Genomic DNA, 72,089 nt, shown 5'->3' on the forward strand with positions numbered 1-72,089 from the left:
TAAACTCTGGTGTAATCAATACATATGACAATAAATCTATTTCTCCATAAACCCTCTAAAATCAACTTTCTTAAATTACAAGAGTTTTTCCCCTTTTGCACTTGGTCTGATCCTGTGACCTCAGATGAACCCAGAAGCTATAAAGCAGGAAGTAAAACTACTTTCCTCCTTTTGTTTCTGGAAGACAGGTAGGTAAGGTAAGTTCTAACTAAACCAATTAACAGTTGAAATAAATAACATGTTAACTTAACAAACTTGTAGGAATTGATTTAAACCAAGATGTTATATTATATAATCTGTAAAAAGTGCAAAACATAAACAAACCTGGAAGAGTAGATGTTTGCTTATTGCAGACTACATATGAAATATGGTTAAATCAAAACAAGAATGTTAACTAAGAATATAGACAAATGGTGTTCTCACCCACTTTGTCACAATCAGGCATCAAGGATGATGCAGCTTCAGTGCCTTGGAGAAGCTTCCTTGGAGAAGCTTCCTTGGGCTTGCAAATATGCAAATAAATGATGAATGTAAAAATGCCCAGAAACTACATCAGTAATTTGTTTTTGTTAAAGAGCAAATCACCAGAGCAGGACTCCCTACTTCAGCCTTGTTGTGGCTAAATTGGTATTAAGTCATTACAGTAATAAATAATATAATAAATTATGAAACTTCAAATATTATCATAAAATAAATAATCTATTAATGACTTAAAAAAATCACTTTTTAAACTCATGTAATGGGTTATTTCACTCCTGGTCAAGGTGTATAAACTCTTAATTTAGCCTTTGAAAACCAGTTCTGAAGTTCATGATTTAACATACTAGGTGTGTGACTGTATCTGGGTGTGGATAAATAATAGAACAACTTGTAAAATTGTAAATATTATCATAAAGTGTATAATTTATTAGGAACTTTTTTTTATCACACTTTTTAAACTCGTGTAAATGTTTATTTCCGACACTCCTGGTCCTCCATACTGATCAGGTGTTACGATCCAAACAGCGATTTGTTAGCTGGCCTCACATTATTATTTACATGATTCATTATTAACATTCAACCTTCACACCTTTAGAAGCTTTTACATTTTAAACTATATTTTTGAGCTCAAACCTAAAACAGACAAAATCTTTTAGTAGATTCTGAACACTTGTTTATACAGACAGACGGATAGGCCCCACCTTACGTCATGATTTCCTGTAAGTTCCCCTTTTTTCATGTGGTGGAATTTTCTCTCACAGCGGGTGTGATACTGCTCAGGGTATCAGTCATACACAGCATAAAATAATTTTAAGTAAATTTAATAGCTTTAAAGAGCATCTGTATATTCTCTATTATTGTTTTTTTAATCCAGGAAACTACCAACAATGAAGCTGTGGCAGATAAGAAAGGAAATGATGTTAAAAACAGCTTTAACCGCGTTTGTCCTCTCATGTTTCCTGGGACGTCTGGATTGTGAAGGTAAGATGTCTTTACCTGTTTGAATAAATCTTAAAGATCTTTTCTGGTCTTCATCAGTTAAATTGAATTCAAGTGAACTTTTTGACAGTGAATAACAGGTGGGTTTTTTTTGTTGTTGTTGTTGTTGTTGTTTTTTTACCATTAGTTAGAATAATAATGAACATAAACATTCTGGATATAAATGGTGAGAAGATTTTATTTTTTTTTTTTTTATAATTTTTTATTTTTCAATAGACATTTAGAAACAGACCTTCATAACATATACATCACATGGGGATACTTCTTGCATCTGTTGTCTGCCCTTATTGCCGAAATAATATTTTAGTTCATATCCTGTTTATAAGAAGAAAAAGAAAAGAAAAAAAAAAAAAACAAGCAAACAAACAAACAAAAAAAACTTACAACCATAACAATAATTGAAAGAAACAGACAGAGAAAAAAAAAAAATAAATAAAAAAAAAAAAAAAGAAGAGGAAAAAAAATAAAAATAAATATGTACTGATAGGGAGTGATCTTACTCTTACATACTCTCATACTTCATAACTACTGGTTTGTGAAAGTAAAATCTGGCCTATGAGGCGTGACATATTTGACCCATTTTTCCCAATATAATGTAAATTTATCCAATTTATGATTAACAAAAGCTGTTATCTTTTCCATTTTATAAATGTCCATTGTGATGTCCATCCATAGATTTATAGTTGGGCTCTCCGATGATAGCCATTTTCTGGTAATACCCTTTTTACAGGCCACCAGCAAAATATTTACTAAATGTTTATCGCTTTTCGGCCATTCCTGAGGTACGTGTCCAAAAAACATAGTCTTACTCTCAAGGGGTATTTCACATTGGAAAATGTACTGTAGAGCGTTGTGTATTTCTCTCCAATAGTCCCTCAGAACAGAGCAATCCCAAAAAATATGGTAGTGGTTTGCACTTTGATTTCCACAGTTTCTCCAACAGACAGGGGGGTTATTATCATAATGAGACTTCTGGGAGGGTGTTATAAAATACCTAATTAGGCTCTTCCAGCCAAATTCCCTCCATTTTTGGGAGCTTGTACACATCCATTGATACTTCCATATTGCCGTCCATTCTTCTTCAGATATATTTATCCCTCCTTCCTTCTCCCATTTTATTTTAATATATGAAGTTGAATGTAATGTCAAGTCCAAAAGACCCTTATACAGACATGAGACAATTCTATCGATAGTTTCTGACTTATAGCTTTTATAAAAACAAATCAATCAAATGTGTGCCCGTCTTTGTTGCATTTTTCATCTTTATATCAACATAATGCCGTAGCTGCAGATATCGGTAGAAGTCTTGTTTTTCTAGTAAATATGTCCTTTTAAGGATTTCAAAACTAAGCAGTTTTCCATCTTTCATTATACTACATAGGTCTGTAATACCCTTAGCTATCCAATCCTTGAAACTAGAATCCAATTTATTGGGTATGAACTCTGAGTCATAAGCACACCATTTAAGAGCTATAATGTTAGCCTCTAGTTTATGTTCCTTTATAACAGTTTTCCATGTTTTTAGGGTCTGTTTCACCCATGGGTTATCCATGTTATTTATGTAAGTTTGTAAATATATTATCAGCTAAAATTGCCTGGATGGGAATAGGCAACATTTTTTCCTCAAGGTTTTTCCATTGGGCAGTGTATGACGGGTTACACCAGCATATCACTGCTCTCATCTGCGCTGCAAAATAGTAATATCTGAGATAAGGCAAGCCCCATCCTCCCTTTTGCTTAGCCAGCTGTAGAGTTATGAGGCGAATCCTTGGTCTTTTACCTTGCCATATATACCTAGATAACATTTTGTCCCACTCGTTTAACTGGTTTTGGCTAATCTCTATTGGTAGGGTTTGAAATAAGTATAAGAATCTTGGCAATATATTCATTTTAATAGAGTCAATTCTTAAGCTAAGGTTAAAGAAAGGAATTAAGTTCCATCTTGCTATATCGTCCTTTATTTTTATATATATAGGTAAATAATTCTGTTCAAATAATTTTGTAAGATCTTTTGATAGGTTGATGCCTAGGTATTTAAAAGATTCTGTTTGCCATGCCAAGGGTAACTACTTTTTATTTCTTCTGGTGGGCTATAATTATATGAGAGTAGCTGGGTTTTACCTATGTTGATTTTATACCCAGATAATTGGCCGTATTGTTCAAATGAGTACATCAATTTAGGTAAAGAGTACGTTGGGTGTCCGAGATAGACCAGTATATCATCCGCGTAACAGGCCAATTTATATTCCGTCCCTTTAATAATGATTCCCTTAATGTCTTCGTTTTGTCTGATGAATTGAGCTAATGGTTCCAAATATAGTGCGAAGAGTAATGGTGACCATGCACAACCCTGTCTGGTGCCCTTTTCTAGGGTAAAGCTGTTAGATAGGTATCCGTTGATTTTAATCCTAGCGGTAGGGTTATCATATAGTGCCTTTATAGTTTTAATAATTGTATCATGGAAGCCGAATTTATATAATACTCTGTAGAGAAAATTCCAGTTGACGGAATCAAAGGCTTTTTCAGCGTCTACGCTTATCACAATTGCTTTAATTTTGTTTTTTTGTATATGGTCCATAATATGTAGTGTCTTTCGAATATTGTCTTGTGTTTGGCGTTGGTGTATAAAACCTGTCTGGTCATTATGTATCAATGTTGGTAGAGACTCTTCTAATCTTTTGGCCATAATAGACGTATAGAGTTTATAGTCCACGTTAAGAACGGAAATTGGCCTATACGATCCACATTCCATTTTATCCTTGCCTTCTTTTGGTATGGCTGAAATTATTGCCTCCTTCCAGCTGGGTGGCGTTTGTGCCTTTTTCAAAACCCAGTTCAATGTGGGAAGTAGAACAGGTATTAATTCTTTTTTAAATTCTTTATACCACTCTGCGGTGTAACCATCAGATCCTGGTGACTTGCTTAATTTGAGCCTACTAATTGCAGCTTTTAATTCTTCTTCAGTTATGTCCGCTGTCATTGTTTGATTTTGTTCTTCATCAAGAGTGGGTAAATCTAGGGAATTCAGGAAGCTGTCAATCTGGGTTACCGTCCCACCAGAGACTTCAGAATATAGGGTTTTATAGAATATTTCAAAAACTTCCTGAATTTCATTTAATTTATTTTTTATCACCTTAGTTCTTGGGTCCCTAATTTTATGAATTGTATTTTCCGCTATCTTTTTTTTCAGTTTCCACGCCAGTATTTTCGTAGATTTAGAGCTGCTTTCATAGTGTCTCTGTTTCAGAAACATTAAATTTTTCTTAATTTCTTGTATGGCTAGATTGTTAATTTCATTCCTAATATTTTTAATTTCTCTTAATGTATCCTGTGCAGAATCTATTTTATGTTTTCTTTCTAGTTCCTTTAGTTTGTTTTTAGGTCCTCTAATTTCTTATTCCTATTTTTTTCTTGAATGAGGATATTGTTATAATTTTCCTCTTAGTACGGCCTTCAGAGTATCCCATAATATGGGAGGTGAGACCTCTCAGTATCATTGAACTCTAAGAAGAAACTGATTTCTGATTTAATTTGTGCCTTAAAGGATGGGTCATTTAACAGGCTTGAGTTCAGTTTCCATGTATTATTTTTAAACCGTGGGTCAAAATCAATAGATAGATATATTGGTGCATGGTCACTTAGATCTATTGTCCCAATTCCACAGGTATGTATTTTATGCTTATCTTTGGCAAATGTTATAAAATAATCTATCCTTGTATAGAGAGCGTGAGAAGCAGAATAATAAGTATAATCCCTTTTATTAGGGAAAAGGTCTCGCCATATGTCGATTAAACCTACCTCCTCCAGAAGTGTATTTACCTTCTTATATAGGGATTTCATATCGTGAGTTTTCCTACTAGACGAGTCTAACTTTGGCTGTAAGTGTATATTTAAATCCCTCCACAAATCAAAAGGCCTTCTGTTTCTGTTGCCATAATATTAATGATTTTTTGGAAAAAACTAATATCACTCCCTGGGGGGGCATATACGTTCAAAAGGGTGATTGGATTCCCATCTATCTTTCCTTTAACTAAAATAAATCTGCCTTCTTTATCACCCATTTCGGATACTTTTTCAAAATTTAATTTGCTTGAAATAAGGATTGCAACTCCTCTCCTATGTCCTGGTTTGTATGAAGAAAAGAACAAGTTAGTGAAGCCCATTCTCTTTAATTTTACGTGCTCCTTATCTGACAAGTGGGTCTCCTGTAAGTAGGCTATATGAGCTTGTTCTGCTCTTACTTTAGATAGGATTTTACTACGTTTAATTGGGTTTAACAGCCCATTAACATTGAAAGAAATAAGTTTTACTTTGTCATTAGCCATGCGTATTTACTGTGTGACCACAAAATAAACAAAATAGAACTTAGTAGATCTACTCCTTGAACAAACAAAAACATCAAACATACGCAACAGTTAAAGAAATAAAGCTGTGGTTCCAAGGCTGGGGTCTCTAACAGATGACCCTGGGCTGTGCTAGAAATAACATCTAGCTGTGAGGGAAAGCCTCTCCCAGCTGTGGGCTGAGGGCCCCCACCATGGCACTTGTGAAAAGGGAGAGAAAAGTCTCTGTTCATTAAGCAGAAAGTGTGTCCTTATGCATCCCTCGCTTTACATATATATATATATATATTCTCATCCCAATGGGGTAGCGGTATGTACTAATAAATTGAGATAAAACGTAACACCGCCTGTTTTGAGTTCGATTTAATTTTACCTCACTTTAGAAGTCAGTCAGTGCTTATAACTCCTCTGAAGAGGGTGCGACCTGTCTTCTGAAGGCACGCAGTCTCTCCCTGATGTTTTTCTCTCGCTCCTCATCTGTCCCTCGCCGGTTCGGCCCTCCCGCTGTTTCCCAGGCGGTGCGGGACAGCTGCTCAGCTAGACTCTCCTTCGGTATAATGACACTGACTGATAGTCCTCTGTCCTTCATGTCGATGGTCGCCTCCTCCGCTGTCTGATACAGACGTGTTCCATCTTCATAAAACACTCGTAGTTTAGCCGGGAACGGAGTGTGGAAGCGAATATTTTTCTGCTTTAACACCCGCTTCGCCTCTGCATATTCCTTCCTCTTCTGCAGTACTGCTGGAGGGTAATCCTGGTCAAAGTATATTGGCCTCCCGTTCAGAAAAACCTTCTTCTTTTCCCAAGCTCTGCGTAGTATCTCTTCTTTAACCTTATAGCGGAGGAATTTGACTATTATTGACCGCGATTTATCTTGCCTGTCTCCGGCGGGTCTTGATGCCAGCGCCCGGTGCGCCCTCTCAATGTCAAGCTCCGCGGTAAGGTTTATCTCCAGCGTGTCCCGCAGTAGTTTTTCCACAAAGTCCGTCATAGACGACCCCTCGGCTCCTTCAGGAACATTATATATCCTTAAATTCTCCCGTCGGGATCTTCCTTCATGGTCGAGTAGCTTGTTTTCTTGTTGGTGCAAGATTTTTATCACCTTATTCAGCACCTGCTCCAGATTTCGAACGCGGTCTTCCACTTTTTCTATTCGTATCTCTGCCTCCGCTATTTTCTGGTTAACGCTGGTAATCTCTGATTTAATATCGTTCAGTTGTTCTTTTGTGTCTTTTCGGAAATCCCGAATCTCCTCCAAAACTTTTGCCAGGCTTGCAGCGGCACATGGAGGAGCTGGGTTAGCATTAGCTTCGCCATGTTGTCCCTTCGTAGGAGAGCTGTTCTCCGAGTTTTCTTCATTTGCAGTTTCTGCGGCGGTGGTTTCTTTTTTTGCACGCGGCTTCCCCATTTCTTGCCCCTCTTGTCTGTTCGATGATCCGATGATCTGATATTTGACGGTCTAAAGGGGCGAAATAATTATTTTCGCGAGGGAGCTGTTACTTTAGGCTGCCATTCAGGATGGTGACGTCACCGGAACCTCCCTGGTGAGAAGATTTTAAGAGTCTGTTTTGCTTTTTAATAAATTGTGCAAGGAAAAAAAAATCCTGTAAAACATTAAATTGTAGTTAAATTCAAATGCTAATGTACAGTACAGGTTCGGTACATCAGACACAGCCTCTCAACTGTCTGGCTTTATGTACAGGTCCTTTAGAAATAAACTATGAAATGAATAACATGCCATTGCTTTCTGGTACACAACAATCAACAAATTTCTGTATTAAACACCCTGAATGTGACTGAGAAGTACAAACCGGTTTCTATACCTTTTTGTTAGTATTTTGTACAGACTCTGGGCTTTTCCACAGAGTATGTGAAGCCATTTTACCCATTTTAGCTCAATAAAACCCACACTGCAGTATACAAATGTTAAAAAAGTGTATAAACTCTGAATTTAGACTTTCAAAACCCACTGAAGTTCATGATTTGACATGCTGGATGTGTAAACATATCTGGGTCTGAATGTATCCACAGTAAAGCTTTTTTTTTTTTTTTACTCGTTTATAAATTCCCACAGACTTTACACAAAAATAAAAACTCAGGTTTCTGATATTTGAAGCACAATAATAAGCATGTTTGAATTATTGGATGCATATAATGTTTATGACTGACCTGTTTTCTTCTGATTTTAGAGCTAACAGTCAAACAAGCAAAGGATGTAACTCTGGAGTGTTATGGCCACAGTGATGCTAACATAATGATAAGCTGGCAAAAGCCTGACCTGCAGTCAGAGTATTATGTGTTTTACTTCAGCGATGAACACATTCACAAAGACAAACAGCATAAATCATTTAAAGGTCGAGTGGAGCTGAAAGATCGAGAAATAAAGAATGGAAACTTTTCTGTGATTCTCAAAAATGTCACCATGAATGACGCTGGAAAATATGAATGTTATGCTGGACACAGCAATCAGGAACCTAAGCTTTTGAAGAGCATCAACCTGAAGGTAAAAGAAGGTGAGTGTGAAGTTGAGCTGCTGAGTGAGTAGAGTTGAGTGTGTGTGTGATCAGAGGTGAAGCTGCTTCCTGGTTGTTGATGTTTGTTTCTAAAGATGTTGTTGATGAGACTTTGTAGAAAGCAGCTGGTCTGAGTGATGTGATCAGAGTGCAGTAGATAATGTCTGACAGCAGTTTGAAGAGGAAATGGATTCTGTTCTGTTCTTCACTCATCACCTACCTGACAGCTGACACCTCACACCTGTTTCTCACCTGCAGGTCAGACAGGAGGACACAGAAAGGACAGAGACCAGAGGAGTGGATCTGATGGTTTAGAAGTTGGCCTGCTGATTTCTGCTGTGCTTGCTGCTGCTGCTGTTTTGTTGATTTAGCCTTCTGTTGAACTGCAGCCAGTTTGAAAGGCCACAGATGGAAATATCAGTGTATATTCACTCCACCCACTCACACTCAGCATTCAGAGTGACAGATGTTCTCAGGACAGACAGAAGTTAACAATGCACAATTAAACTAAACTGGAATTTAGCACCTGGAGGAAGCATTAAGATATGTTCGTGTTTGTGATTATCTGAAGTTTCCTGCTCAACATATATGTTTGTGTTTACATTGTTATCTGCTGCCTTTTTTAGTCACCATCAAATATCACTGAGCTATTATAAATTCTGAATTTTATATTTTGATATTTTTGTCCTACACATTTTTTTATTTTACATTTTATTTTTATATTTTACATGTTTTTGCATTTTTAAAGGCTTAAAATACTGTTGAGAAGAAGGTTACATTATATGGAAAGAGGGCCAAATATAAGGCCTGACGGCCATCACTAGTCCACTGGATGACTTTGAAAAATATAAAATGTGAATTAAAAAATGTAAGATGTTGGACTATATACTGCATTTTGTCATTAACAGTGGATAACATCATGAGAATCGATCATAGATTCAAAATGTTTTTAAACTATTAGTATAAAGAAAGTTTTTATAACTAATTTTCAGTATTGATGAATCAGTAACATCAGCAAAATGTTTTACTTGGTCATGTGCAAAAAAGAATATGTGAATGAATCCAGTGCATGTACGAGCAGATTAACACCAGGCTGGCCTGCAACAAACACTCTGTGATATATTGTTGTACTATTGTTAGATATGTTGTTTCTACTACTTTACTTTCAAACCATCTGTCCAAAATGTGAACATCTGCATCCTTGAAAGAGTGACTTTTGACCTTTAGGTGCAGATGTAGAGCTGAGTCTTGCCCTGTCGAGGTGGCGCTTCTATGTTGTGTCATGTGTTTAGTAAGTGGCTGTTTGGTCTCGCCAGTGTAGAGGTCTGAGCACCCCTCGCTGTACTGCACAGCACACACTATGTTGACTGGCTTGTGTTTGGGAGTTTTGTCCTTGGGATGAACCATTTGTGTCCACTATGAACGACCATCTCTGAACAGAGGAGGCGGCTCACAACACCGACTGTCTGCCACCTACAACCCAGTTTTGAGATGCTTGATCACATCCTGCAACAGTTGATCTCAATAGGTCACATGACAGGATGAGGCAAGATCTCACAATGGTTTCACCTGAAACCTCCGCTGATAAAGACCCATGGCCTTTTTCACACTTTGACTCGTGATGATGCACATGATTAACATTGGGTCATGACCCTCTTAAGGGAAGTGCTTAAATACCTGGGACTCTCCACCATTTGGTCTTAGAACTGAAGAAGCTTCTTGGATGAGAGGTAAAACGTTTTCAAGAAACTTAAAGAAGTGCAGACACTTTTCTTTCCAAGCTCCTTAGACTACCATGACCCGGATGACTGAGAACCTTCACAGACACCTAACAGTTTGTGTTGTTATACATCGGGGAAACCAGACAACCTCTGGCTAAGTTAATGGCACAACACAGAAAAGCTAACTCGTCAGGCCAGTCTATTTACACCTACAATGATGAGGATGTACACATCCTGGACAGGGAGGAATACTGGTTTAAGCTTTGGTGGTGAGTTTGATCAAACTGATAAATACATGAAATCAGTGCTTGGCAGTAGATATGGTTTTTATACAAGTTAGAGAAAAAGGTCTGTTATTTTCTTGAACCTCCCTGACCTCTGGGCTGACTCTGAGCTGTTGGGAATGAAGTGAATAGTTCATTTTTTATTTGTTAAGACTGCTGTGCATCCCACAAATATGAGTTTGACTGTGTTGTATTCTCCAAAATACGTCTGTTTTGCCACTTTACTAGTATTGTCAGTATTTACCACTAAAATTGGCAGATTATTTGATTTTTGTATACTTTGTTCAGGTTTGTTTGTTTAATGTAGCTTTGAACACTTCGTCCTGTGGCTGTGTTAAGTATGGCTGTGGTATTTGAACCATTTTACCGGTTTATGTAGGCTGATTGGTGGGTGTGATTGCAGACCTGCCTGATCAGGGATGAGTTCATTCCTTGTGTTAGAGTGCCATCTTGTGGTGGTTTTGAGAATTGTTGCGAATAAAGTTTGTGCAGTACATTTAAGAATGGTGCGCTTCTTTAATCGGACTGTAAAGAGGCACGTTCCAATTATTCTTATTCCATATTTATGCTGTAATGATTTTTGTCCTTTTTCAGAGAATCCACACATTATTTAACACTCATCTACTATCACACTACATATAAAATGAACTGCATCTCTTACAGCTCGATCCCGTGGTGTAAGCCTCTCCTAATGACCGAGGATAACCACAGTAGCACAAAGTTGAACAGACGTGCCTCATTCTGAGCAGAATTATTCAATTATGTTTTCATACATGTGCGGATGCACGTGTGTGAGTGAGAGAGCAAGAGAAGGACTGAAAGAAAGCATGGAGGACTTGACTAAACCATGTAATCAAGATGTAAATGAACTTTGTAAATGGTAAATGGCCTGTATTTATATAGCGCTTTTCTAGTCCCTAAGGACCCCAAAGCACTTTACATATCCAGTCATCCACCCATTCACACACTGGTGATGGCAAGCTACGTCGTAGCCACAGCCACCCTGGGGCGCACTGACAGAGGCGAGGCTGCCGGACACTGGCGCCACTGGGCCCTCTGACCACCACCAGTAGGCAACGGGTGAAGTGTCTTGCCCAAGGACACAATGACCGAGACTGTCCGAGCCGGGGCTCGAACCTGCAACCTTCCGATTACAAGGCGAACTCCCAACTCTTAAGCCACGATCGCCCCGACGAATTTGTATTAGCTCCCCAGTACACAGCTGTGTGTGACAAGTGTTGTTGGCTTGTTTAAAATCAGCTTCTTTTCAGCAGTTAGTAAGTTTGTGTCTCTTGACACTGTGGGAAAATAGTATTTCATCTTATTTAATCTCATTGTATCAGGCAGGTACCTACATGACCATGACAAAAACAAAACAAAAAAAACAAAAAGAAAACCTTCCTACAGCTGATTCTATCCACTCATGAGTTTAATGGAGTTTTTTTCTCTTCTTTTCATTCTGCATTGATTCCTTTGCAAATGATTTTATCAATAAATCTCAGGACATCAGTTTTGGTTTCAATGGTGAGTTTATTTTTCCACAGCAGATGCCAGCGGGATTGGGAATTATGATCATTTCTAGTTAGATATGGTGACTACTCTTTGCTTCTTTGCCTCACAGTGGCAGGGCACAGTATATGTTAAAAAAACAATATATGCTAAAAGTAAAAAGGGTGGTTCAAAATTTGACCACCTTTCACAATTTTTTCATGTTGGAGACTTCGTAGCTTCATAAGTACAGACTTAGTTCTAATCAAAAACTGCAACCAAAACAGTTTTATAATCCCAATTCCAAAAATAGGATGCTGTGTAAAATTTAAAGAATCACATAATGCAATGATTTGCAAATCTCAGAAACACAACTTTTAATCACTGTAGAAAATAAAATCGTCAAATGTTTAAACTCGTAAAATGAACTGCTTTAAGAAAAAAAGGTCAGCTTAATTTAACTTTAACTGATGTAGAAAATTGATGTAGAAAACATCTGGCAGGATCTTCCAGCCTCGTGTTTGGACCTGTGCCATCACACAGATGCATGACCTGAGAAGGTGCTGCATAACACTGCATGGCAGTTCATCAGTCACCATTACAGTGAGTATCAAAGCTGAAAGAATCAGGTGTGTGTAGCTGATAAGCAGCTGATGATGTTTTGAAAACACCACAAGAAACAACAGATGTGCTGTCTGTGTTGGCAGATGTTCTTCTCCACTTTTAAACATGAAGTGATAAAAAACAAAATACAAAACGAGTAAATGCAGCAGATCTGACCACAGCTGGGAACATCAGAAGAGAAATTCAGGGTTGATACTGTGTGATGACATCACAAATGTATTCATAGCCATCATCCAATTCCTGTTCAGTCAGAGTTTGATGGCTTTCTAGCAAGAAAATATAGAAAATGTGTGTGAATATGTGAAGAGTTCAGACAGAGAGAGAAGCTAGTCATATTGATTGATCAGTGAATGATTCAGAGTGTTACCTCTGGCTCTGCATCGATATAATGACACCAGGAGGAGAGTGGAGAGGAAGTATGGAGAGAACACCACCACACGGAGGACCACTCGGATCAGAAGCTGGAGGGAGGGGTCAGGGGGTAGAGATGTGGTGGTAGGGACAGATGTGGTTGGAGGTTTTTCTGCAGAGAGAATCCCACCTGTTCAGGTGAATATGTGGATGAAATAAGAGGTGAAATCAGAGTGAAGCTCCTCACCTGTGACAGTGATCCAGCTGGATGGAGACTCTCCATGACCGCTGATGTCACACTTGTAGAGGCCTTCATCAGACCTGGAAACATGCTGGATGGTCATGTGACCTGTAGGCTGCTTCCTGATGAGGGAGCCATCTTTATAGAAAGCAGCTGGGAGGTTGGAGGGAGTGGTCTTTGTTTTACAGAGCAGAGTGACGTCATCTCCCTCCATCACAGGGAGGACAGGACTCTGCAGGATCACTGATCCACCTCAACACAGAGACAAACTACAGCATTTCATCCATTTACACACAGCTTCATCAACACTAACTCCACACACTCAGCTTACCAGTGACTGTCAGGTTAACCATGTTACTGATGGGACCCTCTCTGGACTCACACCAGTAAACTCCACTGTCCAGTTTGAAGAAACCAGTGATGCTACAGGAAGAACCAGCTGGTTGTCCCCACTCCTTACACTCAGCTCTGGTTTCTCTGCTTGTGTTTCTCCTCAGAGTCCATCCAGCAGAGCTGTCGTCCTCCTCACAGCTCAGAGACACAAAGTCTCCTTCAAAGAACTGAGAGCTGCTGGGACTCACAGTCAGACGAGCTGTGAGGAAGAAGAAGAAAAGAGGTTATACAGCACATTATGTACATTTTTGTAGCAGTCAGACACCTTTCACAACAACTGAATTTATGACACTTTGTGACTCCTGTTGACCTGCAGTGTTATGAATCATTCACTAGGACAGACATACACACAAAAGTGAAGTGATGGCTTTTTTCAACAACTCCTGCATTTCTATAACACCTGCTGTCATTCCCCTGTTGATTTTCAGAGGTTAACTTTTAACCCCATATTTCCTGTTTCCATTCATTACCAGCTGTCACTGCATGGCATTAAAACAGATATTATAATGAAAGTAATTAAAAAACCCACAACAACCTAGTGTTTACATATAGTTATATTTAATAAGATATATTAAAAATCCAATAAAAAGAAATGTTCTAATGGAGTATGGAAGCCACTAATCCCTGTTTATTTACTCTTGCTATATTTATTTGTATGTTGAGCTTTTAATGTCTCTTAGTATATTTTCTTAAATGAGAATCTTCATTAAGAAGCAGAAGTCTTGATGTCAGACATGTATATGACTTTAATTTAAATAACAGAGTCAGCAGGAGTAAAATAACACTATTATGACGAAGAGTTTGATGTCTTTATTTCTCTGCACCATGTTCTTAATAAATGTCTCCTGGAAGAGTGAGTCATGTTTACAGTGTGACAGAAGAAGGTTACTGACCTTGGTTTGTGGTGCAGCTCAGCAGTGAGATCAGAACTAAAGAGAAATTAAATTTAAGGCAGTTAAACTCACAGTTTATACATTCAACAAGACAGCAGAGGCATGAAAAACACAGAGTGAACTTACAGAGCAGACACAGCAGAGACGTTTCCTCCATCCTGCTGCTCACTGATATCAGACCAACACTCAGTTCACCGCCGTTTCGAACAAATCGCTGCTTTTTCTCTTCTCCTTTCACTTTGACTGGCTGTCAGTGTTGTGGTTCTCTCTCCACTGAACATCATGAGAAAGTTTTTGGCATCAATAAATTCTAAAACCTACAGAACCTGAAGGCAACACAAGCTCATGTGTGATGCTTTCATTTACTCTCCTATCGTGTGTGTGTGTGGCTCTTTTGTTCAAAAAATAAAATAAAATTATGATGATATTAATAGAAGTACTGATTTGATTAATCCTGTGTGAGATTTACAGAAACAGGTTGTGTCTCTCTGTAGTTAATAGCAGGAAATGATCAGGAGGTGTTCCTGTTTCAACCTTCTCTTTGTTTCAACCACTGACTTCGGATGAGAAAGTGTTCAGATGAACAACGTCAAACCGCATCCCACCCTCTGGCTAAAGTTTGTGTGTTCAGCCTGCATGTTGTGAAATCCTGCTGGACACATCCCAGAGAACCCACAGCACACTGTTAGTGTAACTGCAGGGTAAAACACACCAGAGTCAGACATTATCTCACCACAATGACCAGGAAACAATGTGTGAGGTGTGTTTCTTGTTTCAGGTTCCTGGTGAGTGGGGCATGTTTCCAGGTCCGGGACCCTGCATTCTAACGCTGTATAATCTGCTGCTGTCACTTCATTCGGCACTCTGCGCTCTCCTTCCTGCCATTGTGTAATAATGACTCTTAGCTTCTTTGTTTGTTGATGTTTTCTGTTCCATAAATCTGTCTGACACAACACCCTATGTGACTGATCTGCTTTCCTCATCCTTGATTAGTTTCTATTTCGGTGTGATTAAAAAGCAGTATGTCCAAAACCAACAACAGGCCACCAGGAAACAGATTTAAAGGCTGCAGCAAGAGTACTGACAGGGACTAGAAAGAGAGAGCATATTTCTCCTGTTTTGGCTTCCCTTCATTGGCTTCCTGTTAAATCCAGAATTGAATTCAAAATCCTGCTCCTCACATACAAGGTCTTAAATAATCAGGCCCCATCTTATCTTAATGACCTTGTAGTACCATATCACCCTATTAGAGCACTTCGCTCTTGCACTGCAGGCCTACTTGTTGTTCCTAGAGTATTTAAAAGTAGAATGGGAGGCAGAGCCTTCAGTTTTCAGGCCTCTCTTCTGTGGAACCAACTTCCAGTTTGGATTCGGGAGACAGACACTATCTCTACTTTCAAGATTAGGCTTAAAACTTTCCTTTTTGCTAAAGCATATAGTTAGGACTGGACCAGGTGACCCTGAATCCTCCCTTAGTTATGCTGCAATAGGTGTAGGCTGCCGGGGACTCTCATGATGCACGTGTATTTTTTCTTCAGTCACCTTTTTCACTCACTATTTGTTAATTGTCCTCTCTGCATTAAATCATACTCACTATTAATCTCTGGCTCTCTTCCACAGCATGTCTTTTATCCTGTCTTTCTCCCCTCACCCTCAACTGGTCACAGCCCTCCCTGAGCCTGGTTCTGCTGGAGGTCTCTTACTGTTAAAAGGTAGATTTTCCTTCCCTTTGTTGCCAAGTGCTTGATCATAGGGGGTCTTCTGGTTGTTGTGTTTTTCTCTGTATTATGGTAAGATCTCCACATTACAATATGAAGCATCTCAAAGGAAACCATTGTTGCGATTTGGTGCTTTTGTATTGATATTATATTGGATGGATGTTCTAAACCAGCAGAACATGTCTTATACTGTAACAAGATACATCATTTCTATGAGGTCTTTCATGTAAAGCTCTTTTTTTAAGATGAACATCTCTGAAACAGGATCCTGCGTTTTTTAGAACTCCGCCCTTGTTCTTCTGTTTCATTCTGAAACAGATTAACTCCACCTTCCTTGAAAGGCAAACACAGCGAGCTGCTGAAAATAAACACACCAGTCATCACGCTCACTTCAGTTCAATAACTTTGGGGTAATGTAGGCAGATTTAAAGCCTCTTACTCTTGGAAAATGGCACCATCCTTTGGATATCTAGAGCATCTTTAAATGTCGCATCAGCAGAGATACATGAAGAGGAAATGTCTGCTTCAGCTTCATCATCTCCCTGGCTGCCTTTACTCTCCTTCTGCCTCCTTATATTTGCCTCAGCAGGTGAAATCTAGCTTGTACACACACACACACGCTCATTTTCATATCTTAGTGAGTATCTCATTGACACAATGCATTCCCTAGCTGCTATACCTCCCAGAGTATACTAGTACCAAGCCAGTTTACTTATACTGACAAATCCAAGCCCAGATAAATGGGAGTAAGGGCAATCAGTCTTTGGCAGATCCAAAATCCTGACTCTGACTCTGAAAACAACACCACACACTGATGTGACCTGTGCTCATTGATTCATTCCCGTGGCTTGACACTGTGCCACAAATGAAGAGTTAAAGCAGCCTAAAACTGATCTGGGTCCTGTTTCAGAAAGCAGATTCAGTGCAAAGTCTGATAACCTGGATATGAGTGTCTGTTACCACCTGACTCCTCCCCTTCTTCTATACCTGCTCTATTTACTTTTAGCTGTACTCGATGCTTTTGTCTGCACAAGTTTATTACTTTACAAACATTAAAATCCAGTTTAAATCAGTTCTTAGACAACAATCTCTCATCAGTGTGAAGGCAGAGACACCTCACAATGAAATTTAGACATTTTTTCTATCTCTGTGAATGTGGACGGTCCAGCCGCTGGTCTCACTGTAATGATTGCTGTTTAAATAAATTCTGTTTGCTTATGACTCATTTATTATTTTGGGATCTGTCACACTGAAGGAACGGATCACACCATACCTGTGCTCTCTGTTTGCTCCTCCCTGTGAGCTGAGCAGTTGTTCTTTGTCCCCTTTGACCTCTCTGCTCTGTGTTGTTTCCTCTTTCAGACCAGAAAATCTTCACAGCAGAGTCCGGACAGAACGTCACTCTGCCATGTCGAGCTCCAAATATCACTGTTCCCATCAGAGCAGTGGAGTGGTTCAGACTTGACCAGCTGGAAGGACATGTCCTCATGTACCGGGAGGAGCAGTTTGTTTCATTCAACCAGCTTCCATCATTTGTGAACCGGGTGGATCTGCAGGACAGACGGATGAAGGACGGAGACGTGTCTTTGGTTCTGAAGGATGTCACGAGAAATGACACTGGGACATATCAGTGTTATGTCATTCAGAGAGAAACGAACCACAGGAAGAGCGTTGTGGAACATATCAGCATCATCTACCTTCATGTTGTTCCTCCAGGTGAGTGAGTAGAGTTGAGTGTGTGTGTGATCAGAGGTGAAGCTGCTTCCTGGTTGTTGATGTTTGTTTCTAAAGATGTTGTTGATGAGACTTTGTAGAAAGCAGCTGGTCTGAGTGATGTGATCAGAGTGCAGTAGATAATGTCTGACAGCAGTTTGAAGAGGAAATGGATTCTGTTCTGTTCTTCACTCATCACCTACCTGACAGCTGACACCTCACACCTGTTTCTCACCTGCAGGTCAGACAGGAGGACACACAGAGGATGGAGGGAAGGAGGATGGAGAGGAGAAGGATGTAGGGAAGGAGGCAGGATCTGTTGGACTGAATGTTTGTCATCTTTTGCTTCTTGCAGCTGTTGTTGCTTTTTCTGTGACCTTTAAAAAATCAAAAGCACAGCAGAAGCAGAATTACTACAAACCTCCAGCTGAACAGATCGTTGCAAGGTTTCAGATCCCGTAACAGCTGAATTGTGAGTGAACTCCTGCTGTTCTTAGTATTGCAACAGGACAGATAAAGGTTGGTAATGCTGGATAAATAGAAGCTCAGAGTCTGTATAGGTCTACCATGTCGGGTCAGATTCTTATATGCAACACTCAAAATTACAGCCATTCCTTCCTTATCAGTGTGTTTAGGAAAAGATAACATAAGAGAAGATAAACCTTTATTAGTCCCACATGTGGGAATTTTGGGGGGGAATCCCACCAACATAAGATTAGGAACATTAGAATCAAAGTGGTTCAAATAGGCCTCAAATGCATGTAATGTATTTTAATTGCACTACATTAAACAGGACTCTGTGTCAGCCTTTAACAATGCGTTGTTCCACACTTAGTCACTACAGTACAGTGTTGGGGAGTAACGGAATACATGTACCGCCGTTACGTATTCAGAATACAAAATATGAGTAACTGTATTCCGTTACAGTTACCGTTTAAAAAGGTGGTATTCAGAATACAGTTACTTTGTTGAAATAAATGGAATACACGGCGGTACTTTCCTGTTTCACATTGTCGCGGGTCAGGATTGTTTGGGTTTGTTTGACAGCTACATTCTGTTGTTCCAGGCGGCAGCGTTACGGTTGCCATGGTTACAGGGTGACGCGCTCTCTCTCTCTGCGTGTTTCCTGGGTGAGAGAGCGCTTTTTTGTTGTTGTTGTTGTTGTGCTAAGCTAAAAGGCAGAATGCTACAGGCATAGCTCTAAAGCATGTAGCCTGATGGGCAGTGTAGTCCGTGCTGCAGGGAGAATGGACTACCATACCCATTATGTGTCTCTGTGAGCGAGGGAGGGAGAGAAAGGAAAAGTCCGAGCTGTCACGGAGCAAAAACGGGAGCTGGAAGCATGTAAATATAATAATAACCACTGCAGCCAAGAAGAGTGCCTGAGGAGCCCATTTGTAAGTAAGCTATTAAGACTCAACTGTACACTGTGTTCGTGTTTTCCTCCGGAAAAATAAGTTCCGTTGGAGCAGCCTTTCAACGCCTCTCTCTCTCTCCATAAGCAAAGTTGACCCAGACAACAAAGTAAAGCTAGTTTTCGGCTACCAGCCCGACAGGGGAACCGGACGTGTTAGCCAGAGGTCCCTTTACTACGTTTTCGTACTACGTACCTTCAGTAACAGTAATAAATTACAGCAATAGGACATTCATGTAGTTGTAAACAGCATGATAATATATTAAGTATTCCAAAGTATTCAGAATACGTTACTCTCATTGAGTAACGTAACGGAATACGTTACAGAATACATTTTAGGGCATGTATTCAGTATTCTGTAGTGGAATACATTTTAAAAGTAACCTTCCCAACACTGCTACAGTAAGATGCTCTCCCTTACACCATAAGTAAGAATACACACAGTCTCTTATTTGTTAGTGATAGTATGCATCTAGCGGGAATGCCTACAATGATAAACTTTGGGTCCATCTTTATGTTGCAGGATGAATATTATATGTACTGGTCGTTGATCACAGTTTTAGTTCGGCGCAGTAGGGGGCGCTGCTATAAATAGTAGCGACCATTCGGCCTTCTGGTCACCTCCTGCAGAGGGCCTGATGTGGAGGTGACTGCGGTGCCTCGGTGGTGGGATCCTTTGTGGATCCTGCGTTTTTAGCTGTGTTAGAGTGTGATAGTGTGCTGCCCTTATGTATTGGTGAGTTTTCCTTTTTTTGAGTTGTTTCTGTATGTGGCATCCCTGTCCCCCCACTGGTAAGCCTCGACCCATCTATATTGATGCGCCTGGTTGTGTTTTTATGTGCTATTTTAAATAGTTACTAATAAATTGAAAATTTACTTTATCATTGAACCACGGCCCTCTATTGAGTATAACGGACCTGAGTGTCTTCCTGGTAATTAGCATTACTTCGATCCAGTATTCTCTGGGTGAAATTCCAGGGTGGCGTTGTCGGTTGTCTGTTAAATTGTGAAGAGTATTTATTCCATCCCAGCTTTGTGCTGCCACGTTTAGGTTAAGATCTACATTCTGATATTCTGATGAGGGGTTGATTCTCCATCAACAGCTTTACTTCTGCTGTTTGACATCTTAGATCCAGCTTAGATTATTCTCACTGATGATGAAATGCACTAGCTTAAAAAAAGTCAGAATGTGGAGTATACGATGTCATATTTAAATCCAGTAAAGCTGAAAAAAGGATTTATTGTAAATCTCTTCTTGTGGTCCACCTGTGCTTCTTTCTTGGAGCAACAGGGGGGCTGTGGTATAATATGTATTTGAAAATAATCCCTTTAACCTTCCTAACATTAAAAATAATATTTTCATAATACCGCAACATATTTACTTTTACAAACAGATATAACATGAACCAGAAAAACCTGGGTGAGCCTGTCACTGTGAAAAATTTGAAGCCTCCAGGTTTTTTTTGTTTTTTGTTTTTTTGTCTGAACCAGGAAGTGTATTGAATGCAGGACAGAGCTCTGACTCTGTAACCAAAGGGTAAGGTTGAGGGTAAAAACCTTCTTCTGTGTAGCGTACAGGTGTTCAGCAGTACTGGGAACAGTGGGTGTGTTAGTGGGAGGCGCTTAATGAAATGATCCCAGGCAGCAGGTTGTGAGATTATTATACTATCTTATGCCACCTTATACTTCTAATCAAAGAATTGTTGAATCATTATACAGCTATAAGCCACATTATGTCTTGGATTAAAGATTGTGAAATCATTACTGTTTTATGATGCATTACACTGCTGAGTAAAAGAAATACTGTTTGTGAAGAATCATGGCCTTCTTTTTCTGAGTACAAAGAGAACAGAACATACCGTAGAGCTTTTCTGCCCTTTCTCATCAGGAGGAGATAAAAGAGGAAGCCAAGGCCATCACGTAGGCACCATAAGAGAGAAAGAATGTGAATGCTTAGTGTGGAGGAGGGCTGAAGCTACAAGAATGTGAGAAACGGTCAGACACTTCGAGATTTTGCAGGACACCCTCCCTTGCTCATCTCCCCTCCGGATGTTTATGCTCAAAGTGTGTAAGGAATAATGAGAATTATATGGAATAAAGAGATTGTTGATTGAGCATTTATACACCGAGTGTTGTTCTTCCTTCAGCCCAAACATCAAAGAATTGGGATATTTAACAAGGTGTAGCGACCCCTCTGTGTTTCAAATATGGAGGCTGATTCAATGTGTCATCATATACAAGTACAGCAAATCATTCACTGGAAACTCACATTTTGGAGCTGGAGGGCTCCTCCAGAGGTTTGTTGTAAGATTGAAGTGGTAAATAAACTAATGTTTCATTTATTAATTTAGTGTTTGTGATCCCAAAGTGCACAGCTAAACTCTAAATACAAAATGCTAGTAATAATAATGACAACAACATCTAATACTTTGCATGTTTTTTTATTTGCATACCTCAGTTCACGGTTAAGCATCAATTTATGTAGTTTATAGCTTATCTTTACCACCTCACACAATAAAACTTTGACTCTAACCAACCTTTAAATTCTGCTTGTAGTGCCAATTAACAAACCAAAGAAAAGCACTTAAGGCAATATGAAATCATTTCCAACACTTCTTAGAGAGAGAAATGGGTTAGGGTTGGGGGGGTTACCCTAATCCTTTAAATTGAGTTAAAATTGCTTGAAAAAGCCAAGTGCCGTCAGTTCACGGTTATGCATCAGGCTCCATTCAAGCCACCTGCACAGAGAAGGGCCATCAGAGTCTAATTCCAAACACATATCTATATGCTGTTCATCAATAAATCATGATTTTAAGAACAAATACAGCTAAATGAAATGTAGTAATGCTGAATTACAGCAGTATTTTTTACTTATTGTACAAAGTAAAGCTAGTATTTTATTAACATTCTGTATTCACATCCACCAGAATGTACCTGATAAGCTGTGTAACTACAACAGACCAATGTTATGTACAAATGTTACTGTATAATAATTACAAAAACATTTTCAGGATAGTTTTACAAAACTAAATACATTAACTTGATGTGGGTTACATGTAAAAAATTTTTTTTTACAGCTGATATAATCAGAAATGAACAATAGATTGCTGTAATTTTAAACTCAGTTACTACTCTAACAACAATATATTGCACTTTTTTAATAGGTGATATATTATTACAATAATTACAGAAAAAATTCTAGATTTTTCAGATAAAATTGTACATTTCTGTGATTTTATGCCTAACATTTTGTATTAGAACAGTATTTAATCATATTACTAGATACTTTGACTGTTTTTACACCTGTAAATACTTAATATAAAACAAATCTGCAAGACCAAATATGATTTTATATAAATTTAAAGCTAAAAACACGTGTATTTTATAAGATTGGCCTGTAAAAGAACAAAAATGTTCCATATTTTCATTACAGATAACTCGGTTCAAACTTTAAATGTGCACATATCCACTCTGGCTTCTTTTTAAATATGTTGTTTGACAACTTCTCACAGCTGTATTTCAAAATGTTTTTGACAGCATTTCCTTTATAACCTTTTAACCTTTATAACAGGATTAAATATGTTGGGATCAGTGCAGTCAGTGCCACAGATCACATAGAGACTGATCTCAATCTCTACAGAGTCACAGAGTTAGAAAAAGTTCACAGTGTGACATTGATGAGTGTTTCTAACTCAAACTGTGAACTTCTGCCGATTAAAACACTTTAATGTCGTATTTAGTGACTGTATTAATAAAAACAGGTGCAGCAGGAAGAAAACTCGATGTAAAACAAAGCGGTTGCTGACTCGAGAATCCAAACATGGCTCTTAGTGCGTTACTATTTGTGAATCCAGTTGAATTTAAAGCAAGTTCATTCTCACCTGTAGAGGCAAACAGGAGGCAGAGAGTAAAATCCAGGAAATAGACACACATGTCCCAGCAGGCATTTCATCCACTTCTGCTCAACAAAACTGAATAAAACTATTCTAAATTTCCAAATGATGAACAGAGTAATCTCTCTGTCTTCTGATGAAGGATGTGTTAAAGTTCTTTATTATGAAATCTGGCACTAATCAAAAAACACGCCAAGGGTTAATGGTGCACCAAAATATAAATATGAATAAGTGCCTCTGTGGGAGCAGATTAACTAGTGAGAAGTATTCGTTACTTCTGCCGCGGGGGTTGTGTTTTTAGTAGCGTTTGACACGTGCATTTAAACATGCTACTGTCTTGAAATTAAAGATAAATGCAGACACACAGATAAGACAGACAGGAACAACTGTTCGTTACTCTACCTTTGTTTGCAAACTTTACAGTAAAACACAAAGAGGGCGGATGAGTTCACTCAGCAGGGAGAACAGTGCATGAGAAGTATTGAGAGTTTAGGCCAGTAAGTTAAATGGTTTGTTTTGTGACTTTAGTCATCATAATTATCATATTACACCATAATTACACTTTTTTTGGATCAGCCAATCATGTCAAACTTTAATCAGTTAGACAAAAATGTATTTTTATGCTTTGAGTAAATGAAAAAAATATAGGAATAAAATAATAGCTCAAAGAATCTTGTTAATGCTGATATTTAGAGGTTCGGTCAGATTTCAGAATACATAAAAAGGAAACAGTTAAGTTATGATGATGTATTTGCAGTTTTGAACGTAAACATAAATACACACAGACCCTGTTCGTTACTGCTGTTTCCTAAGCACAGAATGTTTTTCATACCTTTTCTGCAAGAGTGTTTTTTTTGTGAGTGTGTGGGTTGTGTTAGTAATGAGGGTGTTTACAAAGTTAGACTGACTCTAATGACAAGGATCTGTTGTTCTCTCTGTCTCTGTCGCCCAGAGGTAAATTCTTTATGACAGCAGGTGCTATCAGATAATGGTTTAAGGCCACACCCACCAACTGTAGGAATATTCAGCTGACGTGAGCATGTGAGATATTTTTCTCTTCTTATGTTTCATCTTATTTTCAGTTCTTCTTAGCTGCTGCCATGGTTGATGTATGTTGCAATTTATGAAGTTGTGTTTCGTTGTGTCAGTGCTGTCTCTGACATTTTATTAGAAGGACTGTACGTAGGTCACAGTCGAAGAAGCTTGATTTTATTTTATTGTTTTGTGCTGGGCATGTGAGTAGGGCGCATTTCTTAAATAAATCAAAACTGGATTTTTATAAGTATCAAATGTTGACATTTTGTCATGTTTTCATGAAAAACAGGGAACATGAGAGCTCGTTGTAGCTGTTGCAGGGCTTCAGATGGACCTGTGTTATACAGAAAAACTGGAGCAGGAGACATGAGTTGTGTTCAGTCTGCAAGCTCTTCCTCGTTTGTTTATTAAACAGAATTTCACCATCTTTTTCTGTCCATGTACACGTCATCTTGTTGTCACATAAAAACACAACGTTAACTCAGGTTCAGATATTTTAACCCATCTGGTTATCTTGTTTGTTTAGGTACAAATTTACTAAATAATGACTGTATGTTGGTCCCTTTTACATACAGTGTAACTTACAACTAAATCCTCCTGCTCTGCAGCTTCAATAATATATCTGAGCAGTCGCACTAACACTGATTAACCTGCTTATTATTCACTTTGTAAACTCTCTTTATCTGTGAACACATGCAACAATACACAACGTCTGACAGTGACAACCAAACATGTTCCACCATCTCCTGTAAATATAAATATCAACACTTAACCGAGTTCTTTTGATTCCTCAGAGGCATCCGATGGAAGACAAAACACTGCTCAGTGCTACACTGAGACCATTTAACTCTTTATTTCTCTTTCACATTACTTCTAGAAGGGAAATGCATCCTGCATGACACTAACAGTTTTATTACAGAAGCTCTCTCATTCTAGTCTAAACAACAGTGTCTCAGTAACTTTCCACTCTTATCTACATTTTCCCAGGCATGCATGGGCGAGAGTCTGCAGCTTTCTACTCCCCAAGGACACATGGTGTCATACCTTTATTTTTCAGGGCTGTGTCCACTTAATACTACTCTATATAACTTTATAACACTTATTAATAAAAGCATAGCATTATTGAGGCACTGCAAATTATTTAATCCCAACACTCCTAAAATAAATATATACCAGGCTGTATGTACAGCGTAGAAACAAAACAAATGAGAACTAGATCATGTAGAAATCCTGTTTCAACATGATGTATGTGATCATACATTTTTAGGTTTCACACACTGCTTCCCAAAAAAGTAAATTATCAAATTGATAAATGAAAACATAATGATAGAAATAATTCTGGAAATAAAAAATAACTTTTGGTGAAAATGGATTGTAGCAGTCATTTGGGACTGGCTGCTCTATGAAGACTTGATTACATCCATCTTTGATTGAAATTACTGCTTATTAACAGCGAAACAATCTTGGAAAAGAAAACACTTAATTTCATTTATTTATTTTTTAATCTCTTTAATAATGTTTCTGAAGAAACACTAAATAAATTCAAGATCTGTTAGACATCTACAACTCACTGCTGCTAGCGACCCACTGAGCAAATTGACCTCGGAGTGACTTTTATCTGCCATTTAACACCAGGTGAGGTCTTTTTTTTCGATGTCTACTGAAATCTAGTGTTTTAATGTTCAAGTTGTGGACCTAGTTTGGATATATAGATGTCCAGAATTGGTCATGTGCCAATGGACCCAATATAGACATAATATGGACGTCTATCCGATGTCCAATGTTTAGTGGGTAGGTGACTTAAGGCTCACCTGTCGAGTCATCTGATGGCTGAATCAAATCTTCTTCTCCTGTGTTTTGGGTATTGTCAAGGTCATAAAAAAAGCAAGAGCTAGTGTAACAAGTATAACACTAACTGTTAAACAAAAGTCCAATCCAGAGGATACATCCTCGTTCCCTTCACGTTTCCTGTGTCCTCCTGTCTGACCTGCAGGTGAGAAACAGGTGTGAGGTGTCAGCTGTCAGGTAGGTGATGAGTGAAGAACAGAACAGAATCCATTTCCTCTTCAAACTGACTCACCTGGAGGAACAACTCTCAGGTAGACGGTGCTGATATATTCAAAAATGCTTTTTCTGCCATTTGTTCCTCTCTGGACGACGTAACACTGAAATGTTCCAGTGTCGTCACTCGTCACATCCTTCAGAATCAAAGACACGTCTCCGTCCTTCGTCCGTCTGTCCTTCAGATCCACCCGGTTCACAAACGATGGAAGCTGGTTCAATGAAATAAACTGCTCACCCCGGTATGTAAGGACATGTCCTTCCTGCAGGTCAAGTCTGAACCACTCCACAGATCTGATGGGCACGCTGATGTTTGGAGTTTGACATGGCAGAGTGACGTCCTGTCCAGGCTCAGCTCTGATAATTTTCCCATCTGAAACAGGGGAAAACCTCTTTAGTTCACAGACAGAGAGCCCGCAGAGCTCAGCTGAACTAAAGTCTTTTTAATCTGAGATTTAAAGCATCTGACACACCGTGAGTTCCCGCAGTATGCAAATACATTCAATTAAAGCTGAGACAACATTTATAATAAAAAGTTAATACTGAGTATTCTTACAATTATCCACAAAAATGTTTAAGTTTTAATCTCAGATGTTAGCAGTGACAAGCATGGATACATCATTGCTTACTTCATGTGTAGATTTGCCAAAGTGTTGAAATATATATCTTATTCTAAATAAGACGGTTCTGAAGCCTCATTTCAGACTCGCTGCTGCAGTAAGATCAGCAGGACCTGTTTTATTATTATTATTATGAACAAATACGACGTATTGACAAACCAGACATATCGAGTACAAGGAGATAGAAGACTTACAACAGCAACACAGATAGGAAACAGTCATTACACATTCAACAGCTGTACACAGACTTCCCCAGTTATACGGATTCCCTTCATTTTTTTGAGAGACTGTCAGTCCAGAACATGGCTGTCACCAAAACACAGCACCCAGAGCCTAAGGAGAAAGCCTATTTAGTAACTGGCTATCAGCGTGGTAGATAACACAGTTGGGATCACTATTCTGAATACCTGGTATGAAATGAATTTTCTTCCTCTATAGTGTATGACAGCAGAGTTTTTTAGTTAATATTGATTAATATTCTGTTTTATTTTTTTCAGTGTTGCAATTTGTAGACAGTCCCTTAAAACTTAGGCTCATGTATGTCTGAGATCAACTCCTTTGAATGAAAATGAGGTTGTAGATTTTTAATAACATGAAACGATGGTGTTATTGAAGGTGTTGATGCAGAAATTAAAAAATGGTGAATTCTCTTTTCAAATTAACCTTAAAAAGGGAAGCGATGCAACTCTAACGTTATTTCAACATGTGTTCTGACAGCAGTTCCAAAGCCTTAATTCATAAACCTTTATAACAGGATTAAATATGTTGTGATCAGTGCAGTCAGTGGCACAGATCACATACAGACTGATTACACTGACAGCTGCCTCAATCTCTACAGAGTCACAGAGTTAGAAGAAGTTCACAGTGTGACATTGATGAGTGTTTGAACTAGATCAAACACTAACTGCGAACTTCTGCAGATTAAAACACTCTAATGTCTGATTTATTGACAGTGTGAATGAAAACAGGTGCAGCAGGAAGCATCTGACAGAAAACTCATTCTCAGACCAATAAGCTGACTCAGTATAGGGCGCCGGTTGTAAAATTTCACACTAAAATTAACAGCAACATTTTTCCACATTTAGCTCAAAACCTTACAAAAACATGTTTTTCGAGTCATTTTTAACAACGTTTACTAAAATATTTGTAACTTTTTATATTTAAAACACAATTTTGAATGTTAAATCTAAATATTATATTTAAATCTAAATGTTACAGGAAACTAAATATTTAGCTAACATGCAAATTTATTGTGCGGGTCAATGGAAATACCAAAATAAAAGCTCTATGAAAACCTCTGGCGCTGAAGTGTGCCAGTAGTAGTCAGGTTGTGTCTGCTCTCCCCTGATGGTCACGTCTCACCGCTATGAGCTGCTTCACTTCTTGCCTACCAGCATGTCCAGCGATTTAGCTGAAAACATCAGAAGAGCCGTTTTGTCGGCCATCCAAAGTTTCAGCAGTAGTGCACCCTCAGCAGCTGCAGCCTTCACCTCGTAATCGTCGCAGCACATGTCCAGCTAAATCGCTGGAGTTTAAATGAACCCATTTTCTCAACCATATCTAAGGGTTGACAAAATCAGAACTTTCACTGAATCTACTTTCTGCAGCAGGGGCTCAGATCTTTAAAAGCTCCTCACTAGCATCCGATCGTGTCATGTACTCATAGACAGCAAGAATCCAAACATGGCTCTTAGTACTGCGTTGCTATTTGTGAATCTTACTGAATTTAAAGCAAGTTCAGTCTCACCTGTAGAGGCAAACAGGAGGCAGACAGACAGTAAAATCTGGCAGAGAGACGCAGATGTCCCAGCCGGCATTTTATCCACTTCTGCTCATTCAAAGCTAAATAAAACTATTATAAATTTCCAAATGATTAAGCTTTTTCCAGGAAGAACAGAATAACTGTGTTTTAAACCTGACTAGTTTAAACACTGGCCAGTGTCATATCAGCTCTGTGTGCTGTTTTTCAGCAGCTCTCTCTGACTGTCTCGTGACGAAAGAGGAGTTTATGTTCATTATGAAATCCGGGACTATTTACAAAACAATACCAAAGATAATGACGTTCCTGCATAAAAATAACAGGGAGTGCCTTTTGGGAGAGCAGACTGACGTGTTCTCTTTTGTTATTAGCTATTTTAGGTGTGTGTTTTAACATGTGCCCTGATTGTTGTCCTTTCAAAGAGATGTATTCATTGTCTCCACCCCTTAAGCATTGCATGGGTGTTATCCTTTCAGTCAGTAAACACTATTGGTCAATTACTTTTGATTCAATTCTGATCAAACTTTGTAGGGCTGTAGAGTGGATTCATATTAACAGATTCCACTCTACAGCCAAGTGCAGAAAGGAGATGCTCTGCCCCCACTGCTGAGGAGTGATCATTACCAAGAGGCTACAGATACTGTCTGCAAAACGGATCAAACGTCAGCCACCATGTCTATATGGATGACGTCAAGCTATAGGCCAGGGGTGAATGAAACTGTTGATGGAACAACAGAGATCCATGAGTACATGGACCCCACAGCCAACACAGAGATGAGTTAATATAAACAATTCTGGTCCACCATGTTACTGACGTTCCCTAATCATGAACACTGTAATAAAGTATTATTTTTTATTTTATTTTGAATAACATGAATATGTTTATTTATATAGCGGCACCTCACGACAACAGTCACCTCAAGACACTTTTTATTGTTAGGTAACAGGTCACAGATTCTGTTCATGCTCACTGCAAAGATTAACAAAAACATCTCATTGATGACGCATCAAACACGTTAAAACCGTCACCAAAATGTTATAGATTCTTTGGACTGATTCCAGATCAGATTAAAGCTGCAGTCACTGGTTTAACAGGACAGTGTTTTTCCCCTCATTCTTTCCATGACGAAGCAAAATCTCTCACATATACATACACACACACAGCAGCTGCAGGTATGGCCACTCCACCTGGCTTTGCTGGCTGTACTTATTATCATTATTATTATTATTAACAAGCATCTTAAAACCATAATGAAAACTTCTTTGAACTACTGATCAGAGCACAATGTGTATGGAGAAGGACTATCACAATAAGACAGAAAACATGACAAACACAGAAACAGAGACCCAGGGTGTGTTCTAAAAGTACTTATTCCTAACCTAATACATTTTTGTGCAGCCAGTTCACTTCAATAAAAGCAGCGGTGGGAATTACTGGCGCAAAAATCCTGAGGTGTGGCTGTGAGGGAGAGCGCTGCAGGCCTGACAACCAAGTGTTTCTCTCTACACCCAGCCATTGTTACTGAGCCACATGCATCAATTGCACAACACTTCTTGGCTTTAATAGCACGCTGCAAGCATCAGGCATTAATCTAACACAGATTTATTTTTTTAACAGATATCTCATCGTGAGGATGGAGTGAAGAGTTCCAGGATAGTGGCAAAGTTTTAGGACTGCAATAACAACTTTGATCCATCCACACAAAGTGCCCATTATGTCCTTCCTGTCCATGAGAATTCTTGACTCACATCATTAAGGGCTGGTCCCATGGGTGTGTGTGGTGACCTTCATGTCTGTTATTCAATACCTGTTCAAATGAATGTGGTAAGTGGGTCTGTGTATTTGTTTACATTCCTCACAAATTCTCTGGCAGAGGAATTTTTTTTACACCTTTAATACATGAGGGGACTTCTACGGAAAAAAACGTGTAATATAGAAACCAAAACAAGTTAAATAGATTTATTGCCTCAAGCAGTTCAAAGAATAATTCATGTACATGGATCTCCCTCTGGTTAGAAAGTCCCAGTCAGCAGCAGTCTGCTGGACCAGAGCTATACTAATTTTATTATTTTAACATGGGCCAGGTTCAGTTAGCAGTGTTTTAACCTTTAGTTAACAAGAATGTGATTTTTCTGAAATTCAGTTTTTTTTTTGTGAATGTCCTGGGCTCAGAAACACACTCCTCTTTTTCTAACTGCAGTGATCAATAATGGGTTGGTCCCATGGGTGTGTGTGGGGATGTTAATGCCTGTTATTGAATACCTGTTCAAGTGCATGTGGTAAGTGGGTCTCTATGTGTTTTCTTTCCTCAGGAATTCTGCCTGAATCACTGGATGAGGAATTTTTCCTTTAATCTGTCAGTCTGTCCCAGGGCAGCTGTGGCTACAACTGTAGCTTGCCTCCACCAGTGTGTGAATGTGTGTGTGAATGGGTGGATGACTGGGTATGTAAAGCGCTTTGGGGTCCTTAGGCGGGGCTAGTAAAAGCGCTATACAAATACAGGCCATTTACCATTTACCATTTACCAATACATGAGGGGACTTCCACAGAAAATCATGTAATATAGAAACCAAAACTAAATGGTTCTCTTTCAGAAGAGATGGAAGAAACTATTATTTTGGCAAACTGTTATTTTTGTGCAAAGTTAACTTAGCCTTGCCCTATATTAAGATAATAAAATTAGTTTATGGGAATATAAACTTTAATTCCATCTAAATTTTGATTATAATCAATGCACTCAGCTTGAATCAGTTATGTACAACTTACATACAAATTTCGCACTCGGTAAGCCGCAGCACACCAACGTACCCTGAGTTAGCGATCCAAGATGGCGGCACTGAAAGTAAAAACTGTGAACTTTTAACTTGTACTGCCATTGCTGTGTATTTGTGACTGACTAAATAAGTCATACACAGCGCAGGCTCTATCCATTAATGTGTTTTTAAGTGCAAATGCCCCTGCCTTGCTAAGTACCAAAACAAATCCTGATTTTTTTTTTTTTTCTTAAACACCAGTGGCGTCACTCCCGATTTCTGACATCAGAGTTCAGAGGCATGTGGAAAGTGGCATTATTCAGCATTAATTAGTAAGTACCTGTGCACTGATACAATCTGTGGATGCAGCTTAATAACTAAGTTAGCTAACATTAGCACTCCATTAGCACGGTGGCCCCAAAAGGTCAAACTGCAATGGATGATTACATTTGAAAGTTCATTTGACTTCAACAAAGTGTTTTTGAATTTTTTCCCTTATTTTCTTTGCATTTTTTCTTGTTTATGTTTTTTCTAAGTTGACTTTCCTTCAGTGGTTTTTTTTGCATTGTTTCTGGGGTTTTTTACCCTCAAGTTATTATTTTTTTCATTTTTATTTCGTTATTAAAATATTTTTCTTGTTTTTTTTCAGATTTTGTCTATTTTTTTTATTTTGTACCCTAATCTACGAGGAGTTGAAGCTGCCACTAGGCAAAAAAATAGAAGTATATCACGTTATATACTTCTATTTTTCTTTTGCCTGGGTGGCAGCTCTACGCTTCCGTACTAATCTGTTCTTGTTTTTTTTTGTCATTATTTATTTATTTATTTATTTATTTATTTATTTATTTATTTTTCAATGGAAATGCCATTTTTTCTGTGATTCAGTATGAAGGAAAAATTGAAGATCCTTCCACTAAATATATTGTAACTCTGTGAGCATTTAGGAGATTCAAATTAAACGCACTTCTTCCAGTTTGAATGCTGAACTAAGCTTTGTGTCTAGAATCAATGTTAATTTTATCATTATTTATGTATTTTGTTATTGTATTGAGGTTAACACTTTGCATTATTAGGGGTGTGGGCTCTTTGACTGACAGTTAGATGCTACACAGGCAATTGTAACTTTTAGCTTAGTGCTAGGCTTCACTTCAGCTAATTGTAGTCCCTGAACTGGACCTGTGAACTGTGTCTGCACTGTTGGAGTTTTTTTCGTGTATCTTTTCGTGTAATTATCTGACTGTATGGCTAATCACGAGCTTTTTAACATTCTTCTGGCTCCAAAGAAGCAGCATATACTTAAACTTCTTATGCTTAGATGCAGTATACAGAAATTCAAGGAAAAAAAAAAATACAGAAATTAGGAAATAAAATCACTGCTAAATAAATGTAAAACTTTAATAATGATTAATAAAAAAACACCACACAAAATAACACATTTCAACAACCTTTAACAGCTTTTCTAATAGTAAAGGAAATAAATTAACATGTACCAGCATAGCAGCTCTTGAGATGTTTAAACTGAAGTAATAGAGAGACTGAAGACTCTCCTTCTGTATAGTTGACATGTAGCTATATTCAGCGTATTTCAACCTTTTGATTTATAAAAAAAAATATATATATATAAAATAATATAACACCTGTAAACTGCACCAGAAGTCATGCAGTTGTTGCAATGTATGCAATGGATCCTGCACACTATCAGGAAGATTAGTGATTGTTTATAATCCACAGAGCTTCGTCTACACTCAGATCATAATATGCACACAAACCGTGCTCTGTTTGTGCTGTCAGTTTGTGTAGTTCCAACCTCACAGAACAAGTTTGATCTTACAAATAGCTGCTCAATCAGAAGATAAAACTAATCCACTCATTCTAATATTGTAGCATAGATCAGTGTTTCCCAACCTTTTGGAGCCACGTCCCATATTTCACATTAGAAAAATCACACGGCACACCACCTAAACAAAAATGTCAGAAGAAGCATATTAATAATTTTTCCCCACGCACCAGTCATAGCGGAATTGGTTATGTTTTTTCCACAGTATACCTTTTTTGCTTTCTTCTGACCACTACTCATGCTAGGCCCTTCATCTGGGTCGGAATTTTCTCCAGGACTCAGGTCAGATTGACTACTTTTTCTTTTCAAATATTTATCTATTGCCATTACCCACTGCATAGTCTCACTTGCAGCGTGACTATTATGTAGTTTCTTCTTCGTCTTCTGTTTTACTGGCAGTTGGCAACCCCTTTAATTAGAGCAGGTAGTTGCACTGCCCTCTAGTGGTACAGAATGTAATTGTTCTGCCCGTTACTCACTCCGGTCACTAAGAGTACTAATCAGGTGGAAGCACATAATCTTCCACGCCACACCTGATCATTTCTCATGGCACACCTATGTGCTGCGCCACACTGGTTGGGAAACACTGATATAGATATGTTGAATGAATACATTTACATAATGCAGTTTATCTTCCTGTGCAGAAATCTCATGAAAATACTTAAAATGAATAAACACTGTAGTTCCACATACAGCACACAGCGATGAACAAACAAATATATGCATAATAAATCCAGACTAATAAATCTGTAGTTTACATTTTGTTGCTACACTTGAAATGTTTTGTAAATGTGTATATGTAACATGGAGTATGCATAAATTTACATAATGATCAGCTGTTGTTTTATATATGACTCATAAAATGGAGACGGTGGTGGATTACACGCATGAAGCTCATGCATGAGTTCAGTAGGAGAGAGATCTGTATTTATTTATCTGCCTGCATCACTTCCACATTCATAAACTCATTTCATCAGACTGATCCCATCATTTTCTTGCTCGCCTTCTGTAAGTCAGTCGGCCTCATCTCAGTGCTCTTCTGTCTTTCTGCCTTTCACAGTCTCATTCATGTGACCCACCTTCTCTCTATTTCCACCTCACCCTGGTCACTCAAAGTCCCATCTAAACCTCCATTTTCATCTTCATCGTCATCACCAGCATCTAGACTCCTTTTAGGTCCTGTCCTAATTCCTGTATTTGCTGGGATATTCTGATATAGCTAATCAGAGTCTAACTGCCAAATAGCTTATCCAAATTGGGAATCAGCATATCATGTTCAGTTGTTCCACATTATCCCTATTTAACCTATTTAAATGTTGTTTGGTAGGCAGTGAAGAAAATATTTGAATATAATCATAATCATCATCGCTCAGTTATACTGGTTCAAAGTAGCTGCTTCAGATTTATTTGTTGATATTTGATATCTGTTCAGTCTGATTCAGCTCCAGCTGATAGAAACTACTCTGATACTGATAATCCACATTTAACCATCATTAACTTGGTTTTAAAATAGTTATTTTAAGTTACACTCTCTATTTTTTACTGGTCTTAAGCTGGGATCATTTTTAGCTCATCGGGCCCAAGGACCATTTTCACAAGAATCTCTGCACGTCCACAAGTGTTGGTCAGATATTGGTAAAATATGATTAATTGTGAATCTCTTTGACTACAGCATAAGAAATACTGTAACCTGTGAGTTGTGATGATGAGGATGATCAGATACCAAATCACTGACATGGCAGTTTAACTTTTATGTGCAACATATCTATTAGTTTCCATCTGATCTGAAGGTTGGAATGAATCCTAACCCAACGGCTTTGTGCTTTTTGTAGATAAAAAAAACAACAGCACCACCAAGTAGACCAAAGACAGACAGACCAACTATCAGTCCAACAGATCCATCCTCTGTGTCTCCTCCTGTGTGACCTGCAGGTGAGAAACAGGTGTGAGGTGTCAGCTGTCAGGTAGGTGATGAGTGAAGAACAGAACAGAATCCATTTCCTCTTCAAACTGCTGTCAGACATTATCTACTGCACTCTGATCACATCACTCAGACCAGCTGCTTTCTACAAAGTCTCATCAACAACATCTTTAGAAACAAACATCAACAACCAGGAAGCAGCTTCACCTCTGATCACACACACACTCAACTCTACTCACTCACCTGGAGGATCAACAACTCTCAGGTAGATGATGCTGACGGGGTCAGTGTCCAGATTCGCTCGCTTCCTTCGAATCATTCCTCTCCTGAAGACACGACACTCGTATCTTCCACTGTCGTTTCTCGTCACATCCTTCAGAATCAAAGACACATTTCCATCCTTCATGTGTTTGTCCTGCAGATCCACCCGACCCACAAACGATGAATGCTGGTGTTCTGGATCAAATTTCTTGTCCCGGTAGAAAAGGACATATTCATTTCCCAGGTCAGCTCTGCTCCACTCTACAACAATAATCGGTTTGTTGTTGTTTGGCACTCGACATGGCAGAGTGGCGTTCTGTCCAGACTCAGCTGTGATTTTTTTCTGGTCTGAATGAGGAAACAACACAAAGTGGAGAGGTTAAAGGTCAAAGTACAACTGTTTATTTCTACAGCAGCCAGAGATCTCAATAAGCTCTGTTAAGCTTGCCCTGTACTACGGAGTGAGTCCAACATTACCAGGTTATCTTCCTGTTATGGTAAATGGCCTGCATTTGTATAGCACTTTACTTAGTCCCTAAGGACAGTCATTCACCCATTCACACACTGGTGATGGCAAGCTACATTGTAGCCACAGCTGCCCTGGGGCGGACTGAAAGAGGCGATTAATCTACCCTGGATTCATCTACACTGCCGATCAGGATAATTAGTTACACAAAACTGGTTTAGTTTTAGTAGGAATTCGTCTGTGCATTAAATGTTTTAGTCAGTAAGACTGGAAAAAAGCTGCAATATTAAAGTTTGGCCTATTTAAAGGAAGGTGAAATACTGAAAGTTTATTTACTTTAACAGACACTCAGGATCAAATAGCTCCACAGAGTATGTCATACCCACAGCCACTGCATGCTGCACTGTCACACCTACAGCAGCAGTGGAGACATGTGCGAATGTTCTTTGTTGACTTTACCAGAGCACAACAAAGCCACTGTCCTCAGAGAATAAGGAGCTAGTTTTGAAACGCCTTGAGGAAAACAAGATGAGGAAAATAAGTGGAACGGACTTGACACAGAGACAAACGACAAACACAGAGGTAGCACTGAAGCAACAGAAGGGAACTAACCAAATACAACATAACCACGATACTGAAACCTAACTTGAACATAACTTAAGGATTAAGGGTAGAAGGCAGACTGATGGAGGATAGAATAAATGACATTAAGGAAAAATAGAAACATAACTGATATTAAAAAATGACCAAAACTTAGACAAAAGGTCCACAAAACAAAAAGAATCACAAACCACACCCAAAAATTACAACGAAAGCAGCCCAAGTCTCTGCATGCTGCCTTTTCTGTGGCTACAGCTGATTGTACACACAGAACACAAGCATGCAGATGTTACCAACTCCTGAAACTACAACACAGTGCACTGACACACACATTACACTTGTCCGTCTCTCTGACATCTGGATTACAGCGACACATGTTGAGTCCACCCAGCCTCGCGTCGCCTTCACACACGCAGACAAAACGAATCAATATGAAACAAAAAACACAGTTATTACTCAGTTATTACTCTTAAACCAAGCTGGAACTTCTTTTTCTCCAAACCAAATGCAGACATCGTTGGATTTTTTTTCACCTGCAGAGACGAACACGAAGCCCAAAAATAAAATCGACCAGTATAAAGCAGTTCCTGCAGCCATTTCCGCGTTATTTCACTTTGCCAAGTCAGGTCAGTCTAAATGACGATGTGATAAACCAGACTGAACTTGAATTGAATTCAAGTCTGGAATTAAATTCAACGCTTAGGAAAGCTAAAATGGAGCCATGACAACCGAGTTCAACCGCTTCCTCAAACTGCAGGGCTTGGTCACGTAACGTCACGTAATGTGACGTTACGTGACGTAATGTGACGTTTGTTACGTTTGTTACGTTTGTTACGTTTGGCGGAGCAGAAAAAAAAAGTAGGATTTGGAAAAAAAGAAGAAGTTAAAAAATAATCACAAATATGAAAAAAATAAAAATAAAAAATAAAGTCAGCCCAAGTGTAGCTCTAAAAAAGCCAATGAGAGTGTTGGCACGAAAGTTTGCTCGATGACTTAGTGAGCAACAGAGACTACTTCATCGTCTTCTTTGTTTGAATTAATAGAAAAATAACACTAAACTAAATGTAGTAAATAAGTAATCAGCTCTTTCTTTCTTTCTTTCTTTGTAAGAGCTAAATCCCTAATGCAGACAAACACAAAGTTGCTGACAAATAGCCACGTTGAGCAGTTACACAGTTCCAGCAGAAATTTCCATGTTAACTAGTTCTGCTGAGAACTAGTTAACACTTAGATTACTATAAATGTCTGAGGATACTGGTGTTCAGTGAATATCACAACCTGAGTTCAAAACCTAATCAAATTTGACTAAATCAAAGTTTTAAAATACCATTAAAGTCACTGATTTTGAGAATAGTGTTTGCAGCTGCTGTACCCATTTCCCTTTAGCAGATATTACATGAGGATGACTTGAAGCAGAAATGCTTTAAATGGTTTCAAGTGTAAAAAAAAAAAGAATACAAAAAATCTAAAATTATTTGTTGTATGTGTGCTATTTGTATGTTTTCAAGAGTTGTTGCAATAGTACTTACAGCTCCTTCCCGCGACCCTCCATTTGTAGGCTGTCACACTGAACTTGTAAGCTTCATTTCAACAAAGAGAATGAACAAGCTTCCCAAAGGAAAGCGCTCTATAACTCAGATTACCCTACGGGCATCCCAACAGACAATTAAATATGTGTTTGATTAATACCAGAAATTCAATCCAGTTCCCAGAAACTCACACAGTCACACATTCCAAGACTAACCATCTATTTGGATCATAACCGAACTCTAACCTAATAAGGCTCCATGGATTTATTAGGAGAATGTATACCAATAACTGATGTAATCAGAAAATAGGTCACTAGAACTTTCTCTTAAAAATAACTAAGTAACTGTAATAGGACACAATGCATTTTATATTATCAATACTTAATTAGACCCTAAATACATACATACATACATTTATGCCAAAAAGAGAAAGCCTACAATTACAAATTAATTAGTAAGTCACAAAGTCATAAAACTGTTGTTTTAGACTCTTCAGAGCAGATGAGACTGAGGACTGTTCACTGCGTGGAGATCACTTTTAACTTAAAGGTTGCAGATAGGGCTGTGGTTTGTGGCTTTGCAGCAGGGTGAGAGGTGGGAGCGCTGTGCCTTGAGATGTAGGATTCTCAATTTTTGCTTTTGTTATTTGCTGTTTATAGATTCTCTTAGTTTAGTCTAGCCTTCCCAGTGTCCTCATGTGTCTTGTCAAGTCTCCATCACTGTGAACTAATTCTCTGTTCAGTTATGTCCTGTTTTATTTTGATAGTCCTCTGCCTCTTGTGCCTTGCTTTTAGCTTTACATCCCCTTGTCTCGTTTTCAGCTTTCATTGAGATGTGTCTAGTTTCCCCAAGTGTCTCCATTTCGCTCTGATTACCTTTGTTTGTATATTTAGCCTCAGCTTTCCCTCTTTTGTTTTTGTTTGTTCTTAGATATTTGCATTCTACATCAGGCCGTTTTTTTGTTTTTTTGGACTCTTTTGAAGGTAGGCTTTCATGATTGACAGTTCAGAATAATCCTTCTTTATCTAATACTGGCACTTGGTGGAGTCCCTCAATTCATCCCCCATTGGAAACAGGCTGCTTTAGCTCCTCCCCTTTAAGAGGACCCTTCAATTTAATGTACCAGGATGCAATCTAAAAAAATGTGATTCATTCATAAAGTTACACACATTCAGACACACAAAAACAGATGCAATTGCACATACAGAACCTTACATCATGCATGTTATCGCACATAACCGATGCATGTGCACAGACGCTTCTATAACCATTTTATATGACTTTTCACTTTAGATTTAAGCTTTTAATGAAGGAAGGGATCTTAAATTTGTCAAATTATACTTCATGTAGAGCTTCAGTTCTTTTCCAGTGTGTGTGTGTTTGTCTGTGTCTTTGTTCACTATTGACATTTGAACATGCATTAATATTGAAGGTGTTTTCATATTCATGTCAGTAGAAACTGACTTTTATAGAAGGATCAATGGATCTGTTTGTGTCCCGGTCACCCAGAGATACATTCCTTATGACAGCAGCTGCTATCAGATATGGGTTTAAAGGCAGGCCAGGTCTTTTGTTCCCGAGACTTGATTAAGGCCTTCCATTAATGCCCTCCCTGCTTGCATGGCTTTATGTGCTGGATTGTCTGACTTCTTTCTGCTGGTGATGGTTTTTGTTCTGGCTCCTCTTCTTTCTCAGGTCTCTGCTCAATGAGGTATTCACTGAGAACACTATCAGTTTTGGCCATCTTCTTTATGTGCTCATGTAGCGTACAGTCTCAGGGGGCTGGGTACTCCTTTAGCCACCAGCTACACCAGCAGGGTGTCTGATCACTGGCAGGGCGGAGGTTTGATTTACCGGATCTTGTTCTTCTCATTCAGCTGACTCTTCAGGACTTACTATTGGCAGGTATTTGGTGGTTGTGGTTTTCCTAGCAGTCTCTTTGTGACTGAAGTACACATATCTGTCCTCAGTGTTTACAGTATTGATTTCCCTCTCTTTGTTAACATCTGCCTACAGCACACTTGGATTAAAAGGAATTGTGGCTTTTGTGAGTCCGCCTTTATTTTCTGCAAAGGCATACAGTGGTCCCTCGCTATAACGCGGTTCACCTTTTGCGGTCTTGCTGTTTTGCAGATTCTTTTTGTGCAATTTTGCATGCTTTTTTGGGTTTTTGTTTTGTTTTTTACAATGCATTGTGTTCTGCGTCCTGATTGGCTGTAGACCATTGCCAATCAATCTCGTGCCGTGTCTCCTGTACAGTAGGATGTGTTCATCTTGTCAAATTTACATAAATCTTTGATCGCTAGGGGTGTGACTCTGAAGTGCTGTACTGTATGTTTGTAAGTTTTCTCCAACAAACACAAAAATGTCGATGAAACGTTTTGCACCGTCAAAGTCACCTGCGGGTGTCTTTGGTTTTATTCTATAATACTGGACTTATTTTTCTACAAAGGTTTGAACTTTGAGAGTGTTTAAACAAGAGAGAAAAGTGTTAAAATGTTCATGCCTGTCTGAGAAAAGTGTATAAAGTGTGTAGTGAGGGGTTTTACAGACTTCAAACATCTATAATAATTGTAAAAAATAAAGTTAGCTACTATTTCACCTATCGCTGGTTATTTTTAGAATGTAACCCAGCGATAAATGAGGGACCACTGAATACATAGTACATTGCTAAATGTTTGTACACACAGCTCTTGCTAGGCGCACTGGCTTACACTGAGTGACTGGGTTTGTTTACTCCCACTAGATCTGCTTATTACATACATAATGCTCACACATTATTTTAAAACTAAAGAAAATCACATATTTGAACAATCAGGTCATTTTAACAGAATACAATATTGCAATAAAATAAAACATTGTGGGGGAATGTCTTTCGTCAATAATACATTTCTTGTTCTTACACAAATTACATTCTGATGTCAGTGCTGTAAATTCTGGTGTGTGAATCAGTGAATTGATGGCTCGTTTCCTCTTGGTGTTTGTTCAAATATATATTTTTTCATTAGTATGGCTAAAACAGGATTACATACCGACAAAGCCCTTAAAGACCATCCTAAGGGAAACAGACGTCACTACAGTAGAGAACAGAAGAACAGGCCCTTTCTGATGACATCATAGAACGGAGATAGATTTGCCCACTGCCATAAGAAGATCATTTGTAACCTTCACTAAAGCTGTTTCTGTGCTGTGATGAGCTCTGAAACCTGACTGAAACTCTTCAAATAAGCCATTCCTCTGCAGATGATCTGTTAGCTGTTTGACAACTACTCTTTCAAGGATGTTTGATATGAAAGGAAGGTTGGAGATTGGCCTATAATTAGCTAAGACAGCTGGGTCTAGAGATGGCTTTTTGAGTAAAGGTTTAACTACAGCCAGCTTGAAGGCCTGTGGTACATAGCCGATTATTAGAGATAGGTTGATCATATTTAGGATTGAAGAATTAATTAATGGCAGGACTTCTTTGAGCAGTTTTGTAGGAATGGGGTCTAAAAGACACGTTGATGGTTTGGAGGAATTAATTATTGAAGTTAACTCAGAAAGATCAGTTGGAAAAAAAGAGTCTATGAATATCAATGGTACTAAAAGTAGCTGTAGATAATATTACATCTGTGAGATGATTTTGAGTAATTTTTTCCTCTAATGGATAAATTTTATTTATGATGAAGTTCATGAAGTCATTACTAGTTAACGTTAAAGGGATGGTTGGCTCAGTAGAGCTCTGACTTTTTGTCAGCCTGCAGTGCTGAAGAGAAACCTGGGGTTATTCTCATTTTCTTCAATCAGTGATGAATAGTAAGATGTTCTGGCTTTGCGGAGGGCTTTCTTATAAAGCAACAAACTATTTCTCCAGGCTAAATGATGATCTTCTAAATTTGTGTTCTTGCTGAATATTTATTAATATTTTGTGCTTTTGCTGTTCCACACTTTGTAGACGGTCCCTTAGAGCTCAGGCTCATGTATATCTGAGGTCAACTCCTTTGAATGAGACTGAAATTGTCGAGTTTTGTTTGCATTAATAATATGCAAAACGTTCACATCCCGTCAGTATGTTAGGGTTCGGAGGGATGAGAGCTGTTTGGAATGACTCTATACATCTAAATGTCTTTTACGTTCTGATCATGAATCACTTTGGAAAACTCTATCTGATAAGGTTAAGGTATGGTTATGGTTAGGGTTACGGTTATGGTTAGTGCTGGAATGGATGGCTGGAGTGTGTGTTACCGCCGTAAGCGATATTGTATTAGATTCAATTGAGAAAATCATCGGAATCATCGGAATATTACACGTTGGGAATCAGAATGCAGCTGTTGGAGCTCCAATAATGTTTCTGATGAGGTATAGAGAGCAGAAGTTGAAATATTTCAATTTCTTACCAACTTAACTTCAGTGAAAAGTAAAAAGTGAAGTGTTGTGATTCTGTGATTTTAAAAAAAACCCCAACTTTGTTCATTTGTTTTATTTACTGAGCGTACTTATTTACTCACCTCCATTTGAATCAGTTGGTTCTGAAGCATGGATGTGTGTCAGTATCCATTATGACTTATTTCAGATATACAGTATGTCTACACTAACATATTTTATTTAGCATTGTTCACTCTTTATAATTTACCCAAGTTTAATTTTATTTAACAGGTGATGAAGCTGCAATTCTGCTTCATTATTTATTATATTTGGATTTTAACATGTCTGGGTTCAAATCTTTGAATGTGCATATATCCACTCTGGCTGCTTTTTAAATGTGTTTTCTGACTCACAGCTGTATTTTAACAGCATTTGACAGCATTTCCAAAGCCTTCACTCATGAACCTTTATAATTATGCTGTGATCAGTGCCGTCAGTGCCACAGATCACATACAGACTGATTACACTGACAGCTGCCTCAATCTCTACAGAGTCACACAGTTAGAAAAAGTTCACAGTGTGATACTGATGAGTGTTTGTAACCCAAACTGATTGTGAACTTCTGCAGATTAAAACACTTTAATGTCGTATTTAGTGGCTGTATTAATGAAAACAGGTGCAGTAGGAAGTTAAGCTCTCACAGTCGTAGCTCTCTACAGTAATTAAAATAAAATGGCTTCCTGATCAGGAAAATGAAGCTAGGGCAGAAGTGTGTTAAAGCTGTGGTGGTCTGCATTGGCTGACCAACAGACAGTGATAGCTGCAGTTGCAAAGAGTCTTCGATCTTATAAAAGTCTGTGAAAAAATGACTTTTCGAGTTGATCACTTTAAAATCCTTCGTGCTGAGCTCATGATTTTCATTTTGGGTCACATGCAAAAAATATACAATTTCCCAGTTAAATTTTGAATAAACCCTTCCCTGCTGTCACCATAAATCTGTGGGTGTCACATACCATTCCCCAAAAAATAAACAAAAGCAATTCGTACTGTTTTCCTGTATTTAACCTTTTTGCACAAGGAGGTTACTTGTGACTGGATCACTTCCAAACTTATCCTGCCTTTACACAGAAATTCACTCGTTCTCCTTGGAACACATCGCTCCATTTTATTAATTTATTTGTTGACAAAATAATTTCATTATTGTTTTTCTCCTTTTGCATTAGTTATCATCTTGTTTTCATTGGTAAAATAAATAAACAAATACATAAAAACTATGAGAAAATTATTGGTCAACAAATGTAATACTGGTAGAAATAAACTAAACTGGAGAAGTTTCCAAATAGCAGAATTAAAGCTGTTCATACAGACTCCGCCTCTACAAGCAAATCATCAAAGATCAAAATTGATAAATGGAAAAATTAGGATAAAAATTATTTTGGTGGAAGTGGATTGTGGCAGTCTTAAAGTAGGGACTGGCTGCACTATAAATACTTTATTGGCATTATTACTTTTTAACAGCAAAATAATCATGAAAATGAAAATGAAAAAAAAAAACTTATTCAGTTTTTTGTTAAATCTTCTTAAGAAAGCTTTTAAGTAAAAAGGAGAAATACACTAAAGAATTCAATTGTAATTGTGTTATACGTCTACAGCTGATTGCTGTGTGTCCATCGCTGCTCACTACAACTCTCAGGTAGACGGTGCTGATATGATCAACAACGCTTTTCCTGCCATTTGTTCCTCTCTGGATCACGTAACACTGAAATGTTCCAGTGTCGTCACTTGTCACATCCCTCAGAGTCAAAGACACGTCTCCGTCCTTCATCCGTCTGTCCTTCAGATCCACCCGGTTTACAAACGATGGAAGCTGGTTCAATGAAATAAACTGCTCATCCTGGTACATGAGGACATGTCCTTCCTGCAGGTCAAGTCTGAACCACTCCACAGCTCTGATGGGGACGCTGATATGTGGAGTTCGACATGGCAGAGTGACGTTCTGTCCAGGCTCAGCTTTGATGATTTTCCCATCTGAAAGAGAAGAAAAGTGTTCGTACACAGTGAGGAGCAAACAGAGAGACTGCTGAAGTGAAGAAACCTAATTTGAATTGAGATGTAAAATAATTGGCACGTTAAGATTTCAGTTGCAAATCCAGTTATTGAAGCTGATGGAAGTACTTCTAATAAACACTAGCTTTAACTGATCTTCCTCTGGAGATCAGATGAGAGCTCTGAATTGCTCTCAGACAGATACACCTCAGGAGAGATTACATTATCCAGTGCAAACGTTGTAACAGTTACAAAAAGCACACAGGCTTGTTATTAACAACCAGCAGCGTGGCAAATCAGAACAAAATTTATTAAACAAAATAGCTGCAAATATGGAACTGCAGAAAAGAAAACAGAAACGTAAGTAGCATGGCTGCACTGAACTGTTAATTAAGGCACTTTATTAACAAACATTACTTAAAAGAACAAAGTTCGCTGCCACTATGCTGCCCTAGTTAAAATAACAACTCAATACAATAGTTAATCAGTATGGTGGAGATCAGGCACTTGGGAAGGCAACCGACAGGGAAGAGTGCCCAAGGGTGCCAGCATTTACTCACACGTGCACTCTCTCTGCAATCTCACTGTCACACTCACTGGAACTTAAATAGTGCATTATACTTGTTTCCTGGTGTGTGCACTCACATGCCCTTTAACAGTTACACAAGCTTAAACATTTGCAGGTTAAAGAGAGGCTGTGATCATCACCACCTACAACAGGAATGAGTCCAAACTGCCAGAGCACAGGCCACAGCTACCCCTTATAACCAGCCTCTGATTAAGAGCTAAGGGAGGGGTGAATGTTCATGCTGCATTCACAGATACCATGCATGAACCAAACATCTCACGATTGGAGGGCAAGATGGCACCTGCCTTTGTCTGTGTGTTTGTTTACTTCACATGTTGTTTTAGTGTCTTTGCTACAGTTTTGTCTGGTGTCATCTCCCTTCGGATTTATGATCGTCATGCGATAATCTGCTATGGATAATTTTCAGAGTCAAAGAAACAGGGTTGTTTTCCCACAGCTGCTTGAGCACAGCGCAGCACCAAGTTTACCTCCATTCTTGCCGGTCAGCTCATTTTTGCTTCAGAGGCCTCAACATTAAAATGATGTCAAGTAATGCCCACTCAATTGCCAACAAGTCTTATATCTTAACCCTCTATTGCATGACTTTTTAATTTTTGGGGGAAAAAATATTTCACCCTATTTTGGGGAGCTTTAGGATCCCTAATAATATATTAATCATAAAATTTGAAGACTTGCAAAGATTTGATCTTATAAAAGTCTGTCACAAAATGACTTTTCGAGTTGAACACTTTAAAGTCCTTCCTGCTGAGCTCATGGTTTTCATTTTGGCTCACATGCAAAAAATATGTGATTTACTTTTGTAAGAATTTCCCTGTTAAATTTTGAATGAACCCTTCCCTGCTGTAACTCTGACATCTGTTTGTAAAGGTAGGTATGTGCTTTGAAATTGTTTTGCACTGACATCGGAATGTCATTCATGTAAGGATAAGAAATGTCCAGCATAAAACAAAGAAGAGTAAAAAAGTTCACTCTTTCATGAAGGCTTTATGACATCTTCAATGAAACACGGCTGTCACAAAATCTCAGGGAACAACTGGACAGGTGTTTCATCATACCATTCGACAACCAAAGGTTTAACAAATACATTTAAACAGGTGTAAACTTAGTCATTGATTTTTTTTTCTTGCCAGACTAAGAAATCTGTGTGTTTTACAGCGTTTAGATTCAAAAACTGACATAATTCACACTAGAAAAATAACATTTTATGACCAGATTGTTACCATTCAAGTCTTCTAATGTGTGGCACTAGCTGTAACCATCTGAATTAACTAGGATCATTGAACTTTCCCTAATCATGAATGTTTTCATACAGTTTTATAGTTTTTATTTTAGTATTATTATTAATAATAATAATAATTCCCCCTACTTTATGGGAGTTTGGTGTTTCTTGTTTATATATGAATCAATAAATTAGTCTTTTATCCCCGCCCACACTTACCACAAATTGGATTGTTGCCTCAGGACATCATTGGGCAATAAGGTTACCAAAATGTCACAGTTCTTTGTGTATAGTCATTTAGTAAATCTTTGAAAAAACAACTAACTGATTCAAACATTTTAATTTTAACAAACATCAAGTTGATTTTCATAGAAATGTTTAATGGAACAAATAAATAAAGGGTAAATGGACTGGTTTTCATGCAGCAGGAAAAATCAGACAATAAACTCGATGTAAGTCAGACTCAGAGTTTGAATTTACCCTCCCTCTGAAACATATCTCAGTATGAACAAAATCAGAGTTTTTACTGAATCTACTTTCTGTAACAGGGACTCAGATCTTTAACTCTTTCTTATTGTGCCATGTACTCAAAGACAGAATCAAGCATCAGACAGAAAACTTGTGAACTTGTAACATGAGTTATAATCCAAACCTCAGTGTTAGTTTGTGAATCCTGTTGGATTTAAACTAAGTTCAGTCTCACCTGTAGAGGTAAACAGGAGGCAGACAGAGAGTAAAATCCAGCAGAGAGACGCACATGTCCCAGCAGGCATTTCATTCACTTCTGCTCATCCAAAGATAAATGACACTATTCTAAATTTCCAAACAGCGATGTCTATGTTTTTCCAAGAAAGACAGAATAACAGTGACTTAAACTTGACTAAATCAAACACTAGTCAGCGTGACATCGTGTGTGTTTGTTTTCAGCAGCTCTCTCAGTCTGTATTCTGACAAACAATATAATGTTTATTATGAAATCTCTCAGTCTTCAAAGGACACGGGCTATTATGCTGTTGTACATAAATATGTGGGAGTGCCATTTGACAGAGCAGACTGACCTGTTTTTAGGTATATGCAGTGTGTGATTCCACATGTGCCCTGGATACAGTGCTTTCAAAGAAAGTGTTCATTTCCTGAGTTGAGAAGGATATATTTGCATATCTAAACTTAAAATAAAAGATAAAAGCAAAGAAATTCAGTGTGTTAAACTCTGATTGTTTCCAAATATGACAGTCAAACACAAAGAGGACCGATGAGTTCACTCAGCAGGGAAAACATTACATGAGAAATGTTGAAATAAATTCAACTGAGTTTTATTTCTAAAGGAAATTTGAAACTTTGCCAGAGCGGATGTGTTCATATATTTTCAGATTCATATATTTGAACTTCTGCTGTCAGTACCTGATTTGAAATGTTTTTAGCGCACCAACAGCTCCACCTTTTCTGAGTCATATTATTAAGGCACACAAAAATCATCATTTTCATTCACGTGTCTTGACGTCAGGAGCCACTACTCCTCCACATCTAAAGGAGCCAGTTGAGGTGTTCCAGGCAATGTAATGGAGGGTTTTTTTAAACTGACTCTCACGAAAAGGATCTCTTGTTCTGTTTGTGTTGCTGTCACCCAGAGGAAAATTCCACATGACAGGACAGGACTTTCTAGCTGAGATGAGCATGTCAGATATTTTCCTTTGTTTGTTTGTTTTTTTTAACATCTTATTTTTAGTTGTTTTCAGCTGTTGCCATTGTAGATGTGTTTTAAAATCTATAAAGTTGGGTTTTGCTCTGTCAGTGCTGTCTTTGACATTTGAAGGTTTATCTAAATAGTGGTAAAAGAAGCTTGATTTTGTTTGTATATGTGTGTGTGTGTGTGTGTGTGTGTGTGTGTGTGTGTGTGTGTTAGACATGTAAGTGGAGTGCATCACTTAAAGAAATCAAAACAAAAGAACACTGACTGAGGTTCACATCTTTAAACCCACTTGGTTACATTGTTTTTTTAAGTATGAATATATAAAATAATAACATTATATCACTCCCTTTTAAATACAGTGTAACTTACAGCTGAAGTATAACTTACAGCTGGCTCTCCAGCTCCAAAAATATATCTGTGCAGTAGCATTAATACATTGAGTCCAAGTCGACCATATTCATAACTGAACAGCTTCACTGAGCATGCTGCCGCAAGGCGGTTGGTGCCTCTCATGGTGGTAACACCCAAACTAAATGGTGGACACCACAGGTGGAGGGAGCCACCAGACTGAGGAAGGAGTCCTATGGCTTGGTTAACCTGTGGTTCTTTGGAGGCAGCTGGTCGTACCCACAGGCCAAGTGCAATGTAGCTCGGGCAGTGGCTGAAGCAAAAACTTGGGTGTGGGAGGAATTTGGAGACGCCATGGACAAAGAAGATGCCTTAAAGAGATTCTGGCAAACCGTCAGGTGACTCAGGAGGGGAAAGGGGTACTCTACCTACACTGTGTATAGTGCGGGTGAAGCGCTGCTGATTTTGAATGAGAACATTGTCGGGCGGTGGAAAGAATACTTCAAGGACCTCCTTAATCCTACTGACATGTCTTGAGTGGAGGAAGCAGAGTCTGGAGACAAGGGGGAGAACTTATCGAATTCCTGGGGTGAGGTTACTGAGGCAGTTAAAAAACTCCTTGGTGGCAGAGCCCTTGGGGTGGATGAGGTTCACCCTGAGTTCCTGAAGGCTCTGGATGTTGTAGGGCTGTCCTGGTTGACACACCTCTACAATGTTGCATAGAGATCAGGGGCAGTACCTCTGGATTGGCAGACCTGCTTTCGCCACTGCTCTACTCCCTCTACACTTCAGACTGTCTGGCCACTCATGGCTCCAATACCATTGTGAAATTTGCTGATGACACAGTACCATCTGGGCAAGAACAGAGAGGCTCAAGAGGAGATTCTACCCTATGCAGAAACCCGAACTGGAGATGTTTGTCCTGTGAGCTATGTTTAGCTGGTTCATCGTATAAGATATGACACAACAGACTTACTGAACACCAACTGCTGTCACTCTCTTGGAGCATTTTCCTACCACAGGATCTATTGTTCTTTCCCAACAGAAAAGCCAATTCAAAAATGTAATTTAAAAGAAAAGAACAGAAGCTGCACGCAGTGAAGAACTTTATGCAAATAACATCTGTGCAGGTCAAACAAAAGGTTTTTAAATTCTTCTTTAAATTCACCATAAAGCTACTTCATCAGCTGTTTTAAAGAAAAATCTCTCTCTCTCTCTCTCTGACACACATACTCACACTGTTCAGAGGTCAACCTTTAAGATTCAGTCTGCGGTGCAGTCTTATCTCTTTACTGTTATTTATAATGTTTTGATTTAAGCTAGGTTTCACCGTTTGTCTTTTATGCAGATCTTTAACACACATTACTTTAGTTTTTAGTTATCTCTAAGAACTAGTATAAAAAACCCCACCTCCAAGTCATCCTTCTTTCTTTCAGTGTGAAAAACTTCACACTTTGAAAATGTTTACATTTAGTAAACCATCCATTAATAAAACTGACGCTGAACATCTTAAGAAAAGTACAGTTTTGACAATATTTCATTTTTTTCACATCAGTGAAAATACTCCTCTAATAAATCGTGGAAACCGACCAGTACAGATCCAGAGATGTTATCCCTCTCTAAGAAATAAATGCATAAAATTGCACAAAATTATTAGGAGCCAATTACATACTAACTGAACAACTGAAAAAAATAAATTAAAAAAACTGTGCTAATAACCAGTTCATATAAGAAAACATATAAACCATTAAAAAGGTTTTTTAATTCTTAATGGAATAGAAATGAACAAATACTTCATTTCTGAATGCATTTCATATACATTCACTTTACTTTTCTTTATTGGAGGTGCATTTAATTCAAATTAAAGGCCACACAGTCGGAGAAATTTGCTGAAAAAAGTCCAGAATATCATAAAAATCTCATTCATTAGAATTCAGTGCTGATTACAACTGTCTGTATGCAGTCACCAAATGACTGTCAACTAACAGAAAGAAACGGTATTCAACAATATTTGTTATTAAAGGGTACTTTAATAATAGAATAATAATAAAAAGTTTTTCTAGGTCGGCCTGGCAATGAACTAATCATCTGATTCAGGTGTGTTGACCCAGGGTGAGATCTAAAAGCTTCAGGACACCAGCCCTTGAGCCCTGGAGTTGCCCTGCTCTAGAAGGAGGATCAAGTCATTGACTCCGGATGGATTTGAAGAGGTGATAAATGTAAGAGTGCACTTACAAGTATCACTTAAATTGTGACAGTGGCTTAAAAGTTCTACTTGTCATCTGTTTGAGGATGCGTCTATACATTGAATATGTCTAAAAAAAGAAGAACGTCTTTAAAATCTTTGTCTTTTTACCTCCTCCACTCTTTTTTTCATGAAAGGCAGCTACATGTGGTATCAGTCACTAGAGGGCATCAAAGGACCATAAACAAGAATGCAGCCCTCCTACAAATACAATCTCTGTTTATCTCAGTCACTGGAGATCAGAGACTGACCTGCATCTGTCCGCTTGGACTGCTCCAGTTTTTATTCATAAACCAAATATAAATTAGTCACAGAGACGACCAAAAGGATTCAGATTAAAGGTGCAAATTTACCTTTACTTTACTGTAAATTGAAATATATTGAACAAGAGGCCTAGGATCTGGAAAAGAACCAAAAGTCACACGAACGTGGTGAAAGAAGAATGTAAAGAAGTAGAAAATCACTTACAACAATAACCTCAGAAGTATTATGTGACACAAAGGCCTATTCCATGAAAAATCACTGAATACCTCCAACATGATCCACAGAATCAGTTCGTGTTTTTTTATTATTATTTTTTGTGTGCAACACTTTTGTTATTTTTACTGAAGCCATCCAGAATTTAACCTTTGTAACCTTTGAGATGTTGTGCTTTATAAACTGTCTTTCCTTTCCAACATTTTTAATCCCTTACAAGTTATTTATTGATAGGAAATTAGTGCAAACAATAGCTGACATTTCAATAACATCATTACATGTGTAGTAGTTAATTCTTAATTCTTTGTTTTACAGCATAGTGTTCAGTTCACCTTGTTTCAACTGTTCATCGATTAAGGAGCACTACACTTCTTTTAAAGGAGAAATGAAAACATTTTTCTTTGTTTTTTCTTTTCTCTTCATGCATAGTAATGGAAAACCACATGGTTTAATTTAATGATATATATGTGTGTGTGTGTGTGTGTGTGTGTGTGTGTTATTCATGCATCCATTAGGCAACATTATTTCTTGGCTATGCAATAAAAAAGGCCTGTCTTAAACCTAGAAATGTCTGGATGCCCATTATTTTTTTAATTTCCAAATTCAGACAAAATTGAGGTTACAGTATTTGTCCCTAAAAATCTGAGAAACATGGTGTCCAACCAGATATTTACAACACTGAATGTGGTATACCGTCCACATTTTTCTCCCAGCAATGTCCCAGAGGTGTCCTGGGAAATCCCAAGATGCTCACAGGCCAGTTTGTGCCAGTAACCTCTTAACAGCCACCACCACTATTATTTTTCACTTGATATACTCAAATGGAAATTGGGTGCCTAAGGACAAAATACTTTTTGGAGAGTACGTGAAAGGTAACAGTTTAAATTTCTCAAACAAAAGCTTATTTAGCATGTAGTGAAAATGCTAAATAACCTTAATCCAAAGCAATGCAATGTTGATCCGGTGGAAGCACTTATACCGAATCAACAATACCGTATTAGGAGTAGATGGCAGCAGTAGTACATATGATTCATGGCCATTTAACAAATAAAATATGCATTGTAACAGACAAATGGCAAAATGCGTGGCTCCAGCAGTGCACCAGTTGGTGATCTTTTTCTTTTGTATTCCAGAATAAAATAATAATAAAGCAGGAAATATTTTACAGCCAATGAGAAGCGGGCCTCATCTGCCACCTTTCTAATTGTCAGTGGCAAGACATTTTTAAAACATTGAAAGAATACAGAAACAGTCAGAGTTTTGTTCAGAGAACTACGTGCGCACGGGTGAGTGATCGGGTGATACTCACGCCGAGGCTTTGCAGTCAGCTTTATTTATACATCGTAGCATTCCCTGTTTTTCAGGCTGTAACAGACAATCTGGGCATGTATGGGACGCAGTGTGTGTGTGTGTGTGTGTGAGTGTATTGTCTATCTCGAGGAAAACAGAAGCCAGTTGGGTCCTGTTTCCAAGGGTGTCTGCAAGAGACTTTCACAGGAGTCAGCGATTACTGCAGGGCTCATGTGTATGTGTGTGAGAAGAAGCAAAGACAAAACATAAAGATATGTGAACACTATGTGCTTTCCAAGCCTTTCTTAACAGGAGCATATTAGTAAATGAGTAAATGGAACATTATAAGGAGAACTGAGTAAATGAAACATTAAAAAGGAAGATGTATCAAAAAGGAAAAACATCATAAAATCACAAAATCCCTTAACATTCCCTGCTGTTGTTCATATATATTTATGTACTTCAACTACTAGTCACTTGCAGAAGCATTTTCAACTAGAGTATCATTTTGTGAAAACGTACATGATCAACTTTAGTGGGTTTACACAGTTTAGTGCTTAAAATCATCTTCTTCAACTTGTACCTCTTCTTGAGCTTGTTCATTTTGAGATAATGCAACATAAGCTTGCAATCTTACAGTAAACATTTTGCTTATCATACTCCGAATACAAGGCAGTACACATGTGGAAAATAAGCAAAGTAACATAAGGAGCATTCCAACGAATGTTAGTCCTTTTGTAAGTAATGACTTCCACGACCCGCTAAGCAGCCATGTGAGCCAGTCCTCGGTGTTGTGTGTGTAATCTTGCTGCTGTACTCGTCTGAGCTGACGTAGCGTGTTCAGTGTGTCAGACAAGTTGGTGGAATGCACATTACCAGGTGTTTTGCATTAAGAGGCATGTGCGAACAGATGTAATAGTTTCTGTCTCTTGTGGAGTTTTACACATAACGGTACCAGGCATTGTTCATCCATGGGTGGTTGCGATCTTGTGTCATGTCGTCTGGATGTATTGTGTCATGTGTCAATCTTGTCCTTCTTCTTCTGAAATCAGCGACAGCAGTCCCAACAGAATTGTGACACTGGCCACCAGAACGAGTAGGGTCTTCATGATGACCGAACACACCTGGTCCTGTGAGTGAGTAGACTAGGGGCGAGAAGAACAAGGGCGGATTTACCCAAACAGCCCTCTCTCCACCTCCCAGATCACTAACAGGCAGGGGTGCTGGCGTCTTAGTGTCTATGGGCTGTCACTCACTTTTTTACAGTGGCTCTGATGAATCCAGGAAGGTCGTTCAGCAATTTTGCAGGCTGTTGGTGTGGCCAGGAGGACTTGGTAGGGTCCTTCCCACCTCGGGGAGCTCCACTTTTTCCTCTGGAGCACTTTTATCAGGATCCAATCTCCTGGTTTCAACCTGGAAGAGACTGGAAGAGAATCATCTGGCAGTTGATTGTGCAAAACTATTTCTTTGTTTTCTAACAGTTTTGTCATCCATTCTGCTAGTTTTGTTTCTCTTATGGATTTGTCTATGAGATATGAGAAGTGATGTTTTATACTGAAGCCCAGTGCCTCAGAGACTTTTGATATTACTTCATTTACGAAGTGTGTAGCACAATAGACAATTCAATCAAGACCTTGAGCCATAAACAGACCTCACGCACAGACATTGTTTTCATAACCGGACAATTTTAGACCTTGTTCCTTAAATCTACATAGATATCCTCTGGGTGACATAAAACACATTTTAAGCAGTCAATTGCTTCTCATAAAAATTATGTATTGGGATGTTTGTGTGCAGCATTTTGCATGAGCATAAGCATTTGCGAGCAAAGCATTCTTCATTGCATAAGCGTGTGTGTGTGCCATTTCTCCCTCTATCAACGAGTGCACATGTGTTCATGTGTATATTTCACTTCATTCTGAATCGGTGTATATAGATGTGTGTGTGTTCATCACTTTCCTGTTCTGGTGTTCTGGGTAAACCACAGCCTGAAGCGTGCCCTGGGGTCCTGCCCTCCTCCTTTTCAGTCCGTTTGCCACCATTGCTGCTGTCCAAAGTTCAGTCTGTCCTGGTTCTGACCTCAATTGGGACAGTCCTTTTCTCCAGTGTCCATGCTCACCGCAGGTGAAAACTGCATCTTCTTCTGTGTTTTGTCCATTCGACCTCAGTTGCTCCTTCTGTCTCTGGCACGCCCTTTTTGCTGCCGTGTTGGTCCATCACTGTCCTGCACCGTGTTAATGCAGAATTGTTAAGGTCAGCATTCTTTTGCTCGGCCTTACTTGTCATTCGGCTTGGCAGGCGTCTCGTCACAGCTCTGTCAGCTGAAGCTGTCTGGGAATTTTCCCCCGTGTAGTGAAACGGGCCTCAGGTTTTAGTGCTCTCCGTCTCTGCTGCATGAGATCGCATTCCTGCAGCACTGTTGACATTTTCAGGTTGTTGTTGTTGGGTCCAGTTGTTGCAGCATTTGGTCAGGGTCACGTAGAGGGGAGAGCAGGAGTCCAGGTCAGCCTCGGCTTTCAGGGCCGGCAAAGCAGCCTGTAATTAAACATAAAGAGAAAAAAACAAAAACAAAACAAAACAAAAACAAACAGAAGTGTACGAACAGGAAAATGATTTTGTGTTGGCTGTGTTACAAAGAGAGGGGAGAAACACCGGGCCAGGCCCTGTGTGAGCCTTCTCTCCCCCTTTTTTTTTTTTTCTTTCTTACTTACGATATAATCAACTCATAACCCACCAAGTTGACAGGACAACATGCACATGTTCAAATTTTTAAATTCACAAAAGAGAATTTTCTTTCCGTCAGTAATCACTTGTGTTGTTCAATCAGCAGAAACCATCTCACAATTTGACTCTTAACCATTGTTGTTTAATCACTGGTTGGTCATACCAGTCTCTTTATTTTCTTTTTGAAGAAGATAAATTGTTGTCCTGCAACCCAGAGGGTATATTTGTTAGTAATAGATAAACTTCATCATTTAACAACAGGTGTATATTAATTTTTGCTGCTTTAACCTTGCTGGAAAATCTTCACGTGTTCATGAGTGTAAGCTGTGTTTTCATTGCGTTTGTAGGCAGGTTAATTTTAACTTTTCCTCAAACAAGGCATGTCTCTAACAGTTGCCCTTCACTCGCGTGTGCTAAGAAAGGCAAAAGTGCTTGTAGTAGTTGTGAGATTACATTACATTATACCTGTAAACAAAATGAGTGAATCATGATACTGCTGTAGGCCACATCATACTTCTTGTTTAATCAGTATTTAGTTTCAGTTTGCATCACACCTCCCAATTGAAAGAATGTGAAAATCACCAGATCTATTAGATAGGTTTGTATTATCCTATACTGCTGATTTACTGTGAGTGAGTTACACTGTTTCATGACATTTCATAACGCTGAGTTATGAAAAGAGTATTGTGTTCAGAGAGTAGGGGCCTCCCTCTTTTCTTTTGTTTAGTAGCTTTCTGCCTTCACCTGAGAGGGTGTGCCCTAAGCACGTGACTTCAGGTCTCCATGATTGGAGTTTATTTAAAGATTTGCAGTATTAGCTGTCTTCATCACTTAAACAAAACATCACTCTTTGTTTTATTATTATTATTATTATTACTATTATTTTAAATTCTCCTTTCTCAAAGACGGAAATGAAATTGTAGTTGTTCCTTGCTGAGAAACACAAAATTACATTTCAAACAAAAAACAGACACCCCAGCTCTCAGCTGGCTCTGGGCTTATCATCATCAAGGACGCATAGTGAGAGCTACTTCAGAAATTACAGTACTCATCACTCAGGCAACATTTCAAAAAACAAAAGAAACAACAAACAAAATTCAGCACACTACACAGAGAACGACAACAAGACACAACTGAAGATGTTGTTCTTGTTTGTTCTCCTTGAAGTTTAGAATAAAGTTATTACATCGGCATTAGTAAATCATATGCCTAATCATTATATGTCACCGTGATTCACAAGTGTGATCACAAATTTAATTAACTTTCAAATCAACAAAACAAAACGAAACAAAACCAAGTTACTGATGGCTTGAACGCTTTACACACGAGTCAGGATGCAAAAAGGCTGCTGCCAAAGACAAATCAGAAGCATGAGGAAAAAACTGAGCTCACAGACAGCTTCATGTTTGAGCTTTAATAACTCTGTTTCCCTCCCTCTGATGTGTTCTTATGCAGCCCCTGCTCTAAAAAATGTGTAACCTGCTCATCAGCTTAGCAGTGACCATATATTTAATTCAGCTTCACAATTGTGTGGCCTTAGCTGTTATATAAAGGGTGTTTAGTTGTTAGTATAGGTGTGCTCTATATCTCAACAATGTCTCATCTAGGATGACAGGTTTTCAAGCAGGTCAAGCGTCTCTATGCACTTGATTAGATTTGGTATTTTCTTCATCTCATATATCATTATACTGAGTTTGAGCAAACCTTAAGCTTGATTCAGACTACTTTTAACAATAGTATATTACAATATACTACTATACTACAAATATACAATCGTCTATTTCATATATATATTTTATTATGTATTATGTATCCACCAAAGGTGGGGGTGATCTGCAGTTTCACCCCCACCCAAGCCGGAGACACACTTTCCTTGGCTGAACAATGACACAGCCATAATATACCTTATGCATCTCTCTCTTTCTTCACTTATATCTGCTTGGAGGGTTTCTTTTAATTTAGTCAATGTGGAGGGGCTACAATTTTTTTTTCCCTCCCATGTGGGACATTTAGTTTACTTTTGGATTTGTTGCCCATTTCTAAGTTTGTTTAATCGATGCAATACTTATATTTTATATTTTATTTATACTGCCAGCACACACTGTGAGACGTTCTGGTACTAGAGTCAGAGGAGGTTATTAAGTCAGCCTTCTACCCTGAACTAAATTCAGGGCGGACTTAATTTTACGCTGCTGACGCGCAACCTTTCTCTTTCTCACCATCCAGTACTCACAGGAAAACAATAGGAGTAGTGCAGGAGCCTAGAGCTCCTATTCAATGAAGCACTTACTCCTCAACAAACATTCAGCAAACAGTTAGCGCGCTTAGAAAATCCTATTTTCATTTGACACTCTCGCTTCTCTGGCTACCAACCTTTATTTTTGTTGCGGATAGAGCCTCTCAGGGCATGGTAATCCGTCTTACACAGGCGAGCGTGGCTACCAACCTTTTGTTTTTATGCTGCGGATTAAGCCTCCCAGGGCGTGTTAATCCGTCTTACGCAGGCGAGCGTGAGATATACTGGCTACCAACCCTTACTTATGTTGCGAAACAGGCCCCCACAGGGCAGGTTGTTTCGTCTTACACGGGCGAGCATATTACATAGGACACGTCTGTCCTTTTCCTTTTCGGTCCACACAGGACCCTTCTACTTTGAGCAGTGTCAAACTAAAATCGATTATTCAACGCAAAGTGTTTCTGGCTGCTTTATATTCACCTTCAATGTTGCGCTGTGTTCTTTTTCCCGGCGTCACCGAGAACCCGGCGTCGTGGACCTGTATAAGACACTGGCCAGTAGGCGAATGTACGACTCTGGGCTTTTCCTCGCTTCGCTAGAAGCGGTGGTTGCAGTGCAGGTACTCACGACGTCAGGATCTGGTGGCTCCGTCTGTGAATAGTTAGATGATACAATAATATCAATAAACTATCCGGCTCGAAGGACCAATTAAATGTCAGTGGCAAGACATTTTTAAAACATTGAAAGAATACAGAAACAGTCAGAGTTTTGTTCAGAGAACTACGTGCGCACGGGTGAGTGATCGGGTGATACTCACGCCGAGGCTTTGCAGTCAGCTTTATTTATACATCGTAGCATTCCCTGTTTTTCAGGCTGTAACAGACAATCTGGGCATGTATGGGACGCAGTGTGTGTGTGTGTGTGTGTGAGTGTATTGTCTATCTCGAGGAAAACAGAAGCCAGTTGGGTCCTGTTTCCAAGGGTGTCTGCAAGAGACTTTCACAGGAGTCAGCGATTACTGCAGGGCTCATGTGTATGTGTGTGAGAAGAAGCAAAGACAAAACATAAAGATATGTGAACACTATGTGCTTTCCAAGCCTTTCTTAACAGGAGCATATTAGTAAATGAGTAAATGGAACATTATAAGGAGAACTGAGTAAATGAAACATTAAAAAGGAAGATGTATCAAAAAGGAAAAACATCATAAAATCACAAAATCCCTTAACACTAATTAACAACAAACTGCACAGATATGTTCAGCAGGAACATTTACATTATTTGATCACTTCTGACTTCTAATTCTAAACAATTTCAGCCAAAACATTCACTTCTCTAATTCAGTTGTTCAAAGTTTCCTTACATTCAAAGCAGTTGTTTCAAAGATCAGAAAAATACAACATCATCTTGAAATCTTCAAATACAACAACTCTCAAATTCAGAGTACACACACATTCAGTTCCATAAAGACCACATTAAAGACCACTGACTTGCTGATTAATAAAACTGTTATAACACTCTTCAGCTGTGTCTGAAGTAATTCCCCGAATTCAAAGGATCTTGAACTCAACTATAACTGACAGAACTTCATTAAAGTTAAACTTATACTGCAACGTGAGGATCAGTTTGTGTGGTTCAAACAAGTTTGATCTTACAAAGAGCAGCTGAATCAGAAGATAAAACAAACACATTCTCTGGTTTATTTGTAATGTGATAATTAAATGTATCAGTTTGCCAATAGCATGAGCAGACTCATTTACAATATATGGCAAACTGATATACACCCATGCTGTAATGCTGATATAGCTTAGGTGTATACTAGTTAAATTAATATACATTCATACTGCAGTTTTCTTTGTTAACAAACCCCATCCATACCCAGAAGATAAATAAATACTGTAGTTCAGAGATCCACAAGTATAGATGGAGACAAATAAAAAAAATAAGTAGAATAAAACTAGACTGCTAACACTCTGAACTTGATACTTTGCTGCTATTATCATGATCTGAGTTTAAGTTGCTGTGCGTGAATTTTGACTCTGTGTTTTATCACTTCCTCTTTGACTTTGTTAATGCATGAGTGCGTTCCAAAGGTCCACTTTCCTTAGGAAGGTGCTTAACTGGAAGTATCTGCATGGTGGCTGTAATAAGAGCTGTTCCAATTCTCCAATTACTAAGTAAAGAAACTTTAACCCCTTTATTTATTCTTTTCTTTAGCATAGGATACACTGGACCCTCCTTTATGAAAGGGGAGGAGGAAACACCATCCCAACCCATTGCAGTGGACCATCCAACCATTCATGAAGATAAGCGACATAACAGACAAAGATGCACAATCTTGCTCATTGTTACTGCATTCTGCATTTCGTCCATAACCTCCTGATATATTTATAGTTTTAACAGCTGTTTGTCAGTCACACAGTTGAACTCTGAACATCACACTTCTGGATTAAAAGCTACTTCCTGTTGCTGCCTGACATGTGAAGATCTATATAATCTCTTGAAAGATTATGGACACATTTCATAAATGTTAACTGATTAAAGTGTGTTTAAGGTCCTGTATCATCAGTTTCACCATTAATAATGTCTTTTGCTTTGTTGCAGCCTTAAGGATCATCCTAAATTAATTTCTACATCAGATCAGTTGGGATAGGTGATGGATGGAGGGAATTTTACTGCAGAACATGCTAAAGAGGGAGGAGGAAAGGAGTTACAGTGGATCACAGCAGTAATCACAGGGGCGATCGTGGCTCAAGAGTTGGGAGTTCGCCTTGTAATCGGAAGATTGCCGGATCGATCCCCGGCTTGGACAGTCTCGGTCGTTGTGTCCTTGGGCAAGACACTTCACCCGTTGCCTACTGGTGGTGGTCAGAGGGCCCGGTGGCGCCACTGTCCGGCAGCCTCGCCTCTGTCAGTGCGCCCCAGAGTGGCTGTGGCTACAACGTAGCTTGCCATCACCAGTGTGTGAATGTGTGCGTGAATGGGTGGATGACTGGATATGTAAAGCGCTTTGGGGTCCTTAGGGACTAGTAAAGCGCTATATAAATACAGGCCATTTACCATTTAAAATATAAGATAATAAGATCTACTTAATTTTTTGGCTATGGAGCATCGTTTACATAACTTCCATAAAACAGCTGTGTTAGAGCAGCTGTGGTGATATAAGATGTGTGTTTTCTATCTTCTGCACATTATAGTTTCAACGTATTTAAGGAGAGACTACTGCAGGGTTGTTCCAGTTCTTCTCCTTTACACTGTAAAAAAAAAAGTGCTGTTTTTACAGGAAAACGCTGGCAGCTGGGGTTACCAGGGACTTCCTGTAAAAAATACAGCAGCACAGTAGATAGCTTTACATACAAAATATGTAAACTGATTTACAGTGAATGAAACTCACAACTGTTAAATCTACAAAAAAAGAAGTTAATTCCATACAACAATTGTTGCCCATATGGTTTTCACTGCACTATGCATAGCCAAGAAAACAGTCCTCATGAACTGGAAAAATAAAAATAATCTTAATTTTAACCAATATAGAAATGATCTATTAGATTACATTAGTCTTGATACAGCCTCTGCCACCACATCAGATCAATTGCTCTGGGCTCCTTTGATCAGCTCCATCACCTAGTGGGGGTGGGGGGTCATAGTTTGGTCCCACCTTCACTGTTGTGATAGGTGTGGGGGTAGGGACAGGCTTAGGGCATCGGGGGGTTCCCCAGGAGCATCTTCCTTGGGGGGCTCAACCCGGGGTAGCGGTCATGGCCAATTAAGGGCTCTGTTGGCTCTTGGGTGACGGTTTCCTCGTGGCTGCGTGCAGCAGGGCTAGGGGAGGGTCTGTGCTGACGGACGTGGGTTACTGACCTGGTAGCCTGGCTGCCCCTGGGTGGGTCCGGGATGGGCGTGAGGTTCTGGGGGCGTTCCGTCTCTGGGCTGGGGCCCTGGCCGGGCCTCAGGGGCCTGGGTCCTGGTTGGTGTGTTGCCGGGGTTGTGGGCGGGTGGGTGTATGGGGGCCCGGTCCTGGCGCAGGGTGCCACTGGTGCATCGAGCCACCTGGGGGCTCTTCAACTGGTGGGGAGGTTGTCACATCTTGCAGGAGCTTTCCTCTCTTGGAACTCTCTCTGCAGGAGGGGAGATACAGGAGAGGTGCAGGAAGCTCTCAGCCTGGGCGTCTATTGTCTTGTGTAGTCTGGAAGATGAGTGGATGATGGGGTGGGTGTAGTTTTCTCTGTGGTGGGGTCGGGTGGACTGTCCCGGGCTCTGTGGGGCTGGGCGGCGCTGCTGCACTGGGCCCCGGTCCGGATGGGCCTGGGCCCCCTTTTCCTGGCGGGTTGCAGAGTATGGGGGTGCCTACTGGGGTCAGCGGGGGAGCTGGCCCCAGGGAGGGGTCACTTGCCCCTCCCTTCCTTCCCTCCCCATCTCCAGCTGCCTCCCTCTTCTCGCTCCACCACAGTCACCCACACATGCAGGGCCTTGGGGTAGGGGTGTGTCACCAGGGTGCAGGGAGGCATCCCCCTCTGTCCCCTTCTGGCTGCCTCTGCCTCAATTTTATCCCACAACTTAGACATTCACATTACTCACACTCTCATTACACATACATATAGGATCTTGGGGTGGGCACGCCACACAGAATCCAAATACCATCAGGGTGTACACCTCACCCGGGCGTCGTTGCCCACCTCTCAATTTTAAATACACGTAGACATTGAGGGGTAGCAGGAGGGGCTATGCGCTTACCTGCTGCTCTGGCAGGTAGCTCCATGCCATCCTGGGTTTTAAATGCACCTTAGAACACACATACATCAACACTACATATGAGCGGGTGGAGGGAGGTTTGAGTCTTCACACACCCCGTTCTCTGCGGCCTGCTGGAGCGGGGGGCTAGGAGGAGGAGTTGGCCGTCCGACTGGGGTCTGGAATGTGGGGCCTCCCTGCTGCTGCGGAGTCGGGGCGGTCTGCTTCTCCCCACCGCAGGGAAAAGGGTAACACCACCTGGGTCTGGGTGCAGTTTCCCCCTCCAGGGGCAAGGGTACCTAGACTCGGGGCTTAGAGTACGCTTGGGGAGTGTGATTGTGTGTACAGCGTCTCTCTATGTCTGTCTCCATGTTGGGTGAGTGTGGAATAATTGCCTATGAGAGCATGAGGGTGGGAATAGATGTTTGTATCTGTGTGTGCCTGTATGTCTGTGTCTATATGTCAGGTTGGGTATCAGACGCCACCTCTCTGGGGACATCTCAGGCCCTCCAAGGTTTGGAGGCCTATCTCCCCACCACTTCCCCTGCCGGTGGTGGACGCCCCAGACATCGGTGCGTTGGTGGTTCTCTGTGTCCGGGGTGGGCGCCCAGGTACACACCGGCTCACTCCTTGGCGGCTGCTTATCGGGGCCTGGAGCCTGGGGCTCGCTCGGGCCACTTCGAGGCGGGTGCCCTCGGCCTCTCGGCCCGGGCTCGGGTCACTCAGGCACAGCTGGCTGCCGGCGGAGCTCACGGGCACGTCACTGCAACCCCCTGGCTTCTGCTCCGGCTGCTGAGTGACCCCTCATCTGGGACTCTCCTCAGCTCTTTCTGGGATAGTGACGCTGCTGCCCCTCTGTTGGTCTTCCTTGGTCTCTTGTGTTCTGGGGGCCTCTGGATGTCTAGAGTTTTGATCTCCTCCATACCTGCGTCATGCCCTGGAGGACGGGGCAGTGGCCCCCACACCCTCTAGCAGATCATTACATGAAGGAACCTTTTAAAAACAAGCGCGTTCATGCTCACAGGTGTACACACAGGTGATCACACACAAACTACACCCTTTTTGGCTCTTACCTCAAAGCACACTGTGCGCTGTCGATCTTACGTGCTGCACAATAATGTCTAACATTTAGTATTTACTGTCATATTCCCATAGATCATTGTGATGTTGTTTATTACTCTCGTTTTCTTCTGCTTGCTTTCTTTCTTTCTTTCTCAACAGGTGATCCAGATGATCGATATATGTATTTTTTTTTGTCTGCTTATTCTGTTGGTTTTGGTTTTTTTTGGCCTTTTTCCCCGTCCCTCTTCCCGCTGTTTTCTTTCCCTCTTTCTTTCTCCCCTTTCTTTCCCCAGTTAAGTCTGTCCCGTATTCAGCAAGTGAAAATAAAATAAACAATAAAGGTGAATCAAATGGACCATTACGGCAAGGCTGGGATGGTCAATTTGGTAAAGTAAATCCGTTGGGCATCTTTCTTCGCCTTTAGACAATAATTCTGATGGCAAAAGAACCAAACGGGACAGGTTAAAAAAAAACAAAACAAAAAAAAAAAACAATTGTTGTATATTCATAGAATATTTCCTGTACTTTTTACATGTAATAATTGCTTATTGTGGATCCATAAATTGTAAAATTAATAGGGAAATATCAAACAAAAAACTAATTTTAACTGGTAAAACAACTGTGAAACTGTGCATTTTCAATGGAGCTGCTCTGTATATTGTACATAAAATCTATTACTATGCTGTATTTTTGTGTTTTAATGTAAAAGTTTAAATCATAAACTTGCAAACTTCTTACTGCTATGCCTACACCTAAACATGCAAAAATACATCTTCAGAAAAGACTAGTGAGGAAAATATCACTTTTGGGAAATTTATTTTGCAGCCATCATCAATAAAACAATTGACAACAATTGGATGCATTTTTCCAACTTACACAACAACTTGCACAACAGTCACACAATTCAATCAAAATGCTATAAAACTGTGGAACATTCCCGCAAAGCAAGAACCATCTTCATGAAACAAGCATGTGGCACACCCTCTACCAGAAAAAGTTACATAGTAACCTGTTAAGACTTTAAAACAAAAATGACATATTGTGCGAAAATTACCGTAATCATCATCCCGTGCAACACGCTCTCTGCTGTCACCACAACCATGGCCCTGGTCATAGAAAACACGTGTAGTTACTAGGGCTGGGCCATATTATACTGTTCACGACAATACCAGTAGAAAGCTAGGCAACGATAAGAAAATGACATATCGCGATAGAATATGGGTAAAACACGCATGCGCAGTGCCGAAAAAGCACGGAGAATACACGATAATGGAGAATGTGAATGGGAAAAGTAGATTGTTGAGTGAAAAGGATGAGCCAGAATTGTTTTGTAAAAATGGTGCAGCTTAACTGGTTTGGTGTTTGTCCATCAGATACACAAAAGAGCACTTTTTTTTTGTAGAACATGCAAGCGGGCCATCGTTATTGCCGTATTTGTCGGACTAAGATGCTTGTAAATCTGGGAGTAATCTGGGTCCTAAACTCCGTCCTTTAAAGTCCCGAAGTCAAACGAACATCACTGAGAGTTTAAAACTGTCTAAATTCTTTCACCTTTAATGAAATGATCAGCATTGCTACTTTACCAGGTGTAACTATTTAGTTTAACGTCCAGGCATCCATGAAAACAGAATTCATTACATTTAACGGAGTTAGAAGTTAGCAGGAAGTTAGCGCGCTAGTTTCGCTAGTTACCTAAACATGGTATAGCATGTTCTGACTGAGAGATTTCTGAAAAAATTCAAACGTACAGCTCTGCTGTCACTTCCAACATAAATGGAGACGGAAACTAAACAGCAGTGACGTTTGTAGGGTTACTGAAGTTGGGCTAGCTGGTATCTAATGATGTGCTACGTGATCGCTAGCGACACAGCTATGTTAGCATAACATAAACAGTGAAGCTGGAGGATGAATGCTAACTTTTATCCACTCGATAAAAGTTAATGTGAAGGTTCCTGATGGTTAGAGACAAATGCAGTCGCATAGCAGGATGCTGTAAACAGACCAAACTTCAGTCAGGAGAACAACTGAGATAATCCATCCACAATAGAAGGTTAGTCATTAATATACTGCAACAACATGGGAATAGAGCAGCTGTGATAGAATACAGCATTAATGAATCAATGGTACAGAAGTGGAGGAAGCAAGAAGAATGAGTTGAATAAAGTTTGATTTATCTGACTGCTTTGTTTCGCTTAATGTGCCTTATAATCCCGTGCACCTTATGGTCCGAAAAATACGTATTTGACTTCTTTTATTTGGCACACTGCAGTTTAATGTTGCAAAGCGCCTCTTTTTAACTTCAGTGGATATTATACATGGTTATGCTCAGGATATGTCAGCCCATTTCTACTGGAAATGCCTTTTGGTTAAACTTTCAGCAAGGAATTTGCATTTGCACTGTTAAATGTTTATATAGCTTTAATGCCTATAAAAACAGCTACTTGTTTAAGTAAAATGAATGGATCGGGGGTTTTTGCGCTAGTAAAGTTGTGGAGTTGTATTTTGTCTCGCAGAAATTATATCGTCAGTTATATCGTTATCGCAAATTTTCAAATATATATCGTGATATATATTTTTGGCCATATCGCCCTGCCCTAGTAGTTACCATACCAAAACATCAGGAAACCACCTGTGGGGAAACAAACCTATAAACACTGCAGTAACAGCACTGTAGAAAAACAAACAAAAAAAAAACTGTGGAACATTCCTTCAAAGCAAGAACATCTTCATCAAACAAGCAGGTGGCGGACTCTTGACCAGAAAAAGTTTCAAAGTACGCATTGTGGATTTAACAAAGTAAAAGCTACCAGTCCACAAAGAGAGTCAATATTCAGGCTTAACGCCACTCGTGGTCGGAGAGATCCTGAATCAGGGTGAGGACTCGAGGGTTCTTGTTGGAAAGACGCTTCAAGTTTTTGTTCTCTTTTTTGGTTCCCTTTTCTGGGTTTATGGAGAAGAAACACCTGTAGAATAAAATCATACAGAAGCATATTAAGCATTTTAATTGATCAGTTAAAAAATAAGTACAAGCATATGTACACATACACAGTCATGGCCAACTGCAACAACAATTGGTTTCCCCAAATTCAAGACAAAATATAACCAAAATGCTTTGGGAAGTGAACACTGCATGGTCAAAAGTACTGGCACCCTTCACAACATGTGTCTTTTGCAGTGATAAATCACACTTTTGCATTTTAAAAATCCAGCGCAAAGGTTATAGGTAGTCAGACGTCAGCTGAGTCTTGGTCTGGCCCTGAGTCTTGGCCAGGCTTGGACCCAGATTCAGACTTTTATTTTATAAAAACAGTCTTAGTCCTGGTCCAAACCCAGCGAAGAGTCAGAGCCAGACTCCAGATCCCAGAGTCTCAATCACAATTGTTGTAACGCGAGATTCTCAGGTCTGAGAAATAAGAAAGACATATTTGCTCACCTTTGAAGAACCTCCAGAGTGGAAGCCAGCTCAGATAATGGATGTTAAAATTGTAGTAGCTCTCGAACATGATGCACAATGCAGAAATGAAGGAGGATATGTTTGTGCTGACGAGGTTCCGATCAAGACTCAGCATGTATCTTCTTAAGGAATAGCAGGACTGTCCTGTGAACAAATTATTTAACAGGTTATATTAATAAGCACTGCAGTACATGATATTCTATAAACAGTGCAATTAAAAAAAGAGAGAGAGAGCTATGAAACAGACTTACCAAAGACAATAATAGTGGGTGTCAGAGACACTTGCTCCAGTTGCACCTCATTTGCCAGACATGTATCTTCTACATGGAAGAGCATGGACTCCACCTTCTCTTCAAAGTAGCCGAGCAGAAGCAGGACCACCTCTTTCATATCATCTGAGCAGCCACTCTGCGGTCCCCGTATCCTCTGAAGCCTTGCATAAGTCTGAAGTAACGTCTTGCTTTTGCTGACACCAACTGTGGTCATGTAGTACAGAAGACCTTTTCCCTTTCAAATCCAAGTAGTCTGTATAATAGAGGCAGGAATTAGCAGCTCTCCTTGCAGTTTAAGGTAAAAGAGACACATGTTTCTGAGATAAGACTGACTATCATTCTCTGGCGTATCACTGGCTGAACTAGCAGATGACATGGTTTTATGTGTTTTCTTAATAATCTGTACTGTCATTTGGGGGCTGAGGGCGAGATTGTACATGTCATCAATACCATCTGGGGAACATGCTTTATGCTTCCTACACTTTTTCCTTACTTTTTTGTAAACACATGCATACAACCATTCTATAATACTGGACTTATTTTTCTACGAAGGTTTGAACTTTGAGGGTGTTTAAACAAAAGAGAAAAGTGTGAAAATGTTCATGCTTGTCTGAGAAAAGTGAATAAAGTATGTAGTGAGGGGTTTTACAGCCTTAAAACATCTATAATAATTGTAAAAAATAAAGCTGGCTACTTCGGATTTCACCTATGGCGGGTTATTTTTAGAACGTAACTCCCGCGATAAACGAGGGACCACTGTACACAGCCTCTTAATGTGACCAATATCTTTTTACAAAAGACGCAGGTGACCATTTTTAGTATTTAAAAAGTTTGCCCGTGCTTTTCAGCTGAACTAGCATGCTAGCGCTAAGTTATCAAGTATTAGTCTAAATATCAACTGGTGCTAGTGATGTTTTGGTCTCGAAAAATAGTAGCCTAGATGTTAAACTTACTGTGCAAACTTTCAGATGAACCACAGATCCTCAAAAAAACAATTAAAATCGTATATTTGTGATTTGTCCTAAAAACGTTGTTGGTAAAAGCTCGACGTTTTCTGCTCCCGTGTTCTCTCTCCACTCTGCAGATGGTGCGTGCTGCTGGTTCGTTTGCTGTAGCCGTGAACTAGCAGCTCTTCTCCCACTCCTCCCGCCCTCACGTCATTATCCAATCAGAGATGTGCTACAGATGCACATTCAAAATTAGGCGCACTCACTGCAGGCTACAGTAGCCTACAGCTCTGTGGAGAGGAGGCACCATAGACATCCTATGGGAGGCACTGTTAGGTTGTTTAGCCTAGTTTGCTAACCCTAACCCTAACCCAAAAACAGTAGTCTAGTCAATGTATCACATTACAATTAAAAGAAACATAAAGAATACAAGGATTATGACTGAACAGAAGTGTTACTTAGGCTATCGATAATAATAATTTCTCATAGGTTACTCTACAATAGGCTGCAAATAGCCTAAATGATTAAAAAACCGACAATGTCATTATAATTGTATATCTTTATATAGCCTATAACTAGAGAAGTAACCTCTCAGGTTCACAATGACATTTTCTGTGAAAACATTTTTATTAGCCCTATACCTGAATTTGCATAATTTCACGAATCATGTTAAAAGTAGGTCCGTTACAGACCTACACTATAAACTTGTAAAATGACTTAGGCTACGTTCACACTGCAGGTCTTAATGCTCAATTCCGATTTTTTGATCAAATCCGAATTTTTTGTCTGCTTGTTCACATTACAAATAAAATGCGACAGCAAGCGCTCTAGTGTGAACCCTCAAAGCGGCCCGCATGCGCAAAAGAAGATGTCACACACAACGCGCTCTGTTTAGACCCAGAGCAAACAATATTGTTTGACTGATGGCCCTTAATATAAAGACTTCGGACTTTACGTTTCCCAATTTTTGCTTTAAGTTATCTTGTTATTTACATAATAATGTAAATAACCTAATAATTATCCTTATTGCTGTTTTAGAGGAGCGGTGCTTCAAAGGATAGTTGCAGATTTCTATCAGAATCTGCAGATTATACAGTACAAATAAAATGTTCACGTTGTCTTCCAAACAGTTTTACTAACATCTACACTGGATGGCCAGGAAGCGTTCGCGATATCTTCTCGGGCGCTGATAATTGGCGTCTGTCTTGTGTCAGTGACGTAAAAGACGGATTTAAGGCGACATGTCCGTTCAAACAGCAGTCGCTTTCTAAAACATCGGATATGTATCGGATTCAGTACCACATACGAAAGTGACCCAGATCGGATTTGAAAATATCGGATTTGTGCCGTTCACACTGTCATACCATGATCGGATATGGGTCGCACAGGGTCAAAAAAATAGGATTTGATGCGCTTTCGCCTGCAGTGTGAATGTAGCCATACATATAATTCGTGTATTTTTAAAAACAACTGACTAAAACTATAGTTTTTACAATATTTGCATGTCAAATTAACATAATTGTTTTGTTATGAGTATTAAAGTATTTCACTGTTTTTGTTCCCAATATTTGTAATTTTAACAAATAAATTTGATTATAATCACACATTGATGTTGTAAATATAACAAAAACATTCTGTTTAATAGTTTACAAAAATTCACTCTGATTGAAACAGAAAAATTATGTTTTGGGGTTTACTATACATTTCTGTAGGGATTTTACATGGTTTTTATGTCAATTTCGCTGCCATTTTTTACAGTGTACTAAGTCTTTTTCAGTTCTCCTACCCACCTTGACCTGGGTGACGTTTTCTTCTATTTACCTAATTGGGCTTTGTATCTCTATATTTTTTTGTTTTTTTCCCCATCCCAGTGTGTTCCTATGTCTTCTAGTTGTCTACAGAGACCATTTTCTTGTTTGGTCAAACCTTTTATCAGCCTTAATAAAGAGCATACCTCTTGTTATCCAGTTTGTGTTATCTATATTTGAGTCATTTTTCCAAACCTGACAGGTGCCTTGAAATAATAATTATTACATAGATAAATAAATAAATTAAAAATAAATACATAAATAACATAAAAGTAGCTGGTTTAGACCGATCCAAATATCTGATATTTACATTTCTGATACTATATGATGACATTTAAGTCTCATATTTAATATTTTTGAATAATGTATCCTGTCATTTTTCAGTAGTTGTCTGAATTTTCGCTCAAACTCGCTCATTTTTTTTTAAATTGAGCGAGTTGCTGTCTAATTAAATATTTTAAGTATTCCTGATTAGCTAAACTATTTTTTGCACTTTCCTTTATGAATAATCTGCTGTTTAAGAATTACCATAATAATGGAGTGCATTTATATAGTGCTTTTCTAGACACCCAAAGCGACAGTTCCACTATTCATTCACTCTAACATTCACACACTGGAGTCAAACCACAGTTGTAGCCACAGCTGCCCTGGGGCAGACTGCAGAAGTGAGGCTGCCATATCGCACCATCGACCCCTCTGGCCAACACCAGTAGGCAGTAGGGTAAAGTGTCTTGCCCAAGGACACAACGACCAGGACAGAAAGAGCTCGGGGATCGAACTGGCAACCTTTCAGTTACAGATGAGCTTCCCAACCACCTGAACCACGGTCACCCATGATGTTGTTCCTCAGGTGATAAAGTTGTGAGGAAAAGTGTTGCTTAGAAGCACAATAATGTGCAAATTAAGTCATATATTTAATGACATCTGCCTGCCAGATGACCACTGTTGTTAACTGTGGTCTGTCATTATTTGTTATACTTTTTCTGAAGGTCACTGAACAACCACAGCACCAAAAAAAAAAAAAAAAAAAAAAAAAAATGACAGACTTGCTACCAGCCCAGGACGATTTCTGTAGCCTCCTCCTGTGTGACCTGCAGGTGAGAAACAGGTGTGAGGTGTCAGCTGTCAGGTAGGTGATGAGTGAAGAACAGAACAGAATCCATTTCCTCTTCAAACTGTTCCTCTGTCATCTTCCTTCAAGGAAAAAAAAGAAAGAAATTAATTCTGGCTAAATTTTATAATAATGCCGTTCAGTGTTATTACTTTCTGTCTCTCGTCAGATCATCTGTCTGTTCCAGCGCTGAATGACAAAACTGAGAAGTGGAAACAGCAGGAGACTCACATTTCAAACATTCTCCAGTGGAAGTACTGACCTTACTTTGAGTTTGATTCCATAAAAAGTGACAAATACATTAGAGTCCGCTGTTTGCTGCGTGTGGGGAAAACTTCTTTTTACAGTAGAAAAATCCTAAACTTCTGAGCAAGTACTGAGTACGTTGCCACGGGAATGTGCAATTCGCAGAGAAACCCCCAAATCCTCCCACTGACATGACCGCTGTGGCACCAGGCAAACCTCCACCCGCCCCACTTCTGCTAAACAGATGAAAATAGATTTAGGAACGACAGGACTCAGTGCTGCTTAATCTTTGATTATATTTATTTTCAGCTGTCTTTTACTTGCATCTATTTTAAAGAGTGAGTGTAAACACACAAAAAATGTATTTTATATGCTGGAATATGCAGAAAATAGGTTTAAATGTTAAACAAATTTCTTCAAGTCAAAAACGGTTGCATATAATTTAATTTTTGCTTGATGAATAAAGTTAAAAGATCAAAACTAATAAAAGAATTTTTAAAAAGAGACTTTCATTTGATTACATTATATTATGATGAATTATGCAAAAAAGTCTGGCTGTGTATCATGTTTTTAAAAAGTAACTAAGTAATTAATTACTTTGAAAACAAGTAATCAGTAAAGTAACAGGATTACTTTTTTGGAGAAGTAATCAGTAATTAGGTACTCATTACTTTTTTCAAGTAACTTGACCAACACTGGACAAACTGGACAAACTCTGGCAAAGTTCACATTTGTCTCTCTGTGAAAATTTATTTTACAAATTCAAGATCAAGGTAATGCTGGTGGCTTTGAGTGTTACTGTGTGAAAACCTCAAACAGTTTCTAAATAAAAGTCAATTTGTGTGTGTGATGTTATGAGTGCTAGATCACACCTTTGTAAACAGTTGGAAATAGTTTTGTGAATTAGACAACTCGTACTGTTTCACTGTAAATATTGAAAACTGCAGCAGCCTCATAGGAGTGAGAAACCTTTAATCCTGAAACCTGTTTTCTCTTGTTTTTAACGGTAGAAATCTATGTAAGCAAATTGTGTTTTGTTTGAATTTTATTTGGTGCATGGATGACTATGGAGCTTTAGAGATCTTTAGTTTGTTATTTTGTTATTCAGCTCACTGACAAAGTCAATAAACAGCTGCATGGTGTTTGGAGTTGCTCATAGTTTAGGCTCACATTTCTTGTTATGCCCAGGTTACTCCAGAGGACGTAACACAAATTACTGCTGTGACCATAAATCTGCAGGTGTAAAAATAAACAAAAATAAAGTTGTACTGTTTCCCCACATTAAACCTTACTGCACAAGGAGGTTACTTCTGATTGGATCACTTCCAAACTCATCCCATCC

At 39.1% G+C, this 72,089-nt stretch overlaps 3 protein-coding genes and 2 long non-coding RNA genes across 6 annotated transcripts; 2 read left to right on the forward strand and 3 right to left on the reverse strand.

Annotated features, from left to right (window-relative positions):
• The first annotated feature begins 1,230 nt into the window (after window positions 1-1,230).
• LOC116325344 (CD276 antigen homolog) lies at window positions 1,231-10,127 on the forward strand. The gene is made up of 4 exons (XM_039606367.1): window positions 1,231-1,244; window positions 1,355-1,461; window positions 8,012-8,335; window positions 8,594-10,127. Exons 2-4 carry the CDS (start codon window positions 1,368-1,370, stop codon window positions 8,704-8,706), a joined length of 531 nt encoding a protein of 176 aa, XP_039462301.1. The 5' UTR covers window positions 1,231-1,244; window positions 1,355-1,367; the 3' UTR covers window positions 8,707-10,127.
• Window positions 10,128-11,433: 1,306 nt separating this feature from the next.
• On the reverse strand, window positions 11,434-13,113 carry LOC120439009. Its single transcript, XR_005612320.1, has 3 exons — window positions 13,051-13,113; window positions 12,820-12,975; window positions 11,434-12,718 (listed from the first exon to the last, which is right to left on the reverse strand). It is a non-coding gene; the product is annotated as an uncharacterized LOC120439009 (long non-coding RNA).
• Window positions 13,114-16,427: 3,314 nt separating this feature from the next.
• Window positions 16,428-21,290, forward strand: LOC120437389. Its single transcript, XM_039607923.1, has 4 exons — window positions 16,428-16,637; window positions 17,411-17,764; window positions 18,003-18,233; window positions 21,064-21,290. Exons 1-3 carry the CDS (start codon window positions 16,565-16,567, stop codon window positions 18,221-18,223), a joined length of 648 nt encoding a protein of 215 aa, XP_039463857.1. The 5' UTR covers window positions 16,428-16,564; the 3' UTR covers window positions 18,224-18,233; window positions 21,064-21,290.
• Window positions 21,291-24,280: 2,990 nt separating this feature from the next.
• Window positions 24,281-28,986, reverse strand: LOC116325343 (CD226 antigen-like). Of its 2 annotated transcripts, XM_031746190.2 has the most exons (4): window positions 28,532-28,986; window positions 26,184-26,537; window positions 26,050-26,090; window positions 24,281-25,953 (listed from the first exon to the last, which is right to left on the reverse strand). In XM_031746190.2, the coding sequence occupies exons 1-4, from the start codon at window positions 28,599-28,601 to the stop codon at window positions 25,939-25,941; spliced, it is 480 nt and encodes a 159-aa protein (XP_031602050.1). In that variant the 5' UTR covers window positions 28,602-28,986; the 3' UTR covers window positions 24,281-25,938. The 2 variants fall into 2 exon arrangements, with proteins under 2 accessions (XP_031602050.1, XP_031602049.1); XM_031746189.2 differs by having other exon boundaries at window positions 24,281-26,090; window positions 28,532-28,985.
• Window positions 28,987-43,394: 14,408 nt separating this feature from the next.
• Window positions 43,395-47,154, reverse strand: LOC120439363. The gene is made up of 2 exons (XR_005612591.1): window positions 46,813-47,154; window positions 43,395-44,283 (listed from the first exon to the last, which is right to left on the reverse strand). It is a non-coding gene; the product is annotated as an uncharacterized LOC120439363 (long non-coding RNA).
• Between the last annotated feature and the right edge of the window lie 24,935 nt (window positions 47,155-72,089).

Source organism: Oreochromis aureus, linkage group 3 (genome assembly GCF_013358895.1).
Source record: "Oreochromis aureus strain Israel breed Guangdong linkage group 3, ZZ_aureus, whole genome shotgun sequence".
Lineage (NCBI taxonomy): Eukaryota > Metazoa > Chordata > Actinopteri > Cichliformes > Cichlidae > Oreochromis > Oreochromis aureus.

Excerpts from the sequence above, each read along its gene's own strand:
- LOC120437389 (XM_039607923.1), top strand. The coding sequence starts at position 16,565 with ATGTCTGCTTCAGCTTCATCATCTCCCTGGCTGCCTTTACTCTCCTTC. Across the intron at positions 16,638-17,410 it reads CCTTATATTTGCCTCAGCAG|ACCAGAAAATCTTCACAGCA; the intron begins GTGAAATCTAGC and ends TTCCTCTTTCAG. Across the intron at positions 17,765-18,002 it reads CCTTCATGTTGTTCCTCCAG|GTCAGACAGGAGGACACACA; the intron begins GTGAGTGAGTAG and ends TCTCACCTGCAG.
- LOC116325344 (XM_039606367.1), top strand. The coding sequence starts at position 1,368 with ATGAAGCTGTGGCAGATAAGAAAGGAAATGATGTTAAAAACAGCTTTA. Across the intron at positions 1,462-8,011 it reads GGGACGTCTGGATTGTGAAG|AGCTAACAGTCAAACAAGCA; the intron begins GTAAGATGTCTT and ends TTCTGATTTTAG. Across the intron at positions 8,336-8,593 it reads CAACCTGAAGGTAAAAGAAG|GTCAGACAGGAGGACACAGA; the intron begins GTGAGTGTGAAG and ends TCTCACCTGCAG.
- LOC116325343 (XM_031746189.2), bottom strand. The coding sequence starts at position 28,601 with ATGCCGGCTGGGACATCTGCGTCTCTCTGCCAGATTTTACTGTCTGTC. Across the intron at positions 26,538-28,531 it reads CCTCCTGTTTGCCTCTACAG|ATGGGAAAATTATCAGAGCT; the intron begins GTGAGACTGAAC and ends CCCCTGTTTCAG. Across the intron at positions 26,091-26,183 it reads CCTGAGAGTTGTTCCTCCAG|GTCAGACAGGAGGACACAGG; the intron begins GTGAGTCAGTTT and ends TCTCACCTGCAG.